We start from the raw sequence: 72,089 nt of genomic DNA on the forward strand, positions 1-72,089 counted from the left end.
AAAGGGAATGTCAAAAAAACAGTCAGTAGGTCAGTCAAACTTTAATAATATATTACAAACCAGCGTTCTAACAACTCTGTTCACTCCCAAAATGTAATGTGCAAATGTGTAATCACAAAAATAGTAACACTCAAAATAGTGCAGAGCAATAGCAACATCAATAACTCAACGTTGCTCGAACGTTAATGTCACACAACACACAAAATAAACATTTAAAGCTTACTTTCTGAAGTTATTACTCATCCACAAATACCTCAAATTCTTCTTCTTCGGTGTGCTTCACTTGTTTTTTGACACCATCGATGATGTGGACGCGCATGCAGTCGTAGATCAACAGGAACGGCGCTGCGTGAAAAAAGTCACCCGGTGTCTTCGCGTAAACGTCTATCAACCACTCGCTCATCTTTTCTTCATCCATCCATCCCTTCGAGTTAGCTTTTATGATGACGCCGGCTGGAAAGTTCTCTTTTGGCAAGGTCTTCCTTTTGAATATCACCGTGGGTGGAAGTTTCTGGCCGTTAGCATGGCAAGCTAGAACCACAGTAGGACGACTTCTCATTCCCTGTGGTGCGAATATTCACCGTACGTGCTCCCGTTGTATCCACAGTGCGGTTCACATGAATATCAAAAGTCAGTGGAACCTTGTACGCGTGTCTCTTAGTAGGAGACATTTTGTGGTCTTTACAGAAACACACAAATGAAATGAAACGTAATATCCGCGCGCTTCTTCTTCTACGGGGGCGGGTGCTCACCTTGGCGGTTGCTTACAGTAGAAGAAGAAGCGCTTCCTCTTCTATGGGGGCGGCTGCTTACCGTAGAAGAAGAAGCGCTTCCTCTTTTACGGGGAAAAAAGATGGCGGCTGTTTACCGTAGTTGCGAGACCTAAACTTTATGAAAATAAATATTAATATTAATCCATATATAAGGCGCACCGGGTTATTAGCCGCACTGTCTGCTTTTGAGAAAAAATGTGGTTTTTAGGTGCGGCTTATGGTGCGGAAAATACGGTAAGCAGCGTGTCAAGAGTGCAGAGCATGAATGTGGTGTCGCCAGGCTGACCAACAGAAAATGAAAAGCTTAAATAACACAGACATGATTAACAACAGGTGCGTGACTCAAAACGTGAAACAGATGCGTGACATGACAGGTGAAAACTAATGGGTTGCTATGGAAACAAAACAAGGGAGTGAACAACCAGGAACTAAGAAAGTGTCCAAAAAACAAACAGCACATGGCCAAACAAAAACATGATCAACACAGACATGACACTCCCCATCGCTAGTTGACGTAGTAAATGTCACAATGAACCGCATAAGATCCGACCGAAACATTCGGTCTTAGTCGCTATTGCATTAGCTTGTAGCTACACATCCATTTATTACAAACCAGATTGGCTTTTTTCATTTTAACTAAAATTTTTTTAGGGAAATTGGGAAACAAACCAAAAACTATACATTTGTTATTTTGTGAAAAAAATCTTTATTTATATACATTTGTTCAAACTGAAACATTCAGTGTTTACCAATATTTCAACTCCAAAGTGCATAGTGTGTATGGCCATTAAAGGCACATAGTCATAAGATGTGCCTTTCATGTTCACCAGCATCACTTACTCTGTTGAGAGAACATTGCGAAAACAAATTGTTAAATAACGTTCATGTAGAATGTAGGAAGGGGGGGAAGATATACAGTAGATTATGACAAACATCGCGATTCAGACGTGGACTATTCTGATTTGATGGACAAACGTATGAATAACGACGATACAGGGTTCTAAAACACGGAATTAGCATGGACAATAGGGATGTGAACCTTTGAAGAACTCACGATTCAATTAGATTCCAATTCTTGGGCTGAAAAATTTATTTAGAATCGATACTCAAATCAACACGATTTTCAATTCAAATCAGTTCTCGCAAAAGTATTGTTTGGTATATAAAATGTAAGAAAACCTTTTCAATACAGGTCACGAAAGTTCCCCATAGCTGTTGGCGTGTGGCGTATACGAGCAGCGAGTAAGTGCGACGATAGCATAAAAAATGTCAGTTTACATCCGAATCACGATTCTTATTTACCATAAGTTCCGAACTATAAGCCGCAATGTTTACCCTAATGCTTTGAACCCTGCGTCTTATATAGGGATACTGCTAATTTATGGGTTTCTCCAGGTTCAGACCACCCAATAAATGTAGCCTCGTCCACATCAGATCAATGTCATTAACGGGTGTGTTGAAGTTGCCGCAGGCTCAGAGGCAAATTTGCTTCGAGACGAAAATGAAAACGAGGCTGGGAAAATGTCGCCGATGGAGATTACTTCAGCGGTTTCAGTGCACAGGAGTGATGAAGAGAACGCTCAATGACATTTCCGGGAGGATACGGCATGCTGTGTTGCATCCACCTGTCACAAGCGCCTGCGTCAATATTTCATGTTTCAATGTGTAAAAAAAAAAAAAAAAAAGTTAAAGTACCACTGATAGTCACACACACACTAGGTGTGGTGAAATTACCCTCTGCATTTGACCCATCCCCTTGTTCACCCCGTGGGAGGTGAGGGGAGCAGTGAGCAGCAGCGCTTGGGAATCATTTTGGTGATTTAACCCCCAATTCCAACCCTTGATGCTGAGTGCCAAGCAGGGAGGTAATGGGTCCCATTTTTATAGTCTTTGGTATGACTTGGCCGGGGTTTGAACTCACGACCTACCGATCTCAGGGCGGACACTCTAACCACAATGCCTATATGTGGTCTTTAGACATATGCAAACTATATGTGTAAACACAATAAAAATGCACTAAATATGAAGTGGATGCTGCTTTTATTTAGGTGCGCTTATGGTCTGCACCTTACGGTATTACAATTCTGAACAGATTTCGTATTCATTTTTAAAAAGCTTTTAAGCCATCTCAGCGCTTACTCGCTATGTGTGTACGTCATAGATTAGCAGCAAAAATGAGCTTTTGTAATCTCTGACCTGTTTTGAAAATGGGTTATTATCAATCATATGCCAAATATTCGGTGAGATTCAGTTTGAATTGAGAATCTGAACAGAAACGTCACCCCAAGAATTGGAATCGAGTTCAATCGTGATTTTTTTGTAAGATTCACTGTTGTCATCTTCAAGATTGATATGTCACTGTACCTGCATGTGCCGATATATCCAGTCAATAAAGTGAGTCACGTTGCCGTAGACCCCTGGCTTGTTCTTCAACGCACACCCAATCCCCCAGCTGGTGTCTCCAACCAGCCACCACACGTCTGCCTCCTTGACCACCAAGGGTCCTCCACTGTCGCCCTGCAGCACACAGCAGTCACGACCATAATCAGTTGAATCGAGGCACTTTGACTTTTTTCGTCCAAAAGACTTCTTCAGTTTGGTGTCAGGTTTCCTTATTCATGTATCTGGTGGGCGTGTCACCTAGGAGTCGTCACCATTGGGGGGTTATTGTTGATGTTGTTGGAAGTGGGTGGTAAACAACCGTCTTGCATAGCAATGCAAAACAACTCGTGAGTGACCACTTCCCGTCGAGTGAGACAATGTTTGGGGGAGAGATGTCTGGACAAGAATGTCAGCAGATGATGGTAGATAGTGCAAACATCCTCTGTTTAGAGGCCCTTTTTAGGTAGTGTTTTTGTGGTTGTCTATGCATAGTTGGAACGTATCTGTGAAATATTTATTATTCATTGGAAATTTTTGTGTTCTCATTGTGTTTTACTTTGAAGTGGCAGCTGGTTGCAGCAGCTCTGTTCTCTCTCATATCCTCCTTTGTGTTCTTTTAATGTTTCCCTCTTGTTTCCATGTGTTTTTACTTTTTATTTACCTTATTTTTATTGAATCAGCACTGCAACCACATCATTTCCCAATTGTGGAATAAATAGTCTATGCAATCCTAACGTTTTCAATTCATATTTTCAATTAATTCAATTAAAGATGACAATGTTTGCCAAGATGTTGACTTAGTTGAAGTGTATTTTTTTTAGTTAGCGTCCATTTTACCTTTGTGTATTGACATCATCGCTTGTTTATTCAGCTATTTTGAATCACACAACTAACTGCAAATCTTGTTACACTATAATAAGTAGTCCCGTACGTGTAATGTATCGATCCATCGGACCAAAACAAAAGAAGCTACAATCGTTATGAAAGACATGACAACGGATGGATTGTTTTATTTTTTATATGCATTCTAACTGGTAAATAAATGTAAATAAAAGTCCGCTTACAGCAGAGCCAGGGAGGTTTTCTATTCCGCCCAAAAAACAACAACAAATAACCATCCAAAAAGCGCCAACAATGCTCCATTTACATTTTGTGACTTGAATATTAACCAAACAATTAGTGATATTGTTATTATAAGCGCTAACGCAGACCAACTATTTATAGCGGCACAGTGATCGCTGCCGTGTGTCCCTATTTTTACATCATCAAGTGGTCTGCTGCTTTCTCGCTTCCTTGCTGCCTAGAAGTTTATTCTAGATCATAAATGATGTCTCTCACCTGAATAGGAGAAGGATGAGGACGTATTCTGACAAGTTGGTACACTTTGACAGCCAAAATAGACCTGGAAATGGCAAGAACGACACAAAAAGGCGCATGGTTTTACCCCCATTTGCAAGGATTTTGAGTCATTCTTATTTTAAATGGAAATATACGAACATCCTAGCAGTCTGCATCCTAATGACAGCAGACATTGTACAGTAAGTGGTGTATTATTATGTGTGTTGGCTCTCATGAAGTCTGGAGAGAGCAATAATTAGTGATGAAGAAAAAATGTATGCTTTGGTAACATTCGGAATGTATTCCATAAAGGGTTTGGCGATGTAGACGATATAAATATTATATTTTGGCCGTAAAGAGCTTTCAACACTGCCGTCATATTTTGATAATGCATCTTAATGACACATTCTAACTTGGTCCCACAACTGAACGACCGCATCCTCAATGCAATGTATCTGGCAAGATAGCGGCTAAAGTCCCTTCACAGTGTGAAGACACTTCGCATCCGTGGCGGTAAATACACTAGGAAGATACAAGTCATACAATCTTCTAAGATAAGCCAAGCTCATGAATATAAACAAAGGTTGGCTGATTGATAAGTATACTATTAGTATATTGTCGATACTACAGTGATTGGATCAATATTTATTATTATCACAAAATCGTTTTTGTTATTCTATGCATGTATGTACTGTATACATATACGTCTCTGAAAACAGGAGGGATTTAAAGGGGAACTGGACTTTTTCAGAATTTTGCCTATCTTTCACAATCATTATGAGAGACAAGAAGATAGATGTATTTTTTAATGCACTCGTAAATAAAAGTCTGCTTACAATTAAGTCAATGGAAGGTTCTCTATTTCGCTCATAAAGCCCTCGAAATAACCATCCAAACAGCGGCAACTCAGGCTGGGCAATATGGATCGAAACTGATATCCCGGTATTTTTAGTCCGAATGGCGATACTCGGTATGTTAAACAAAACGTGCAATAGTGTTTATGTTGTCTAAGTGTTTTATGGCTAGATAACCAGTGTGTTGAAGCAGTTTTCGGTAACATTGTTCGTTAACGTTAGGTTTATATCCTCACACTTGTGAGCAGGGATAGATGGAGCTTCTACTCGCTCACTGCGATGAAGGTCGCTGGCTGTTCAGTTTGAAACTAATCTTCAGCCACCGCCCTAGGTTAGTCTGCATAGGAAACGGGGAGAGTCACTTTCAAGTCGATGAGTAGCTAAACATTTGACACACCGAGCAAGCAGCAGAGAGAAGCTATCGCTAGCTGCTGTGCTAAATCGCTAACAGAAGTGAACAACATAAACAGCAGAGATTATTGATAACGTCGCGACAAGGATAGATATATGTTCTCATGAAAATTGGTGTATGTTTAAATAAAGCTCACCAATAGCCAAATGTAGTCGGTGACCAAAGTCGAGAAGTCGGCAACAGAGCCTCCATATTTTAAAAAAAAATTGATTGTGTCAAGTAATTGTGCGTTAGAGAAGCCTACGTAAACACGCACAGGGTGGGGGTGAGCCAAATGGAATGCCCTGTGCTTCGCACGTCAGGCACAGAGAAGAGCAAAAGGCCGTTACAAAGGCGCATCAAAATATACAGGTATGATGGTATTGTCTCAAATATATATCTCTTTCTAAAATATACAGGTATGAACTCTAATTACTGGTATACCGCCCAGCCCGAGCGCCAACAATACTCCATTTACAATTTGTGTCCTGAATATCAACCAAGTATTAGTAATATTGTTATAAGCGCTAACACAGACAATGTATTTTTAGCGGCGCATTGTCACAGAGAGCTAAATAGCTTGTTGCTGTTATATTGACGTCATGAGCTGGTGAACTGCTTTCTTGCCTCGTAGCTCGTGGAAGCTTATTATTATTATTTATAGAAGGATTAGGACATAATCCGACAAGTTGGTCAACTTTGCCAGACAATTTAGACCTGGGAATAGCAAAAAAGACAGTAAAAGACGCTTGGTTCCACCACCCCCTTTTTCGTTGCTAGGATAATGAGTCATTCTTTTGTAACAGGGGCCATGTAGTGCGGCTGCGCCAGATTTACGTTGGTAAACCTTACTTCTCGACAACTTCAAGAGTAGTGCAGGCTGCTGGGCTGCCAGCTCGGGTTTATAGTCCAGGGGTCAAAACACTCCCCTCTCAATATGAACAACCACTTCCAGTCCCCGTGCGGAATGCGGTAAAAAGGCACGGGTGCTGAACCACCAGGGTTAGACTACATCCAAACATCCTATCCGTCGGCATCCCAGTGACAGCAGATATTGTAGAGTAAGTGATGTTTTATTATGTTTGTTGTCTCTCGTGAAGCCTGCAGTTAGTAGTAATCAGTGATGTTGTCGAAAGAAAAAGCCAACGTAGTGATGCGTTTTTGAAATTATTGTGTTGTCGTGCTTAAAATAATAAGCAAAATACGTAAATATTACATGTTACTTTTAATGTGCCTGTACATTAAATATATACTTACAGTGTGTATAAAAAAACATTGATGGAGGTGTTTGGATGTTTTTTAAAGCTCTTTATAGGCAGAATACTGACGCTATAGCTACTTTTTAAAACTAATTTTTAAATGTTTCTATTATCATTAATAATCCAAATAATACCTTGTTATATATATATATCTTATCGCAGGAGGCTGCAATGTATATCGTAATATAGATTTCAGCCCATCCCTAATTCTGGAACGATTACAGACTTTAACCGAAGTTTCTTTATCCTCCTTATCCAGATCATTGATGTCCTCACAGGAGTGTCCCTTTATTTTCAGATGCAGATCTACCCACAACCATTTCCTGACATCTCAAAGATTGTCTCATTCCACGAGAAGAGTCACCCTTAAGTGTTGTTTTGCCACCAGCCACGCGAACGACCAACCGCTATGCGAGACGGTGGTTCACCCGCCACGTCGGACGGACAACATTGGCAACAACGACAAAATGATGACCAGCCCTAGGAGCCGCGTCAATGTCAAACTCACTTGGCATGAATCCACGCCTCCCTTCAGTTCCCCAGCGCAAATCATGGTTTTAGTGATGGCTCCGTCCAAAATGTTGGGCTTGTTACAGTCCTCGCTGTTGTAAATGGTGACCTCAGCCTGATTGAGTTTGTCTGGAAGTTGCCCTGAGAAGAATGAACGTTTTAATGACACCTTGGTTGGTTTTAATGACACCTCTCAGTGCAGACTCACCAGAAAAACTCAAGGTTCCCCAACCTGTAATCCATGCTGGAGTTCCAGCTATGACCTTCATGTCATTATTAGGCAAACACACCGGCTTTACCGTCCCTGTCCAAAAACAGCTCATGTTAAGTAAAATAAATCATGATCAAAGAAAAGTGGCACTGTGTTTTTTTACTTGAAAATGTCAAAGGTTCGTCCAGCTTCAGAAGAGCAATGTCGTTGTCTTTGGTTTCAGAGTCAAACTTTTCATGGCTAATGATTTGGCGAACTTTGTTGCCGTCGTAAAAATTCATTTTCGACAAGCTGACGTCGCCTGAGCGCACGATCCATTTTGAGGGGTTTGAGAAACTGCAATTGAGGGAAAACTGTGGTTAGCAGATATACTCAAAAAAACTAAAACAATGTTTATGAATAATTCGGAGAGGGGTTGGTGGCACACGAGCCAAAAACTACTACATTTGATTTGATCTGGACGACGGTAAGGATACAGGAATTTATCATTCTCAATGATCTAGGGACGCGCCAACCGATCAGCCACCAATAGGTATCGGCAGATTTTCGTTAAAAAGCGTGTGATCAACCGATGCTAATTCGTGCCTTTCAATGCAAAAACAAAAGTTTGCAAAAACAATCCATCTGTGCGGCTAACAGCTAACTGCGCATGTCCATACACAGTGTGAAGAACTCCAATAAATTAATAATCATCACATCTATTGTTCCTAAATAAACCCTATTTTTTTTTTACAAATATTATTATCACTGGAAGACGAGGCTCAACATGTCATAGACCAAGTAGGAGCCAGCAGAATCAGAGAAAAAGCTAATCGCTAACTAGCTGCTAAGCTATAGCTTTGAATAAATAAGTGCTTACTTTGAGAATTCTAGATGGAAGCATGTTAAGGCAGAAAGTAAATTAACAGGAAATTAACAAGAGTCTAGAAAGAAGATAACAAAACAACAACTGTTGTTTTGTAGCTTCCAGGCTTGCACGTAAGGGGAGAGCAGATCCATCCATCCAGCGGTATCGGAATATGATCGATACTAGAGTTTGTTAATGTTTACAAATTCAGTGAATAATTCCCTGGACACACGACAACTGTGAGGGCCAAAACCAAAGGGTTTAAAAGAGTAGTAGAAAGTAGAGCTGCAACAACTAATCGATTAAATTGATTAAAATCGATTATAAAAATAGTTGCCGATTAATTTAGTCATTGATTTGTTGGATATATGCTATGCACATGCGCAGAGGCTTTTTTTCCCAATTTTTTTCAATTTTTTTTTTTTTAATAAACCTTTATTTATAAACTGCAACATTTACAAACAGCTGCGAAACAATAATCAAAATAAGTATGGTGCCAGTATGCTGTTTTTCCCCCAAATAAAATACTGGATAGGATAGAAATGTAGTTTGTCTCTTTTATCCGATTATTAATCGATTAATCGAAGTAATAACCGACAGATTAATCGATGATCAAATTAATCGTTAGTTGCAGCCCTAGTAGAAAGTAGTTTTCGCTTTTGCTTAGGTCTTGTGTACTATTTTATTGACTTTGTTTTGATCAAACAATTCTACATAATAAATAAAAGTCAAAAAAGAACTAGTTTAAATATTGTGTTATTGGTAATTGTCAATAGCATTCACCATAAATAAATGAGATATTTACAGTTGATACATTTGATCGTTATTGGCCGATCCCAATGATAGATGATGATGCATAAGACCCTCATTGAAACATCCCTAGCACAAATTCCAACTTTTCTCATAATTCCCATACAGCATTTTAGTTCAGCGCTTCATCATTAACACATAATAACTCCTACAGAACTTGCATTAGTTTGTTTTATATAGTCATCATTATCATGAATTGCTAAAATAAAAAGTGCGTTAGTTAAATGTGTTAGGCTCACTCTTCAAAGCAGTGTGCAGCTGAGACAATCCAGAGTGGGCTGATGATGGAGCCTCCACAAATGTGCCTGTTATCCACAGACTGGAGACTGACCTGCCAGGGCCAGGCTCCTTCTGAAGCCTCTGTACCACCTACGATGCGACTGCTGGGGGCCACAGAGGTATTTCCACAATCTAAAGATCCAAAGCAGAAGGTTAGCGTTACACAAGTGCACATGCTGAATGTGTAAAATTAAAATAAACAACATTTCTTACAGGTAGTATTATCACTGGAAGACGAGGCTACACGTTACACACAAAGTAGGACAACGCAGACGCAGACGAGAAGCGAATCAAAGCAGCTGAGCTAAGCGTCTTTTTGTTTTGTTCTCGCCATTCCCAGATCCTAAATGACTGTCACAGTCTACCAACTTGTCAGAATACATCCTCAGACTTCTTCTGTCCAGGTGGGATGCATGATTTGTGATCTACAAATATACAAATTTCCACTTTCCAAGGAGCAAGGGAACAAAGAAACACCTCGCCAGTCGATCATGTCGAAATAGTACACAGGCTTGCCGCTATAAATAGTTTGTCTTTGTTAGCGCTTATAATAACAACATCACTAATACTTGGTTAATATTCAAATCAGGAAATGTAAATGGTTATTTATTGGATTTTATGGGCGAAATAGAGGACCTCTCATTGGCTCCGCTGTAAGTGGACTTTTATTTACATGTTATATTGCATTAAAAAAAAATCCATCCGTCGTCATGTCTTTCATAATGATTGTGAACCATTGGCAAAATTGTATTTAAAAAAAGTGCAGTTCCCCTTTGAGGGTTTTTTTTTCATTAACATTACACTGCAGGGTTTTTTGTCACCCCTGACCTAAAAAAATACAGGATTTTTTACAAACCAAACAAAATTAGCTTTTTTTTTAATATTAAACATTTGTAAACTTGCCGCTATAACTAGTTTGTCTTTGTTAGCGCTTATAATAACAACATCACTAATACTTGGTTAATATTCAAATCAGGAAATGTAAATGGTTATTTATTGGATTTTATGGGCAAAATAGAGGACCTCTCATTGGCTCCACTGTAAGTGGACTTTTATTTACATGTTATATTGCATTAAAAAAAATCCATCCGTCGTCATGTCTTTCATAATGATTGTGAACCATTGGCAAAATGTTATTTAAAAAAAAGTGCAGTTCCCCTTTAAGGCTTTTTTTTCATTAACATTACATTACAGGGTTTTTTTTCACCCCTGACCTAAAAAAATACAGGATTTTTAACAAACCGAACAAAATTAGCTTTTTTTGGATTATAAACATTTGTAAACTCAGACAAAATAAAATTAAAGAATCAAAACTACAACAACAATTGACAAGAATTAGTTAATTGAACAATGATACATACTGATGGTTTAACATGCCTCATTTTTTCTGTAAAAATAATTTGTGTTGTTTGTACTCAAAAAACAACATTAGAGTTTTTCATTTCAGTGTTTTTTTCATTCCCAAATGTGAAAGTCTGACAAAATAAATAACCAAAAACAAATTCTCATGAGGGTATACTTTTATTTGGCATTTGTATTCCTATTTTTGATTTGCTGGTTTTAATGCATACTTTGTCTTTAATGCCAGCCTCGTTGCTCCACTCCCGCTGACCCTTTGGATTGAGCTTCTTTTTCGGTTGGAACTTAATCAATATTTCAGGGTGTTTTTTGTTTGTTTTTCTCTTCACTCTTCTATTTAGATTTTTGTTTCCGGAAAGTTTTCAGATTTTTTTTAACGTGAGCTCTTGGACATGAGTTCTTTAAAGACTTGAGATATATTCATTAGATGCACTTCAATGTCAGCCTCTGTAGTTTGGAGGGATAGTGAAAGTAGCAACTCACCTATACAGCGTAGCCCGACAGCATTCTCCAAGCAAATTAGACTGCAAAGGATGGGGATAAAAACACTTAACATACATTTTCCTTGTTTTCAATTCAGTGAAAACTTTAAACAACGTTTGAACATTACACTGTACAAATATACATTTCTATTGATTGGCAAACCTGTGAGATAGCTGGGATAGAATATGTGATTTTTTGTCACTTCCAGGCACCAGCCTCATGAAGCCTTTGGAGGCCAAAGAATTTGCATTGGTTTTGCTGTAGGTCACATAATCGTTCCTGAGGGTCGAACACAAGGTCGTATAAGATTTTCATTCACTTTGTTATAAGACCTAAAATATTGAATTGGTAAAAAAAATAATTTTTAATCACTTTAAAATCAGTGTATCACCCTGTTTCCTTACACAGTTTAGGATCTGGAGCACAGTATCAATTTACATGACCCAATCCAAACAACCTTTCCCACTCATGGTATAAATGAACTAAAACCCACAAATAAAGTCAACACACGGTCGCACATTACACACCTCCTGGACGTTATAAAACACGTTCAAGCGCTATATAGAATTTAAAATTACACATATATAAATCAATTACAGTGCAAGAAGGGTGATATGCAAAACACTCTCTCCACACTTTACCATGTTTGGCCCATTTTAGCTGCTTGATATTTCTGATTGATTACAAAACTTTAAGGAAGTCACCAGGGAAGTAAACAAGGTAGTAGTCAAACTTTTACGTACTTTTAAAATTCAAGGTTCATCGTTTATATTTTTAAATTGCATTGTCGTCAGGATCTGATGTGGGAGAGGGGAGGTTGTTAAAGTTGAAGTCGTTGAAGTTATGTGTTGTTCTTCAGTCTGCTACAGCTTGCTTTAATCAATGCAAACTAAAGTGTTATTTTGGTACAAATGATTGTTATTACGCCACAATCGACGCTCTGCTGTCTGGTGAAAAACACGTCATAATGTGTGTATTTGTGTATGCGTGGCCATGTGTGCTTCGCGCATCCATGCAACAACATATTGGTGATTACCCTCGAGAAATGGCTTTATGGCAGTGTTTACTGTATTCTTACATGTTTGGCAAACTTGCCTCTTCAAATTGGTGTGAAATCAATATGCAGACTTAAAGCACGCCGATCGCAGATTACGTGTAAAAACAGCTGTGTAAACGTGATCACAGACCACTCAGCGACAGCACACATAGTTGGTATAAATAATGAAATGAAAAAAGAACTGAAGTTAGTGTAGTGATTTTGATTGTATAAATATATATATACAGTATATCGTATATAAATTGTGTGTATATATGTATATAATATATTAATATAATATGTATATATATATATATATATATATATATATATATATATATATATATATATATATATATATACACACACAAATACATACATATATATATATATATATATATATATATATATATATATATATATACACACACATATGTACTCACATTTATATATACTGTATATACACACACACATATATATACACATACATATATATACATATATATATATATATATATATATATATATATATATATATATATATATATATATATATATATATATATATATATATATACATATATATATATATATATATATATATATATATATATATATATACGTATACATACATATACATACATATACATATATATTATTTTTTATTTTGTATTTTTTTTATATAGGCTTGATATATGTGTGGAATGTTGGAAAAGGTTTGATCAGGTAAAATTAGTCAAACAGAACAATGGTAATTATGAAAACCCCTAACTTATTTATCATTAACCATCTGGAAGGGACTTTTGCTGTCTTTAAGTTGAAGTGTAATGGTAATTGTTTTATGGCGACACTTCGTTTCCTAAATAACTCATTACGTGAATAATAATAATAATAATACCTGAGATTTATATAGCGCTTTTCTAAGTACCCAAAGTCGCTTTACATGTTAAAAACCCATCATTCATTCACTTCTGGTGGTGGTAAGCTACTTTCGTAGCCACAGCTGCCCTGGGGTAGACTGACGGTCTACCCCAGTACGGTTTGAATATCATTATGCAGTAAGTTGAATGATTCTAATATGCTTAACAAATATGCAACTATAATTATTTGACACCTGTTTATATTGCCACATTTGTTCAGTTACGTATGTTTAGCTTGTGTGCTATTGTGTGCTTAGCTGTTGTGTAGCTGCTAGCTCCTAGAAGCCTTTAGTCTAAAATGTTTACCGTATTTTCCGCACTGTAAGGCGCACCAGATTATAAGGCGCACCTTCAATGAATGGCCTATTTTAAAATGTTGTTCATATATAAGGCGCACCGCATTATAAGGCGCATAGAATAGACGCTACAGTAGAGGCTGGGGTTACGTTATGCATCCATTAGATGGAGCTGCGCTAAAGGGAATGTCAACAAAACAAATAGTGATTGTACTGACACTTCTACTTGCTGCTCGCTGTTCAACAACCCACTGTTCGAGTTTGTCCTCCAACTGTAGCCATCTCGCTTTGTTCCCTCGGAAACTCTGTTTAGTCTTCTTTACTTGGCGCAGGTCATCATGTTGCTTCCTCCACTTCCGCACTATTGATTCGTTAATGTTAAATTCTCTCACTGCTGCTCTATTCCTGTGTTCTACTGCGTGACTGATCGCCGTGAGTTTAAACTCTGCGTCGTAAGCGTTTCTCTTAATAGGAGCCATTTTCTGGTCTTTACATAAAGTTTAGGTCTCGCAACTACGGGACTTCATTTTCCCCCGTAGAAGAAGAAACGGTAAGCAGCCGCTGACTTCATTTTCCCCCGTAGAAGAAGAAGCGCTTCTTCGTCTACGGTAAGCAGCCATAGAAGGGGGAAGGGGGAAAATGAAGTCGGCGTAGTTCATACTTGCCAACCTTGAGACCTCCGATTCCGGGAGGTGGGGTGGGGTGTGGTCGGGGGTGGGGTGGGGCGGGGGTGTGGTTGGGGGCGAGGCCGTGGTTGGGGGCGTGGTTAAGAGGGGAGGAGTATATTTACAGCTAGAATTCACCAACTCGAGTATTTCATATATATTCCATATATATATATATACCGGTATATATATATATATATATATATATATATATATATATATATATATATATATATATATATATATATATATATATGAAATACTTGACTTTTAGTGAATTGTAGCTATATATATATATATATATATATATATATATATATATATATATATATATATATATATATATATATATTTTTTTATTTTTTTATTATACATATAAATAAAATAAATACTTGAATTTCAGTGTTCCGGAGGCTATCCAGTAGATGGCAGTATTGTCCTGTTTAAGAGTGTCACAACATTGCTGTTTACGGCAGAAGAACTGCTTTACGGTAGACGAAAACGTGACTGCTGTTGTTGTGTGTTGTTACCGCGCTGGGAGGACGTTAATGAAACTGCCTAACAATAAACCCACATAAGAAACCAAGAACTCGCCCTCGATCATTCTACAGTTATAACGTGATTGGGCAGGCACGCTGTTTATATCGTGGGAAAGCGGACGTGAAAACAGACTGTCGCCGCTGTCCCCACTCAGGTCCGCATGGAGCTGGAGGGGGCGTGGTCTCCAGCTCCGGCTGAATTCCGGGACATTTTCGGGAGAAAATTTCTTCCGGGAGGTTTTCGGGAGAGGCGCTGAATTCCGGGAGTCTCCCGGAATATCCGGGAGGGTTGGCAAGTATGGCGTAGTTACCGTAGTTGCGAGACCTGTTGTGGCTCAATATTGGTCCATATATAAGGCGCACTGTCAGCTTTTGAGGAAATTGGAGGTTTTTAGGTGCGCCTTATAGTGCGGAAAATACGGTAGTTTTTGTAAATTACCAATCTTGTGTGCTTTTTGGAAGACATTTTAATATTAATTGGCAGCTTTAATTAGTAAACACGCCGCAGGACTGCTTTTATCGGATCTTTTGTTTTAGATGCAAAACGATACTTTTTTTTTTTTTTTTTTGCTAATTTCAAACCAGTATCTGATATCAATATCGAACACCTCTAGATATGACAATGTCACACACCTAAATCATTATATGGTCACACGTCCACGGGCGAACACTTATTTTCTCTGTCATGGCCAATTATGCAAATCCGACAACGTCATGTTAACAGCAGAGAGACATTTGGAGTCCGACCTAGTTGGAAACACTGCGATACTATCGATGATCTGAACAGAACAGAAGAGAAGTTTACTCGTTCACCTCTTGTAACCCATCTCCTCGCACACAAGTTTCCCGTAGTCGTCGTCCCACTTGTCAGCACACACTGGCATCCACGACTGGCTCTGTGACGAGTAACTCTCCAACAGGAAGTTGCCTCCATGAAGACGAACTGCAAAAGGGAAATAACACCACAGTACTTGTGTGCCATACAACATAGACGGAGCATGTGTTAAAGATGTCAAGGTTTTTACAGCATTTGAACTCGTCTTCTCCGTCAGGACAATCTATGACTCCATCACACCACTGGGAAAAGCTCAGACACTTCCCAGTGTTTGGGCAGGACCTCCCTAATGCACATTGGTAATACACTACAGGTACACACGCACATAGAAAGAAGGGTGTACATGAACAAGAATCGGCTGAAATAAACAACTTGCGTTACATTCTTGTGACTCACAGAAGTACCACAGCAGGAGAGTGAGCACCGCCAGGATGAGGAGGACAAATATGGACAGAGACAGGATGCGGCTCCAATTGCATTTCTTTCTTCCTGCGAGGGTTAGACCAAAAAAAAAAGAAAAGCCGCTGAGTTGAGTCACTGTGCACACAACAGGTGCTGCGAGGAGTCAAGGTGAAACCAGTTATGTTAATACTCACTGTCAGTAACTACAGTTGGCCGCTACATCTGTAAGTGCAAGTTAAAACTCTCCTATGCAAGGCGAAAACCGTTTATCAACAACACCCAGAAACGCCGTCGGCTTCGCTGGGCCTGAGCTCATCTAAGATGGACTGATACAAAGTGGAAAAGTGTTCTGTGGTCTGACGAGTCCACATTAAAATTGTTTTTGGAAACTGTGGACGTCGTGTCCTCCGGACCAAAGAGGAAAAGAACCATCCGGATTGCTATAGGCGCAAAGTTGAAAAGCCAGCATCTGTGATGGTATGGGGGTGTATTAGTGCCCAAGGCATGGGTAACTTACACATCTGTGAAGGCACCATTAATGCTGAAAGGTACATACAGGTTTTGGAGCAACATATGTTGCCATCCAAGTAACGTTACCATGGACGCCCCTGCTTATTTCAGCAAGACAATGCCAAGCCACGTGTTACATCAACGTGGCTTCATAGTAAAAGAGTGCTGGTACTAGACTGGCCTGCCTGTAGTCCAGACCTGTCTCCCATTGAAAATGTGTGGCGCATTATGAAGCCTAAAATACCACAACGGAGACCCCCGGACTGTTGAACAACTTAAGCTGTACATCAAGCAAGAATGGGAAAGAATTCCACCTGAGAAGCTTAAAAAATGTGTCTCTTCAGTTCCCAAACGTTTACTGAGTGTTGTTAAAAGGAAAGGCCATGTAACACAGTGGTGAACATGCCCTTTCCCAACTACTTTGGCACGTGTTGCAGCCATGAAATTCTAAGTTAATTATTATTTGCAAAAAAAAATAAAGTTTATGAGTTTGAACATCAAATATCTTGTCTTTGTAGTGCATTTAATTGAATATGGGTTGAAAAGGATTTGCAAATCATTGTATTCCGTTTATATTTACATCTAACACAATTTCCCAACTCATACGGAAACGGGGTTTGTAAAAAAAAAAAAGGACAGATTTACATACTGCAGTATTACTCCCACTTAGTCAAATTTAAACAGTGCTGCTTGTGCTGCAGATAAGATGGGGAAGCACCAGAAATATGTTGCTGGGGAAATGAAGCGGAATTTGTAACTACTTCCTTGTATAGCGAAAGAAAACATTTGATGCGAAAGGCACTATTAATAATTTGTGAATGTAAGAGATTCAAGAGAACAATCCTGGCTCTGCAGAATTCCAAAGGAGGATGTGGTTAATTATATCCAGGGAATTAGGAGCACAGTCAGCAACTAAAAAATGAACAACATAGTTTGTTGAAATGGATTAAGATTCTGCAGCGGCCTAATTAAATAAATAAATCCGATAACGTAGGGGGTAAATCCCGATACTTCCAAAACAATACAGATGTTGGAGCTCTGAGTATATAAAACCGATATTAATATGATATCAGCTAAATCACACAACATACTTGTATTATTTTGTGGTGTGGAATGTAGTGTTGTCCCGATACCAAAATTATTTCGATATTAAGTGTCATGATCCGTGGTCCGGATCATGTTTTGTTTAGTTATGCGGTTAGTTTTGGACTTCATTAGTTCCTGGTTTCACTTCCTTGTTTTGTTTTGTTTCCATGGTTACTCATTAGTTTTCACCTGTCACGTCACGCACCTGTTTTACGTTTTGAGTCACGCACCTGTTTTCACCAATCATGTCACTGTTATTTAAGTCTACCTTTGTTCATCACTCGTTCTGCCTGCATTGTCTGTGTCACAATGGTTCATGTCTCTTGCTGACCAAGTAAGTCATAGTCCAGGTCATAGCTTCTGTTAACTAGCAGCTTCTTTTGTGTTTTAGGCACGCTTGCCCTTTTGCTTTCTTGTTTGTGTTTGTGATAGCTGGAGTGATTTATGTTTAATAAATCCAAGCTCACCTTCACGCTGTCGTCCGGAGCCGTTTTGCATCGGAAGAACAACCACGCAGCGAGCTGCGGATCCCCCCACGTGACATTAAGTACTTTTCTAAATAAAGGGGACCACAAAAAATGGCATTATTGGCTTTATTTTAACAAACAATCTTAGAGTACATTTAACATATGTTTCTTATTGCAAGTTTGTCCTTAAATAAAATAGTGAACATACAAGACAACTTGTCTTTTATTAGTAAGTAAGCAAACAAAGGCTCCTAATTTAGTCTGCTGACATATGCAGTAACATGTTGTGTCATTTATCATTCTATTATTTTGTCAACATTATTAAGGACAAGTGGTAGAAAATGAATTATGAATCTACTTGTTCATTTACTGTTAATATCTGCTTACTTTCTCTTTTAACATGTTCTATCTACACTTCTGTTCAAATGTAATATTCACTTATTCTTCTGTCGTTTGATACTTCACATTAGTTTTGGATGATTCCACAAATTTGGGTATCGATCCGATACCAAGTCGTTACAGGATCATACATTGGTCATATTCAAAGTCCTCATGTGTCCAGGGACATATTTCCTGAGTTTATAAACATAATATACATTTGAAAAAAACGAAAGAAGATGTTGTAATGCCAAAAAATATCGATGTAATCATAATAGTATCGACTAGATACGCTACTGTACTTGGTATCATTACAGTGGATGTCAGGTGTAGATCCACCAATGGCGTTTGTTTACATTTTAACGCCGGTGAGCTACGGTGTGTAGTGAAGCATGTTTAGCTATTCCTCGTCCTGCAGAGATGATACTTGTAAGAAACTTACTTTATTTGTCACCATGGAGGTGAGGATTAGTGATACTTTTCAGAGGCAGTATAGTACCGAATATGATTCATTAGTATCGTGGTACAATACTAATACCGGTATACCGTACAACCCTAGCCCAATGTAAGAAAACGCTTGATCCAGTGACGATATCCATGATCATTGGTAGCAATTAAAAACACCAATCCGTTAATGTATACTTGGGCTGTCTCTAAGTTGAATTGGAGTGGTAATTTGTTTTTGGCAAAACCGAGTAGCCCCAAAAATGAAGATAAGGCCATGACGCAGTAAATTGAATAATGCGGACACGTTTGTTGCTGGATACTTTCTAATACTCTGAGACTTTGTATGTCTATATGAAACTATAATTACTTGTTCGGACGGCAATGTTGTTCAATTAAGGACATTAGCTTATATCTTACCGTGTTCACCTTTTGTAAATGACTAAAATGCAAGAAAAGACCAACCTTGTGTGCTTATTGGAGGACATGTAGATGTAGTGAGCAAAAGTAAATACACTGCAGGACTGCTTGTATTGGAGCTTCAGATACTTGTTTCATTTGCCTGTCTTTACAGTGATGCAAATGAACAAGGAGACAAACTTACAAACAAAAAGACAAATAAATAACTTTGTTACAATAAAATCACCAGAAGCAGTTAAGGCATTCAAGGCTGATCTTTTAAATCAGGATTGGCAAAATGTTTTTGTGGAGGACACTAATGAAGCATACGATACATTCCTGGATATATTTCTGACACTTTATGACCATCATTGTCCATTGAGAGAATATAAGCAAAATACTAAAAAGAGGGAGAAACCATGGATAACAGGGGGTTTAGTAAAAGCCTGTAAAAAAAAAAAAAGGCTTTACAAGGAATTTATTAAGCATCGAACAACAGAAAATGAGGACAAATATAAAAAGTATAAAAACAGATTGACATGTATCATGAGGCTGCAACAAAAAAACTATTATGAACAATTGCTGCATAAACATAAAAATAATATCATTGAAACCTGGAATGTGCTAAATACAATGATTAAAAAATCTAGCAAAAAGGATTTTACAGCTTATCTGGTAAAAGATGACAACTCAATTATTGAAAATATAGAAGAAATAGCCGAGGAATTCAATAAGTTTTTTGTGAATGTTGGCCCAAATTTGGCAAAAAATATAAATTTTAATATGAATGATGAGAAAAAGTTAAAGCGTGCATCTGACATTAAAAATTCAATGTTTCTTGGCGGAGTTTGTGAAAGTGATGTGTTAGAAGTGGTCAGAAAGTTTAAAAACAAAAAATCTGTCGATGGTAACAACGTGGATATGTCACTCGTTAAAGAAGTGGTGGATTGTGTCCTGAAGCCGTTTACTTATATATGTAATAAATCTTTATCAACTGGAACTTTTCCTGACAAAATGAAAATTGCTAAAGTTATTCCAATTTATAAAAATGGTGATAAACACATGGTCTCAAATTATAGACCTGTGTCTCTACTACCTCAATTTGCAAAAATTCTTGAGAAATTATTTGTAAATAGACTTGATCAGTTCATTGACAAACATGAGCTACTGAATGATCAGCAGTATGGCTTCAGGAGTAATCGATCTACATCCCTAGCAGTGATGGACTTTGTAGAAAACGTAGCTACAGCAATAGAAAAGAAACAACACACCGTTGGAGTATTTATTGACTTATGTAAAGCTTTTGACACAATCGATCATTCCTTACTTCTGCAAAAATTGGAAAACTATGGCATAAGAGGTGTTTCACAACAGTGGTTAAGTAGTTATTTAAGCAATAGATCTCAATATGTGGAAATTAATAAGACTAAATCACAGCCAAGAAGAGTAACTTGTGGGGTACCACAAGGCTCGGTATTGGGACCTAAGTTATTTATACTATATTTAAATGATATTTGTTCAGTGTCTAATAAATTGAAATTTATTATGTTTGCAGATGATACAAATGTATATTGTTCAGGAGAAGACTTGAAGGAAGTGTTGAGGATAATAGAGGTTGAGTTGATTCAGCTAAAAAAATGGTTTGATATTAATAAGTTATCATTAAATGATAAGAAAACTAAGTTTATGGTGTTTAGTGGTGCAAGGACAAACTGTGAAGCAAAATTAAAATTAAATCAAGTGGAAATTGATAGAGTATATGAAACTAAATTCTTGGGAATAATAATTGATCATAAATTATGTTGGAAACCGCATATTGAATATATAAAGGGAAAAATATCCAAATCCATTGCTATTCTTTATAAAGTAAAACACATGCTGAATAAGAAATGTTTGCATATGTTATATTATTCTTTTATTTTTCCATATTTAACATATTGTGTTGAAGTTTGGGGAAATGTTTATAAAACAAACGTAGACCCAATAATTAAACTTCAAAAAAGGGTCATTAGAATAATACACAAAGCGTGCTACTATGAACATACCAATCCATTATTTATAAGTTCTAATGTGTTAAAATTTTCAGATATTGTGTTTTTAAAAACAATGGAAATTATGTTTCGAGTAAAGAACAACAGCCTTCCAGCTTGTATTCTTAGGTTATTTCAATTAAGAGGAGTAAAGTATAATTTACGGGGGATATTGGTTTTCGAAATATGTAAAGCAAGAACAAATACAAAATACAAATGTATATCAGTTTTAGGAGTTAAATGGTGGAAAAAGCTCAGTGATGAGTTGAAGACATGTACTTCTTTGTTAAGGTTTAAGAAAACATTGAAAGGTGAAATAATTGAAAATTATAAAATATAGCAACGATTACTTTCATCCCATTGATTTTTTTTTTTTTTTTTTTTTAATGTTGATGTTCCAGGTAATCTTATTTTCAGTGAAGGTATAGGATAGGCAAATATAAGCCTTGGCTTCAGCCTATTCCTTTTTCGGTCATGCTTTTTCTTTTCTTTTCTTTTTGTGTGTAAATGTGTATGATTGTTATATATGTATAATTTGTACTGTACTGTCACACAAAATGGTTAATGGTTGATCATATGACCGAAATAAACTTATTTCATTCATTCATTCATATCGGACTGATATGTGGTATCAATATCGGATTGTGACACTCCTTCTAAACAGTATCTAAAGGCGATAAGGTTTCCTTGGCTCCATGTTTATGTTTGTCATGGAGAGTGACGTCGGCAAGAGTGGGTAAAGTTCGTCAAAAATAATCAAGTAGTTTCTCCCTTCCCGAGCAACTAATCAAAAGATCACAATTGTCAGGACACACCTTTAAAAATCAATCATCTTTAAATGATTCAATGTTGATTTCGCAGCATAAAACCTTGTGGATTATTCTATTGCAGGGGTCACCAACCTTTTTGAAACCAAGAGCTACTTCTTGGGTACTGATTAATGCAAAGGGCCAGTTTGATACACACTTAAATAAATTGCCAGAAATAGTCAATTTGCTCAATTTACCTTTAACTCTATGTTATTTTTAATAATTAATGATATTTATCTTTGTGGAAACACTGATCATCTTAATGATTTCTCACAATAAATATAAATAGAAACAGATAAATATCAATATGCAACACTTTATTTTTATATTTTCTCTAAGTGCGCATTTTTCAAATTGAACATTTTCAAATGATCACTTCTAAGACAGTCTTGTGAAATCACAATACCCCATTTTAACTAGCTAGCCACTAACATTTTTTAACAAATCATGAATTACTTTGCACCATGTTTGTACAAATAATAACTCATGTAAAATACAAAAGTCAACTCTCAAATTTTTAAATAAATCATGTCACACTTTGAACTGGACACCAAATCTGTTATCTGTTTCTTTGTCAGTGAGTGAAGACCAAGTCTTTAAAATATGTTCTTGGATTTTCAAATTCTATTTGAGTTTTGTCTCTCTTAGAATTAAAAATTTCGACCAAAGCGAGACCAGCTTGCTAGTAAATAAATCAAATTTTAAAAAATGGAGGCAGCTCACTGGTAAGTGCTGCTATTTGAGCTATTTTTAGAACAGGCCAGCGGGCTACTCATCTGGTCCTTACGGGCTACCTGGTGCCCGCGGGCACCGCGTTGGTGACCCCTGTTCTATTGTGTCAGTGAACAAAGCAAAATGCATGTCCACTTTTGAGTGTAATGAATTTCACCAACAGCACAGGTGTTCCGCAATTTTTGTTAGCACAGTAATTTGTTAAAAAAAAACAACTACATTTTCCACATAAGAAATCATGTAAATCCAATTAATTTGTTCCAAACACACCATATGAAATACATGTAATTATGGAATAAAATGGCTAAATGAATGGCTAAATGAGGGAGGGGGGTGAGGCATGCGAATGCCTCGGGATACGAGCTATTCTGGATAAGAGCTGTCTCCCGACTAATTCTTATGCTTTAAGTTGCACGAAAATATTTGAGGTACAAACATCCCCGCCATTAGTTGGCGTAGCGAACGTCACAGTGAACCCCGTGAGATCCGACCAAAACATCAGGTCTTATTTGCCAGCATTAGTGTCATGTCTGTGTGATCATGTTTTGTTTGGGTTATGTTCAGTTTGGTTTTTGGACTCTTTGTGCACTCTTGTTTGTTTTGTTTCCATGACAACCCATTAGTTTTCACCTGTCCTCATGTCACGCACCTGATTCATTTGGACTCACACACCTGTCATTAATCATGTTCAAGACTATTTAAGCCGATAGTTGCCAGGAAGTCAGCCTGGCGACTTTGATTTCTATGACTTCTGCTACCCATGCTACCATAGTTCCATGCCAAGTGAGTTTTGTCTATATTCCTGTCACAGTAAGTGTTTATTTGTTTCATGTTCATAGTTTTTTGCCCAAGTGCTAGTTTTTGTTTCATTGGTCAAGTTTGTTCTCCGCCTTTGTGCGTGCCTTTTGTTTTGTACCTTTTGTTAGTGTTAAAATAAAATCATGTATTTACCTCCAAGCCGATCCAACCTTCTTTGCAACTCGGGAAAACAAACACCCCATAGTCCACGCCGTTATGACAATTAGCTTATAGATAGAGATGGACATACATTTGTTTTTTTCAAACATGAAGGAAGAAGGTGAGTGCTGAGAAGAAGTGGATGACATTCATTGAATTAAAGAAAGAAATCTGATATCAGTAGAAAAAACTGCATTTAGTTTAGACAATAATGAGTCATATATAGGAATATGGGATCCATTGTCTAAATTTGTTTTAACTATTAAATTAGCCTAAAATATGACTAATTGTATCTTTGTTGAAAATATTGGGACACAATGTGTTGCCAAGCTTATGAGATGCGATGCAAGTGTGGTAAGCCACTGTGACATTATTGTTAATTTTTTTAATGTGTTTATTTTTTATTAATGGCTGTGATGATAATGTCAATGAGGGATTTCTAATCACTACTATGCTGGAATTCTTATTAATATTGATACTGTTGTTGATATTATTCATTTTTGTTCGACTACCTTTGGATTGTTTTGTGTCATGTTTGTGTGTCCTCTCAATTGCTCTGTTGATTGCTATTCTGAATGTTGCTGGGCCGGGTTTGGTTTTGGAATTGGAATTGTATTATTGTGTATTATTTTGTTGGATTGATTAATAAAAAAAATAAATAAAAGAAAAATCTTTTAAAAAAAAAACGCATAGCCAGCTAACTTGGTGAGGCTTTGTTTCTTTCTACTCCTTTTCGAACATGTTGTAAAGTGAAATGAAAATATGTAGCTCATATGCTGTATCATATTGTATCTGCATACATGTTCCAAATAAATGACCAGTTGGAGTGTAGCACTGCTAGTTTGCACCATACTAAAGTGCTTTCACTCACAACTTTCTGTGACCCCCCCATGGTTGATTAATTTGCAGTTGTGCTTCATTAAAAAAAAAAAAAAAGGAGCGAGAGCCACCAACAAAGTTTGATTATGTTTGGACACTGGATTTAGAGGACTGATACAGGGGTAAAGGGTCTAGTTTGTTACGGGCAATGTTTGGCCGTATGATAACTGAGACGATATTCAAAAACAAGGACAAATTTCAGGTGAAATTTGTTCGTCAATCATAAGAACATATTTTTAATGTATTTTATGTATTTTTATCTATTTATCTATGTTCTTATGTTTCAATGTGTTATGAATTTGCACTAAATTAGTTTTAGTTTTCGTTGTACAATGTACAATGACAATAAAGATATATTCTATTCTATTCTATATACGTCTGTATATTACTTATAGCTTTCTAATGGACTTTTACAATATTATGTCAGATCCACTCGACATCCATTGCTTTCGGTCTCCCCTAGAGGGGGGGGGGGGGTTACCCACATATGCGGTCATCTCCAAGGTTTCTCATAGTCATTCACATCGACGTCCCACTGGGGTGAGTTTTTCCTTGCCCTTATGTGGGCTCTGTACCGAGGATGTCGTTGTGGCTTGTGCAGCCCTTTGAGACACTTGTGATTTAGGGCTATATAAATAAACATTGATTGATTGATTGATAATGATCAATAAACACATGACATATTTGCCTGACAATACATACTTAGAGAGTACCTTTGTTTTGAACGTTTTCCTGCGGTGTAGACTGGAAGGTGTTTTCGGGCGCGTGGGTGATGACATAACTTGGCGTGGCTTGAGGGAGAGAGGGGTATATCCCAGCCCGCGGGGCGTACGGCGGCGGTCTTGTATCCTCGTGCTGAAAGCCGATGTTATCATAAGCGGGAACATTTTCCTGTGTAAAAGACGACAAAAACGATCAATTGATGCTTATAGCAAGTAAATCAATTCAAATCAAATCAAATCAACTTTATTTATAAAGCACATTTAAAATTTACCACAGGGGTAGCCAAAGTGCTGTACAATAGGCAGGTTAAAAGATAATACGAGTACCGAGCAAACACAACACAACACAAACAGAACACGATAAAAAATAAATAAATAAAACATAAAAACATAAAAACAGGTTCACAGCAGGTGTATTATGGGGCGCCATTGCAGGATGGATATCACTCAGTGTTAAAAGCAATGGAATAAAAGTATGTTTTTAAGAGAGATTTAAAAACAGGAAGAGAGGAGGCTTGTCTAACACTCAGAGGTAGGTCATTCCAGAGCTTGGGAGCAGCAGCGGCGAAAGCTCTGTCACCTCTAAGCTTCAGCCTTGTGTCAGGGACCGTCAGTAGCAGCTGATCGGCTGATCTTAGGGATCGGGTGGGGCAGTAAGGCTGAAGGAGGTCGGAGAGATATGTTGGCGCAAGGTTGTTTAGACATTTAAAAACAAATAAAAGGAGTTTATCATTCTCAGGAATGACTCTGGTAATAGTTAGTGATGGGTGAAATGATACTGTAGAAATAATGAAACACAAGGAGTGATTCGGTGTCGCTTGAAGCCTCAATGTGTCACTTTAAGAAAATACACATGTGACCGATACAGCTGCTGTCACTTGACTGCAAAGCACCAAATCAGGAAGCGAAAAAAGAAAAATTCCTGTGTGGGTTAATTTTTTATCTTATAGCGCCGAATAACGTAAACATTATTTTTTCCGCTTCACTATTTGGCTCATTGATTTGAGCCAAATTGATTTGAGTTGTTCGTTTTATATTCCAATTATGTGCAGCTTATTTGTTAGAAAAAGTTCAAGTTAAAGTATCACTGATAGTCACACACACACACTAGGTGTGGTGAAATTACATTGACCCATCCCCTTGTTCCACCCTCTGGGTGAGGAGAGCAGTGAGCAGCAGCGGTGGCCGCGCTCAGGGACCATTGTGGTGATTTAACCCCCAATTTCAACCCTTGATGCTGAGTGCCAAGCAGGGAGGTAATGGGTCCCATTTTTTATAGTCTTTGGTATGACTCGGCCGGGGTTTGAACTCACGACCTACCGATCTCAGGGCGGACACTCTAACCACAAGGCCACTGAGCAGGTTAAAAAACAAAAACTATTAACAATTATATTTGATAGCTATCAATTTCATTTGCATAGCAGAGCAGCAGATGGCAGATGACGATAATGAAACAGCAACACCGTATCAGTACAGTGTCAATAGCGTTAGTGAGTGTGCCACATACTCACTATGATGTCATTTATCCATCACTGATAGTTATGGTACCACACTGAAGTGAGGACACCCTCATATTCAAATGTTTATATTTCCATAGAACACTTAAGAAATGACCCTTTGGTACAATATAAAGTAGTCTGTGTACAACTTGTAAAACACTGTATATGTACTGCCCCCTCAAAAACAAATAGTGTAAATTAAGCCTCGAGATCTACTGTAATTACTTAGAGGTGTACTCACTTTTGTGGCCAGCAATGTGTTGACTTATTTTTGACGGGACAATGTGCACTTATGCAAGCTGTACTGTGACTACTCTACATCGTATCAAAGTATAGTGTCTTTAGTGTTGCCTTCGCTCACTCTCTACTTTTCAAAATAAACTTACCTTAACCACATCCATGGTAAATCTGGCCACGCAACTTTTTCAGTGTGTCTAGCGTAAGGCAGATGTCCAAAATACAACCTTGAAAAACAAACGAATAAAAGGAATCATCTTTAATTATCATTTTTATTCACAAGCACTACAGTCAAAACATGTTGCACACCTTTTTGTTTACATTTAAATCTCCATGTATGTTCTCATAGACAGGTTCTGACCTTTATTTAATTTTCTTACAGACATCTGCATATTTTAAACGTCATTATATCCTTATAGTCAAGTATTACCTCAGTATACAGAAGGGATATTCAACAGGCGGCCCGGAGGCCAAATGAGGCCAGTTAATGACACGACCAGCCCTTGAGTTCATTCCCTCGTTTTCATTCAAAACGTGGGAGACAAACATTTTTGCAGCAAATTCCTAAAAACACTAAAGCAGGGGTGTCAAACGTACGGCCCGAGGGATGAGTTAGCTAAGTTTAAAAATGAACCTGAAATTTTTGAAATGAAAGAAACTGCTGTTCTAAATGTGTCCAGTGAATGTCGCAATAGTAATTTTTTGCATTTTTGTAGATCAGTGGTTCTTAACCTTGTTTGAGGTACCGAACCCCACTGGTTTCATATGCGCATTCACCGAACCTTTCTTTAGTGGAAAATAAAATGTTTTGTTTTTTTTCCAAATTCAAGACAAAGTTATATGTTTTTGGTAACACTTTAGTATGGGGAACATATTCTAAGTAACAAAGACTTAATTTACATGTATTTGGTTAGGGTTAGGGCCAGGGTTAGAGGGTTAGGGTTATAATAAGGCCATGCCGAATAAGGCATTAATAAGTACTTAATAATGACTAGTTAAGAGCCAATATGTTACTAAATTGCATGTTAATAAGCAACTAATTAATGGTGAATATGTTCCCCATACTAAAGTGTTACCATGTTTTTTTTACTGGTGCACAAAATGAACCGTGCATGAACATCACCTTGTTCAAACAACAAAACCAACAAAGTACATAAACTCACAACAAATGACACACCTGCAAATCAGTCTGACTTCTGCTGTTGTCGTATCCGTAATACGCTGATAGGGAGAAGTTTTTATTTACACGATGAGTCGGGTGTGTCTTGACCTCCGCCGAACTCCTGAGGCCGACTCACCGAACCCCTAGGGTTCGATCAAACCCAGGTTAAGAACCACTATTGTAGATTATACTACATATGTACAAAATAAACCACATGATGTTAGTACATCAGTCGAGGAAAATGATCAAACTACATAAATAACAAACTGTAATTTGATGTTGATATAATTTTTTTATCTTGATAGATTGAAAATTAACACCAATGAGTTGAATGGTGAACATTATCACATAATTTATTCAGAAAATATAAATAACGACAACTAAAGTATATATACATATATATATGTTAACCGTAACAGCTAATTTAAAAAAAAACAACAACATTATGATTTGTACAGTTTCAGAATGTGCTTGTTCTATTTAAAAACAAAGAAAACAATCTGAAGTTGTCTTTATTTTTAAGTTATCGTGCCGTGATTATACCAGTCCGGCCCATTTGGGAGTAGATTTCTCTCCATGTGCCCCCCACCCCCATCTAAAATGAGTCCGACACCCTTGCTCCTGTCATATAGAGGAATTTAGACCACTGTAAACATATTGGCAGATTCTTGCATTGGCATTTTAAACTTGCTAGCAAACAGAGGACACCGGGGTACAAACTTTTGATTTACATAACTGAGGCGTTCCTTTTTAAGTCCTCTCCTTTTTGGCAGTTACTTTTTTTTATCGTAATGTGATTTATGTAGTCACTATGGTGTTGATGAAGCTTGTTTACTTCAGATGCAGTCAGAAGTCAATTGCTCAACTTTAGTTATGCAAGCAGTGTTTCTCAAAGTTCCATTTTAGGTTCTCTCTTTATCATCATTTGGGATAATGAACTGGTGGCCCGTGAGTTCAGTTCAAAAAACATTTTTGCCGGAAATTCTTAAAAACACTCGAGTGCCGTCATACAGGTGAACTTTGACCACAGTAGCTTTTTTGCAGATGGTCCATAAAAACAGAAGATCGCCCTTGTAACTCTTGACAAAATAAATAGACCAAAATCAAATGTCTACTGTAGAGGACGCTGGTTCCAGAATATCCAAAATAAGAATAATAGTCACATTTAGCTTTCTGTAAATGAATGTGTTCAAACCAGTGGAATATCCTTGACTTAAGTGTAAATTGAAGATATTTGGACAACATATCAGTTTTAAATCGTTAACGTAAGTATAATAAATATAGAAAAATACCTTTATTTTTCTAGAGCAACAAGATTCTTTGAGAACATTTGGACATTTTAGCTGCCGTAAATTTCTGTAATAAAGCAATAAATACATTGCCTACCTTGGAATCTCCCGTCTGTTCCTTCAGCAATCAGAATATGTGTGCCCTCACCTGCTTTGTCCGATAGTCACTTTGTTGGCAATCAACAGCCCCGACCACACCTTTCTCTCTCTCACTGTGTGTACAAGCCAGCCTGTTGTTAGCCTCTCCATTTATTCAGCTCTTCAACCAAGGCAAGAGCAAACATATATTCAAACGGTTATCGACAAACCTAATCCTTAAAATTACATTCCAAAGCAGCGGCGAGATGAATAAACGCCAATTCCTCCAATGCATTATTAAGTCGGTTCAGTTAAAATCTCAACAGTACAACCTGTCGAAAGAAAAAACAACAACTTGTTGCTTATTTTTTCATCAAATTGACCATCAAAACACTGTTTTCTTAGAATATAAAAAGGTTTACCTTTTACAAGTAGAAGTCTTGAAGTGAGTCATGTGTTGTTCTTAATCAGTAACAAAGTTTGTGGGAACGCAAGACTAAGGACATATACTTGTGGCCAAAGGACTATGCGACCCTGTTAATATTTAGCTTGATGTTGGACTGTTTGACTGGCAGAAAAAAGAGAATCAGTGATGAAAATCTTGAAGCCAAAGGAACATTATGTACTTTTTGCAGCACAATTTTAGCAAGAAAATGTTTTATTTTAGTTTTATTTAAACAATACTCTCCACCTATTTTATTTCTGTATTCACTCACTTCAGAATCAGAATCAGAAATACTTTATCAATCCCCGAGGAGAAATTACAATTTTCAGCACAATCCCATTCTAGATCAGACAAACATTACAGGGAGACAGAATAGCAGAATAGGATCACTGACGGGTCTGCCAACTTCCGGCGCCCCTTACAAAAAAGGTGAGATACAGGTAGACAATGGGGGGTTTGGGGGGTGAGAGAGAAAAAAAATTGGTCTTCAGTAGCAGGTTTTGCTATAATTCACTCATTAACATGCTTTTGAAGCTTTAAAATTGAGAGTGAAGAGTAAAGTGTAATAATATTTAGTACATTTACACCAATTCTTTTTTTTAATCCTAGTGGAAACCATATGTGTCTATGAATGTTCTCATTCACCCAGGTCATTGTAATCTCAGGGCATTCAATTGATCGCAACTGCACTGTTTGGTTTGTCTTAGAAGATGTTTCGCCTCTCAACCAAGTAGGCTTCATTAGTTCATGCTCATAGACTTAGATTGGTCACGTCTCGTCTTAGATTGGTCAGATCTAGTCTAGCGGCTGGTGCCAAAACCACAAATATTTATACCCCAACACCAGGAGAGTGTGCCTGGGCAAGGATGGTTCCGCCCTATGGTAGCAAAACAAAACAACTATTGAAATGCAAAAGAGCAATCCTACTGTCAATGCCAACGACCGTCTTTGAAGTGTAATTTCCCCTCGTTAGCATTGAGGTATTGTGTAGCAGAACGATCGCCGTTGATGGACCACTATCAGCCCAAAATAGTCAGAATCATCAAAACATATATATATATATATATATATATATATATATATATATATATATATATATATATATATATATATATATATATATATATATGTACATACGTACATCATATATGTACATATATACTACACATATACATCATATATATGTACATATAGACACATATATACATACCGGTACCAAAATGCATTTTGATACCTTTCTTAATAAAGGCTACCACAAAAAAAGGCATTATTGGCTTTATTTTAACAAAAAATCTTAGAGTACATTAGTACATATGTTTCTTATTGCAATCCAAGAACAATTTTGGCCTTAAATAAAATAGTGAACATACTAGACAACTTTTTTTTAGTAGTAAGTAAGCAAACAAAGGCTCCTAATTTAGACTGCTGACATATGCAGTAACATATTGTGTCATTTATCATTCTATTATTTTGTCAAAATTATGAAGGACAAGCTGTAAATATTGATTATTAATCCACTTGTTCGTTTACTGTTAACATCTGGTTATTTTCTGTTTTAACATGTTCTACCTCCACTTCTGTTAAAATATAATAATCACTTATTCTTCTGTTTGATACTTTACATTAGTTTTGGATGACACCACAAATTTAGGTATCGATCCGATACCAAGTAGTTACAGGATCATACATTGGTCATATTCAAAGTCCTCATGTGTCCAGGGACATATTTCCTGAGTTTATAAACAGATTAATTTAAAAAAAAAAAAAAAGGAAAAAGGATTTTGTGACGATAAAAAATATAGATGTAATCATAGTAGTATCGAATAGATACGCTATTGTACGCTTTGTCAGGTGTAGATCCACCCATGGCATTTGTTTACATTCAGGCACGCTAGCTTTTGTTAGCGGTGACGCCGGTGAGCTGTTGCATCCTCCTACGGTGTGTAGTGAAGCATGTTTGGCTATTCCTCGTCCTGCAGGGATGATACTTGTAAGAAACTTACTTTACTTGTCACCATGGAGGCGAGGATTAGCGATTTAGAAATAGCTAAAACACTGCGACTCCGGATGGATGTTAGCTGCTAGCTAGCTAGCTATGCCTTTATCGTTTTTAGACCAAAATGCGTTCCTTCTCCCTTTTCTGTCTCCACACTGTGTCTGCTTCTAAGTACTCATGATTGTGCGCTGCCGAACATGCTCATCTGCTCTGAAAACCAATAATGTCATGGCCGTTAAAAAAATGAAATAAAAAAAATCGGGAACCGATATTTTTCAAACAGAGTTTAGTACTGTTTTTGATTCATTAGTACCGCAATACTATACCATTACCGGAAAATAAAAATGCAAACACATCACTTTTGTTTTTGCTCTCGTTTTTCATGAGTTGACCTCAAAGATTTAAACTTTTACTATATACACAAAATACCTATTACTGTCACATTTTTTTCCCCCCACAAATATTTCACTTCACTGCTTCTTTGCCAAGATAATCCATCCCACCTCACAGGTGTGGCATATCAAGATGCTGATTCATCAGCATGATTATTGCACAGGTGTGCCTTTAGCTGCCCACAATTAAAAAGGCCACTCTGAAGTGTGCAGTTTTATCACACAGCATAAGGCTACATACATCACAAGTTTTGAGGGAGTGTACAGTTGGCATGCTGACTGCAGGAATGTCCACCAGAGCTGTTGCCCATAAATTGAATAGTCATTTCTCTACCACAAGTCGTCTCTACAGGCATTTCAGAGAATTTGACAGTACATCTAAACGGCCTCACAACCGCAGACTGCGTGTAACCGCACCAGCCCAGGACCTCAACATCCAGCAGGTACACCTCCATGATCGTCTGAGACCAGCCACCCAGACAGCTGCTGCAACAAATGGTTTGCATAAACAAATAATTTCTACACAAACTGTGATAAATTGTCTCAGGGAAGCTAATCTGCATTCTTGTCGTTCTCAACGGTGTCTCGGCCTGACTGCAGTATGTCGTCGTAACTGACTTGAGTGGGCAGATGCTCACATTCAATTGCGTCCGGCACGTTGGAGAAAAGTTCCCTTTACAGATTAATCCCGCTTTTCACTGTTCAGGGCAGATGGCAGACCGCGTGTGTGGTGTCGTGTGGGAGTGGTTTGCTGATGTTAACGTTGTGAATCGAGTGGCCCATGGTGGGCGTGGGGTTATGGTATGGGCAGGCATGTTATGGACAACGAACGCAAGTGCATTTTATTGATCGCATTTTGAATGCAGAGAGATACCGTGACGAGATCCTGAGGACCTTTGTTGTGCCATTCACCCGAGACCATCACCTCATGTTGCAGCATGACAATGCACGGCCCCATGTTGCAACGATCTGTACACAATTCCTGAAGGCTAAAAGCATCCCATTTCTTCCACGGCCACCGTACTCACCGGACATGTCACCCATTGAGCATGTTTGGGATGCTGTGGATCGGTGTATACGACAGCATGTTCCAGTTCCTGCCAATATCCAGCAACTTTGCACAGCCATTGAAGATGAGTGGACCAACATTCCACAGACCACAACGAACAACCTGATCAACTATATCCAAAGGTAATGTGTTGCACTGCGTGAGGTAAATGGTGGTCACACCAGATACTGACTGCTTTTCTGCCCCCCCCCCCCCCCCCCCCACCATAAAGAAAAAATGTGCATTTCAGAGTGGCCTTTTACTGTGTGGTAGCCTATGGTACAGCTGTGCAATAACCATGCTGTTTCATCAGCATTTTGATATGTCACACCTGTGAGGTGGGATGGATTATTTTGGCAAAGAAGAAGTGCTCACTAACACAGATTTAGAAAATATTTGACAGAAATAGGTATTTTGTGTATATAGTAGAAGTTTTGGATCTTTGAGTTCAACTCATAAAAAATGGCAGCAAAAACAACAGTGTTGCATTTACACACACATATATAATATATATACATACATACATATATATAAAATATATACGTATGTATGTGATGTACACTACCGTTCAAAAGTTTGGGGTCACCCAAACAATTTTGTGGAATAGCCTTCATTTCTAAGAACAAGAATAGACTGTCGAGTTCTCTATTTCTGGCCATTTTGAGCATTTAATTGACCCCACAAATGTGATGCTCCAGAAACTCAATCTGCTCAAAGGAAGGTCAGTTTTGTAGCTTCTGTAACGAGCTAAACTGTTTTCAGATGTGTGAACATGATTGCACAAGGGTTTTCTAATCATCAATTAGCCTTCTGAGCCAATGAGCAAACACATTGTACCATTAGAACACTGGAGTGATAGTTGCTGGAAATGGGCCTCTATACACCTATGTAGATATTGCACCAAAAACCAGACATTTGCAGCTAGAATAGTCATTTACCACATTAGCAATGTATAGAGTGTATTTCTTTAAAGTTAAGACTAGTTTAAAGTTATCTTCATTGAAAAGTACAGTGCTTTTCCTTCAAAAATAAGGACATTTCAATGTGACCCCAAACTTTTGAACGGTAGTGTATGTATGTATATATTCACACATATGTATATGCATATAAATATACACACACACACACACACACACACACACACACACACACACACACACACACACACACACACACACACACACACACACACACACACACACACACACACACACACACACACACACACACACACACACACATCCATCCATCTTCTACCGCTTGTCCCTCTCGAGATCGCGGGGGTCCTGGAGCCTATCCCAGCTGCACTCGGGCGGAAGGCGGGGTACGCACTCTCACTGTCAATATGTGCACTTCCATACATACTTAGTATTTTGGAGTGTGTGACTGCTGAGAATCAAGGCAAAATGCAGTTGCAATTTCCCTTAAAAGGGGGAAAGAAGAAGAGTAAATACTGCAATTGTTATTTCCAGTCAGTGTGTATTGAAAGTTATGTATTGTAAGAGAACACGCACTCAGTAACAAAGTACATCATGTACACGGCATACTTACCGTAATCAAGTTTCATGACTCAAGTACTCCATTTGACACACAGCATTTGTCCCAAATAACAAGTACAATATGTCACACTGTTTGTACAAGAACTATTTATTTAGCCGTTCAATTCAGAGTTCAATAAGAAGTTAAACATAGGAGTGTGACCCTTAAGTCATGGCGTCTTAGGAGTGAAGTCCTTGTTGCTGTGTAAATAAGGCCGCCAGCATTAGAATCTTTAGAATAAAATTGATCTTATCAAGCCACTTGGAATCTAGAAGCCCTCACCACACATTTCGGTGTATTGAACAAGAAGGTTGTGTTTCGTTGACTTCCCTACAATTTCTGAATAATAATAGACGAGGCCCCGCCTCCACCGTTGCAGATACCCGCCAGACCGTACTGACCGGATTTTAGGTTATGCACCATGTGACCCACAATTCTTGCTCCAGACATCCTAAAAAGTGAGGGGAAAAAAAGTTAGCGGAAAAACAACAAATGCTTTAATATGCAATCCATGACTGTAACACTACTCATCCAGCATCAAATATGTATGGATAAATGTGGTAAAAATCATTGATAGAATGGAAGTGTTAGCCGACATAAGTTAAGTTAAAGTACCAATGATTGTCACACACACACTAGGTGTGGTGAAATTTGTCCTCTGCATTTGACCCATCCCCTTGTTCACCCCCTGGGGGGTGAGGGGAGCAGTGGGCAGCAGCGGTGGCCGCGCCCGGGAATCATGATGGTGATTTAACCCCCAATTCCAACCCTTGATGCTGTGTATCCCATTTTTATAGTCTTTGGTATGACTCGGCCGGAGTTTGGACTCACAACCTACCACTCTAACCTACTCAGTGGCCTAGTGGTGAACCAATAACAGTGATTAGTTAATTTTTTGAAGTTTACGAGTGATGTTTTTTAGTGACACAAAATTTTTCTAAGTAATATTTTGTTTGTCTCAAAATGTTATACGACAAAAGCGGTCGACCATGTTATTATGTTGACAACAGTGTTCATTTTGTTATAGTTTAGTGGTGTGTAAATGATGCCTTGGTGAGTGTGTGGAATTTTCACCGGCTGTATCCAAAAAGTTACTACATTCGACCGGCAAATAAAATTAATAGTTAGCAAATACCATCTTTTTTTGACCCCAACTCTGGTCAACGAGCCAAATGGTAAATAGGAAAAGAAGACATTTTTTAAAATGATACTTAAATTATTCAAAATGCTTCCTTTTTCTTAGTTACATTTAGATCAATGTTGACGACGAATACAGGTGTTAAACGCCTGACTTCTTGCAGTGGTCACTTGTGAGTCGGAAGAAGGGTTTCCTGATCAACAGTTTGGTGCTTCACAGTCAAATGACCAAACAGCTGTAACATGTCACATGTTTTTTTTCTGAAAGTGACACACACATCAAGGGGCGGCGTGGCGAAGTTGGTAGAGTGGCCGTGCCAGCAATCGGAGGGTTGCTGGTTACTGGGGTTCCCCGCCTTCTACCATCCTAGTCACGTCCGTTGTGTCCTTGGGCAAGACACTTCACCCTTGCTCCTGATGGCTGCTGGTTAGCGCCTTGCATGGCAGCTCCCGCCATCAGTGTGTGAATGTGTGTGTGAATGGGTGAATGTAGAAATACTGTCAAAGCGCTTTGAGTACCTTGAAGGTAGAAAAGCGCTATACAAGTATAACCCATTTATAATTTATCAAGGTATCAAGGGGCACAGTATCACTTACTTCCATCCATCCATCCATTTTCTACCGCTTATTCCCTTCGGGGTCTCGGGGGGTGCTGGAGCCTATCTCAGCTACAATCGGGCGGAAGGCGGGGTACACCCTGGACAAGTCGCCACCTCATCGCAGGGCCAACACAGATAGACAGACAACATTCACACTCACATTCACACATTAGGGCCAATTTAGTGTTGCCAATCAACCGTCACGGGGAGAACATGCAAACTCCACACAGAAAGATCCCGAGGCCGGGATTGAACTCACGAATACTCAGGACCTTCGTATTGTGAGGCAGACGCACCTTACTTGTGTTTCATAATGCCTCAGTATTATTTTGGAACGGTATCAAAATCTCTCGGTGCGATATCATCACGGTATTAAGGCCACGTTACGATATCATAGTGGTATATGTACCCCCCCAAAAAATGCAAACTGTCATCATGTGTAAAATGAAGTGCCAAGAATGTTCAGGATAAACAAACTTACTGAAATTGAACACAAACATAATGCTGAAATAATTCTTATCATATTATTACTACAACCAAGTATATAAAAACATTTTAAATTGACTTTCAGATAAGAGTTTTTAAACTGACAATACAAACCACCAGTGTAACAAATGTAAAACAATAATGTTCACGTTAGTGACTTTTAACTTCAGAGAAAATGTGTCCTCTGTAGTGAACATCTTATATCACTTTGGAAAATGACGATTCTCAGAAAAGTTAGCTGACCGTTTAACGTCTAATAATGTAAATACCTCACAAATTGATGCTTGGCCTTGCTGGCATCAAATATTTCTTACGGGCGATGTTTTATCAGTAGTTTCTCATATTGCTTGTGTTCCCCGCAGTTCAGTGTTGTCAAACTTTTTTTTTTGTCCGCACTTTTTAAAAACGATTCTTTACCATTGGGAGATAGGGCTTGGCGGACATTTCGGCTGTCCAAGTGCTTTTCTTGTTATGTATTGTTATGTTTACTGCTTTTTTATTGTTGAGAAAGCGCAGTTACATTATCGATGCAGAGTAGGGATGGTTACCGTTCACGTTTGACTCGATGGTACCAACTCCCGGTACCTGTGAATCAATACCAGTACTTAACGGTACCAATTTTCAGTACTTGGTATGTGTTAATAAATGATAAGTGTTTTGATCATTAAATGTTACTTTTAATATAACATTTAAAAATTAACTTGTTATGATAATTCTGCTGTCCAGTTGTTATATCGTGTTTGCAATGCAGTTGCACTTTAAGGACTTCAGATGGCAGTACTGTATAAACTATCTATGGTATGTTGTCAAAATAAGAAGTAGGCTTTTCCAGGAAGCTGAATGTGCTTATTACACACCAGCTGTTTGATTGTAACATTCATTTTTGTTTGGAGTTTTTATAACAATTTGAAGGTGTTGAAATTGTGATGTAAAATCGCTAATGTCTATAGCAAATCCATTTAGCATCAAGCTAGCACATTTTGAAAAAGTGGAGCCTTACTTTACGTTTGAGCATTTTCTACCAAGCATACTTGATTTTTTGGTGTTGAAAATTGCAACATTACTTATAGCGAGTTTGGCTGAATCCGTTCTGAGTGCTGCTTGAGGGATTGTTTCCTTGAGCTGGTGTTTAGTCTGCAACCAGATGTGACGAGTTGACAACCGGACGTGACGTTAGTGCAACAAAGGTATCGAAAGAGGACACCGCTTGATTTTACGTGAATCGATACCCGATTATACTGACTGTATTTGGTCGGTGCCTATAAAAGTATCAAGTTTGGTACCCATCCCTAATGCCTAGTGCGTAATGCAGAATTGATGCATTACTTGATACAGCAGCTGTACGGTGTCATTTTATAAATAAATCATTATTCAACATATGGAAAAAATATATATTTAAATTTTTTTCAGATTAAAATATAATAATACTAAAGGTATTTGTGAAATTATTATGGCTAAATTCATTAAAAGTCGGCTGACTTTTTGTTATGAATTTTATTACTGAGATGCTTTGCATGTTGCCAAAAATAAATAAAAAATTGAAAGATGCCTTATATTTTATGCTTTTTATTTGTAGCTGTATAAAATGTTGTGAATTTTAATCAACTAAAACTAAATTTACATTATATCGATTTAGACGACTACATTATGACAAACTAAAATATATTTTACTCAAAAAACTAAGTAATAAACTGCTGTCAGAATGAAGCAAACACTTTTTAATAATGAGAACACGGTGGAGTTGAACTTGAATTACTCGACGAAAAAGGGTCGACAAACAAACAGGTTCCACCGTGTTCCTTCTTCACTTTTATATTGAGCCAGTCGGCATCAGTAACACATCCTGCATCTCACCCAATGGGGTGTCCCAGTGACACGGCTCCTCCATTGACGTTGACTTTTTCAGGATCAATACCCAGCATTTTGATGTTGGCCAGAACAACGACACTGAAGGCCTCGTTGATCTCCCACATGGTGATATCATCTTTGGTCAGGCCGGCGGCATCCAGCACCTAACAGACATGCACATGCCAAAGATGTGTGATTCCAATGCTGCTTTGAATTTTTTTTACATAAAAGCACAATGTGAGACATTTGTTTTAAAAACTTCGCTGTGTGATATTGTGCATGACTGTTTGGACTTTGGTTCCGTTTATTGTTGCACTTACCATTATTACTGTACATATACGCACACACCCACGCACATATACAGTCGCGATAAAAAGTTTACATACACTTGTGAAGGACATCATATCATGGCTGTCTTGAGGTTCCAATAATTTCTACAACTCTTTTTTTTTTGTGATAGAGTGATCGGAGTACATACTTGTTGGTCACAAAAAACATGAAGTTTGGTTCTTTCATGAATTTATTATGGAAAATGTGACCAAATATGTTTCTCCTCCCAACATATTGCTGGGTATTGTGGCCAAACAGCTCAATTTTTGTTTCATCTGACATCACATAGACAAAGATAAGACCTTCTGGAGGAAAGTTCTGAGGTCAGATGAAACAAAAATTGAGCTGTTTGGCCACAATACCCAGCAATATGTTTGGAGGAGAAAAGGTCAGGCCTTTAATCCGAGGAACACCAATTCCTACCGTCAAGCATGATGGTGGTAGTATTATGCTCTGGGCCTGCTCTGCTGCCAATGGAACTGGTGCTTTACAGAGAGTAAATGGGACAATGAAAAAGGAGAATTACCTCCAAATTCTTCAGGACAACCTAAAATCATCAGCCCGGAGGTTGGGTCTTGGGCGTTCCAACAGGACAATGACCCCAAACACACGTCAAAAGTGGTAAAGGAATGGCTAAATCAGGCCAAAATGAAGGTTTTAGAATGGCCTTCCCAAAGTCCTGACTTAAACGTGTTGACAATGCTGAACAAACAAGTCCATGTCAGAAAACCAATACATTTAGCTGAACTGCACCAATTTTTTCTAGAGGAGTGGTCAAAAATTCAACCAGAAGCTTGGGGATGGCTACCAAAAGCCCCTTATTGCAGTGAAACTTGCCAAAGGACATGTAAACAAATATTAACATTGCTGTATGTATACTTTTGACCCAGCAGATTTGGTCACATTTTCAGTAGAATCATAATAAATTCATAAAAGAACCAAACTTTATGAATGCTTTTTGTGACCAACACACACACAGTGCTCCAATCACTATCACAAAAAAATAAGAGTTGTAGAAATGATTGAGAACTCAACAGAGCCATGACATTATGTTCTTTACAAGTCTATGTAAACTTTTGATCGCGACTGTAAATACATACATATACTGTATATATACACATCATTTTTGATGTTCATAAAAACAGTGGTGATACCAGTTCATTGTTTGTCATGCTTTGATCGATGCTATTTCTGGATAGCTCTGTCTTGAGTTTTTTTTTGTGTGCCGTGACATGTTCATATGGGCTTATTGTGCTCTCAAATGGCACCCCCGCCCCGCCTTTTTTAATCCGACGGGCCCATTTAAAACTGGTTATTTTGGCTCAGATGCAGCCGCGCCTCTCTGTCTCCAGCAATGTTCCGCCCACGGCGCCATCTCACTGGTTACACAAACCACTCAATAGTAAAAGGCAGAGCTAATGTCTTTTGCAGGGTCCTTAAACACACGGCAGAGAGAAAAATGTAGGGAAACTCCGGTTGGTGTACGGATGTGTTGAAGGCACGTAAACACAGAAAACTCTCCCAAATCGTCTCAACTACGTAACATTACTATGAGCAGAATATCGTAAACACTTTATAAACACAGACGGCAGCTCTGCTAGCTCATATTAACTCACGAGGTGTGTGTCAATCACTTGAAGCAAAGCTTCTGAAGAAATCTATATGTAGACAGTCCGTTGGACAAGAACCATGTTTGTGTGATTGAGGGAGATTAAACATTTTTGAAATTTAGTCAAATTTATTTTGCAGGGACACACAAATAGGACAGAGAATAGTGTATGCCACACCAGAAGAGCAAAGCAGTTGTGCAAGATTTTTATCCCTGAAATATTATGTATACGAGGCCACATACATGCGCGCGTGTGTGTGTGTGTAAACTGCCTTATTAAATGATAAATGGGTTATACTTGTATAGCGCTTTTCTACCTTCAAGGTACTCAAAGCGCTTTGACAGTATTTCCACATTCACCCATTCACACACACATTCACACACTGATGGCGGGAGCTGCCATGCAAGGCGCTAACCAGCAGCCATCAGGAGCAAGGGTGAAGTGTCTTGCCCAAGGACACAACGGACGTGACTAGGATGGTGGAGGGTGGGGATTGAACCCCAGTAACCAGCGACCGTCCGATTGCTGGCACAGCCACTCTACCAACTTCGCCACGCCGCCCCTTATTTGCATAATAAAAATGTGGATTGCTGGTAAAACTACCCAAATATAGGTGTGCCAAGTCTATAGCATCGTTCTCAAAAAGGCTGTAATTGCTGTCAATTGCATCAACAAAGTATTTAGCAAATGCTGTAACTACTTATGTAAATGTAATGTCTTACTTTTTTTTAATACATTTTCAAACTGTGGGGGGAGGTTGTGATTAGCGCACTGCAGGAGCAAAAGGTCACCGCCTCAGTCGATGGTGTTGAGGGCGGAGCGCCGTCGACTAGGGGCGGGGCATGTGCGGGACGGCGAGACGCAGCTGGCAGGTGATTAGATTTCGCAGGTGGTACGTGTTAATCTGATCATCTGTTGTCTTTAACAGTGAGCGGCCAGCGGAGGAGAAGGAGAGAGAGAAAGACAGATCTGAAAAGATTGTACTGAAAATTATAAATTGAAACACATGGTGATTAAAGACTTGGTGAAACGGCACAACTGACTCCTGACGTAATATCAGGGGAACGGGTAGGGAACGATCTCTACATCTGGCGCCCAACGTAAATGAAGAAAGGCTGCGATGTCGTCACCAAGCCCCATAGAGGCGCTGGGACAGCTCCTGGTGGAGGTGTCGACGGCGAACCACCGGCAGAATGAGGCGATGCAGGCCCAAATTGCAGAGCAGAGCCAGATCCTGCGAGCGCTCACGGAAAGGTCCGGAGCGGGGACAACCCCAGCAGCGAGGCCGACATTGACGACGGTGGGGATGCACAGGATGGCAGAGACAGAAGACGCGCAAAGTTTCATGGACATGTTTGAGGCAACAGCGAAGGCATGCGCATGGCCGGAGGAAGAGTGGGCGGTGCGGCTGCTACCGTTACTGGTGGGAGAGGCGCAGCGAGCGGCGCTCAGCCTGCCACCAGCGTCCCGCGTGAGCTACCGGGACATGAGGAGGGCGGTGTTGGACCGGACAGGAGGGTCCAAAGAGGACCACAGATGCCGGTTCCGGACCATGAGATTTAGACAGGAGGAGCGGCCTTTCGCCCTGGGCCAACAGTTGAGAGACACGGCGACCAGATGGCTACAACCCGGAGGAATAGAGGAGGTGATCGAGCAGATCATCCTGGAACAATTCCTGGAGGCAATCCCGGCGCGGACGTCAGCGTGGGTCCGCTACCATCGGCCACAAGGCGTAGCAGCGGCGGTAGCCTTGGCGGAGGACCACCTGGCCGTACACCGGGAGAAGGGGAAGGAGGAGAAGGCTGCAGGAGGAGCGGAGCGGCCAGTCCCGGCGCCGCGCAGGATGCGGGCGCTGCCAGCAGAAGGAGCCCAGCCGTGGGCACGGCCACGACACAACCCAAGTCTGATTTCTCCTCCTCAGGGCCAGGCCGCTGCGGATACTGCGTTTCCCCCGCAAACGGCGCCTCGAATGCCACCTCCAGCAGGTGTGCTGGAGGTGTGGGCGGCTAGGACACCTGCAGCGGGAGTGTCCAGCGATGGAAGTGGGGCAGGTGATCCGGGTTGGCGACCCTCCAGCACCCTCCCCCGGGCCAGGAGAGACATACTATGTACCGGTAAGGATACAAGGGAGTATACACCGGGCGATGGTGGATTCGGGCTGCGAGCAGTCCATGATTCACCAAAACCTGGTTCGACCTGGGGCGTTGAGAAAGGCTACACGGGTGCGGGTTAAATGTGTGCATGGGGATATTCACGAGTACCCTATCGTGCCGGTGGACATTTTTTTTAAAGAGGAAAAACATAGTGTTAAGGTGGCTGTAAATTCGCGCCTGGCGCACCCCTTAATCTTGGGAACAAATTGGGCGGGATTTAACGGGTTAATAAAACAGTGCGCAGGGGTGCGTTCACGACCGGTAGGAAAAGGGAATGTCCGCGCTGTTCTCATCGGCGACGCGAGATTATCCAACGCTGCCGGGGGGAGGGGGAAGGGGAGCCGGCGGGGGCTTCGCAGGAGGTTTCCCCGGTTCCCCAATGGCGCCCCATGGATGATTTTCCACTCGAGCAGTCTCGAGATGACACTCTGCGCGCGACCTGGGACCAAGTGATTTCAATTGATGGGCAGCGGGTTCGCCCGGGGATAGCGCAGGATTTCCCTAACTTTGCATTGATTAGGGACAGATTATACAGAGTGAGTCGTGACACTCAGACAGGGGAGGAAATCACCCAATTGTTGGTGCCAAAAAGCCGTCGGGAAATGATTTTCCAGGCGGCGCATTTTAACCCGATGGCCGGTCACATGGGTTATGATAAAACACTCAATCGGATAATGGTCCGGTTCTATTGGCCAGGCATTCGGGCAGACGTGCGCCGCTGGTGCGCGGCCTGCCCGGACTGTCAACTAGTCAACCCCGCGGCCACCCCTAGAGCACCTTTGCGGCCATTACCACTCATAGAGGTCCCGTTTGAGCGAATTGGCATGGACCTCGTCGGACCATTTCACCCGAGCACCCAGGGATATCGCTTTGCACTAGTCCTGGTGGATTATGCAACGCGCTATCCCGAAGCAGTGCCGCTGCGCTCTATCTCTGCAAAGAGTGTCGCGCAGGCACTATTTCAAGTTATCTCCCGAGTTGGAATCCCGAAAGAGATTCTAACTGACCAGGGCACGTCCTTTATGTCACGCACGTTAAAGGAGCTGTACGGATTATTGGGGATCAAATCTATTCGGACCAGCGTTTACCACCCGCAGACGGATGGGCTGGTAGAGCGGTTGAATAGAACCTTGAAATCCATGATCCGGAAGTTCGTACACGAGGACAAACCAAATCGGCATAAATGGTTGGATCCCCTGTTATTTGCAGTGCGGGAGGTTCCTCAGGCCTCAACAGGATTTTCTCCATTTGAACTGTTGTTCGGCAGGAAGCCGCGCGGGGTACTGGACCTAGTTAAAGAAAGCTGGGAGGAAGGTCCAAGCCCCAGTAAAAATGAAATTCAGTACGTCAGGCTCTTGAGAGCAAAACTCCACACTTTGGGGCACTTGTCACGTGAGAATTTGCTCCAAGCCCAAGAACGTCAGCAGCGCCTGTATAACAAGGGGACGAAACTCAGACAATTTTCACCGGGAGAGAAAGTACTTGTATTACTCCCAACATCCAGCTCCAAATTACTCGCCAGGTGGCAGGGACCCTTTGTGGTCACACGACGAGTAGGTGACATGGATTACGAGGTCAGGCGGTCTGACCGGGGTGGGGCAACACAAATATACCACCTCAACCTACTAAAAGGTTGGAGGGAAGCGGAGCCTGTCTCCATGGTGACGACGATAGCGGAGGGCGAGGAGCTGGGGCCGGAGGTTCCCCCCTCCCCCCGGCCCTTTCCTCTCCGCTGTGATAATCATCTGACGCCGTCACAGAAATCAGATGTGGCCAAATTGCAGCAGCATTTTGCTGACGTGTTCTCCCCCCTGCCAGGCCGCACGACTCTCACCCAGCATCACATAGAGACCAGCCCAGGCGAGACGGTGAGGTCTCAGCCCTATAGGCTGCCCGAACACAAGCGCAAAGTAGTTTGGGAAGAATTAAAAGCCATGCTGGAATTGGGAGTGATAGAAGAGTCACACAGTGCGTGGTGCAGCCCCATAGTTCTGGTGGGGAAGAAAGATGGGTCCGTGCGGTTCTGTGTGGACTACCGCAAGGTAAATGATGTGTCACGTTTTGACGCCTATCTAATGCCCCGGGTCGACGAGCTCCTGGACCGGTTGGGCACTGCTCGGTTTTTTATGACACTGGATTTGACTAAGGGCTACTGGCAGATTCCCTTGTCTCCAGAGTCTAAGGAAAAAAACGGCATTCTCCACTCCGGAAGGTTTATACCAATTCGTGACCCTTCCGTTCGGCTTGTTCGGTGCGCCCGCCACATTTCAGAGACTCATGGACCGGGTGCTGCGGCCCCACGCTGCATATGCTGCCGCCTATCTGGATGATGTCATCATCCAGGGGAACAGCTGGGCGGAGCATGTGCAGAGGGTGGGGGCGGTGCTCGAGTCCCCGAGGCGGGCGGGGCTCACCGCCAACCCGGCGAAGTGCGCGGTTGGTCGGAGGGAGGTACAGTATCTGGGGTACCACTTGGGGGAAGGTCAGGTGCGGCCTCAGGTAGAAAAAACCGCAGCAGTTGCGGCCTGCCCGACCCCGAAGACGAAAAAGGAGGTGAGGCAGTTTTTAGGATTGGTGGGCTACTACCGGAGGTTCATTCCCCGGTTTGCGGACCTGACCAGCCCACTAACTGACCTCACCCGAAAAGGTGCTCCAGATCTGGTCCAGTGGACGGGGCAGTGCCAGCAGGCATTCGAGAAGGTGAGGAAAGCACTTTGCGAGGAGCCGGTACTGCGCATGCCTGATTTTTCTATCCCATTTTGTTTGCAGGCGGACGCGTCGGGCAGAGGACTGGGAGCCGTTTTATCCCAGCAGCGGGGGGGGGGCACCGACCACCCGGTCCTGTACATCAGCAGAAAGTTATCGGAAAGGGAGGCCAGATACAGCACTGTGGAAAGGGAGTGCCTCGCCATCCGGTGGGTGGTCGGTGCCTTCCGGTACTATCTGCTGGGACGCCCGTTCAGCCTCTGCTCGGACCACAGGCCCCTCCAGTGGCTCCACCGCGTGAAGGATGCCAACGCGCGGATCACCCGGTGGTATCTCGCTTTACAACCCTACAATTTCAGAGTGATCCATAGGCCGGGGGCGCAGATGGCCGTGGCAGACTTCCTCTCCCGCTCTCAGGCGGGGGAGTTGGCGCGGCCGGATGATGTCCCGGCCTAAGTCTGGCGGTGGAGGTATGTGGGGGGAGGTTGTGATTAGCGCACTGCAGGAGCAAAAGGTCACCGCCTCAGTCGATGGTGTTGAGGGCGGAGCGCCGTCAACTAGGGGCGGGGCATGTGCGGGACGGCGAGACGCAGCTGGCAGGTGATTAGATTTCGCAGGTGGTACGTGTTAATCTGATCATCTGTTGTCTTTAACAGTGAGCGGCCAGCGGAGGAGAAGGAGAGAGAGAAAGACAGATCTGAAAAGATTGTACTGAAAATTATAAATTGAAACACATGGTGATTAAAGACTTGGTGAAACGGCACAACTGACTCCTGACGTAATATCAGGGGAACGGGTAGGGAACGACCTCTACACAAACATTTCTATAAATAAACTTGTTCACATTGTCATTGTGTGGTATTGTGTGTAGAATTTGGAGGACAAAAAAATAATTCCATTTTGGAATAAGGGTGTAACAACAAAATGTGGAAAAAGTGAAGAGCTGTGAATACTTTTATGATGCAAAGTACATAATGCTTTTAATAATCTCTACATTACGTTTTGTACCTAATATCGCTGCATGACAACGTCTTAACTTTTTTAATTTTTTTAATGAAGTGCAATATTACTATGTGGTAAGCCTGCTATTGGTCTGTCAATATCAACACTTGTGAATTTGGAATCATTTCATCAATCCCAGTTGACGTTATGAAGAGATACATGATATTTCAGCCTGTATGTGTGGCAGGAGACAAAAAAATTTTCAGGGATACAAAACTTCAGGGAGCTATTTATCTATTAAATAGATAACTCTATAAAATATGTTACTGTGCCAAGAAACTCCCTGCATTTTTGGGGGTTTGTTTTTATCTACTTGTTTTTTAAATAAACACACTTTAGGCATTTAACAAAAGTTAAATGTTGGAGTTGATAAGACTATTATTCAAAATTTTGACACATATGTCACTTTTATTGTAAATTAATATGGGCTCCAAATATCGGTTATTGGCCTCCTTCACTACTAATAATCGGTATCGGCCCTGAAAAAATTATATCGGTCGAACATCTACTATTTAACATAATTCCCAAGCCTCTCCTTTCTACATTTTGTCTGCTTCCTGCTACTTTTTACTCAATGCCTTATTTAGTTAGATTTATGCGCCTTTTTTTTGTACCTTTCCGCTTAATGTGACCTGATTAATTATTAAATACTTTATTGATCCCACACACGTCCTTGCATTCTGGGTTTACGCTAAACTAAGCCTGAGAAAACGACAAACAGCAAGATCCACATTTGGTAAATATTGATGACCTCATGGATTGTATCACCAGATACAGTAACTTTAGCATTGCTCAGTTTAATCAAAAACAACCTTGAATTACAAGTAAACTGATGAGACAAGGACTGGACCTTGGTTTATGCTTCTTTAGTCACTACGTCATTAACTACACAGTGAACTTTTGAAGAGTTTGTGTAAGGTTTAGCGCATTCTGTCAAAATCTTTCTTCCTTCTTGGATTAAATAGGGTTTCTCACCTTCTTTATCAAAGTACTGGCACTCGCAATTTTGACTGAATCCCATTTCTACCCATGACCCCTTGCCCTCAGTTTTGAAAGTTCACATCAAGCAAGTGGAGTCCCAATTCACCTGTAAGGCTAATGGAAGAGCTAAGAGCCAAAAGGTGTGTAGTCCTTTAAACAAAGAGTGGTCCCGACCACACTCAAAACCAACTGTTATGAGATGAGCAGAAAGCACATAAATCAATGGAAGTAATTAAAAGCACTATTGATTTTCATTGTAATGAGTTTGACACCCGTCTTTTATCAGGTATTCCACCCTTTGCTACTCCACGTAAATATTGGCATGTTTTTATTTTGTAATTGCTTGTCATACAAGCTAGCTAATGCAACTGTAACAGGTAAACTACAATGTCAGGCTAGCAGCAAATTAACTTCACTAAAACTTACTAAATTTCATGAAAGATTAGACCTACTACTTTCAAATTTTAGCCATGTTTAGTATGTTTTATGTACAGTAAATTCCCGACTTTTTATTTTTATTGTCTGCATTTTAATTTTGCTTTTATTTTCTTTCATTTCACTTTGTTGTCTGTGAAGCACTTTGAGTCTGCCTTGTGTATGAAAAGCGCTATACAAATAAAGTTGCCTTGCCTTGCCTTGACTATAAGCCGCTACATTTTTTTCCTACGCTTTGACCCCTGTGGCTTAAAAAAATTGTGCGGCTAATTTATGGATTTTTCTTCGCCGACGGGCAAAATGCAAATACTGTAGTTTAGAAAAAAACAAAAAAACAAGCTAAGACACTTAAAAGTTGCCATCTTTTGGACGAGTTCGCTCACTGCTGGTGCTTCAGTGCTGCAATGCCCTTATGTTTAGAGCAGGGGTGTCAAACGTACAGCCCGCGGACATGTTTAATCTGGCTCGCAAGATCAGTTTGCTAAATACAAAAATGCCCTGCATTGTGTAACCCACGTCACACATGACAGTGTTTAAAGATGACGTGTCAGCTGATTGGCTGGATTGGCTGGTCCTGTTGTGGCTGGCAGCAGCTCGTGGCAGTATCGACGCACAATACCTTCTTTAATTGTAAATGATCCACTCAATGGATAAAATAACAAAACGGTTAGATGCAAAGACTTAAGTCAACATGGCCATCATCTTTGTAGTTCAAGTTTCATGCACCGCTTGCAATTGGTTGCATGATGCGCACCCTGAATTCCATTGTACAAATGTGTGTTTCTACATTTGTTTGTTCAATTTAATGCTTAAATTTAGCATGTTCACATTGGTTAAGTTTGTACTTGTGTTACCTTTAATTTGGCCATGGTGTAATTTTTTATAATTGTTTTGTTTATATTATAATTTAATGTGTGGTCGCAGTTTCACCAATGCGGACGTTTGAGAAAACACTCCATTGCTGTTTCAAATGTTTTTAATGGTGAACTGCCAACATAAAAGTACTAAACAGGAAGTGCTTTAAGTTTAATGGTTTTGTAAATTAATAGCATTCATATATTCATTGTGTTCTTAATGATGTTTTTGAAACTGCACCATTTTTTTCCTCAGAAATTGTCATTTAACTTCAAGTGTTTTTCCCAAGAGGATTATTTGTAATATGTACATTTTCAGAATGTTTGTGCTTGTTCTATTTTTGTCAAAGTAAGACAAATAAAACAATCTGAAGTTAGTTGTCATTTGAATGTGAAGATTCTACAAGTCCAGCCCGTGTGGTAATACATTTTCCTCCATGCGGTCCCTGAGCTAAAATAAGTTTGACACCCCTGGTTTAGCGCTTTGAACCGGAAGTTTGTTTTGTCTTCTAGTTGACCCTAGCATAGCAACTAGGAGTGTAGGAAAAAATCGATTCGAATTGCGATTCTCACGTTGTGCGATTCAGAATCGATTCTCATTTTTAAAAAATCGATTTTTTAATTTTTTTTAAATTAATCAATCCAACAAAACAATACACGGCAATACCATAACAATGAAATCCAATTCCAAAACCAAACCCGACCCAGCAACACTCAGAACTGTAATAAACAGAGCAATTGAGAGGAGGAAAAAAAGAACAATAGTGTCACAGTGGCTTACACTTGCATCGCATCTCATAAGCTTGACAACACACTGTGTCCAATATTTTCACAAAGATAAAATAAGTCATATTTTTGGTTCATTTAATAGTTAAAACACATTTACATTATTGCAATCAGTTGACAAAACATTGTTCTTTACAATGATAAAAGCTTTTTACAAAAATATACTACTCTGCTTGCATGTCAGCCGACTAGGGTAGATCCTGCTGAAATTTTATGTATCTAATGAATAGAGAATAGTTTTGAATCGGGAAAAAAATCGTTTTTGAATCGAGAATCGTGTTGAATTGAAAAAAAATTTGATTTTGAATCGAATCGTGACCCCAAGAATCGATATTGAATCGAATCGTGGGACACCCAAAGATTCACAGCCCTAATAGCAACGTTTGTTAGTTTTACAATATAACTAAAACAATTATTACCTACTAAACCCTCCCATGTGTGATGTCTGCAGGAGTGTTTTCAGGCATATTTGGACATGCTACAGTAATGTAATGAAGCTAGCGTCGTTAGCATTAGCTAATATGCTAACACATTTACAAGTGTCTGCGTTAATATTAACTTACAATGGCATTATTTTGGATTGTTTCAATTCAGCGTGGACATAAGGGTATGTTTAGCTGAATAGAGAGCTAGCTTGCTCAGCTAGTGGGTCCATGACAATGACTTCTGTTTGTTTGATCATCCGTTTTACTGCCGTGTTACAGGCACTGTTTGAAAACAATTAAAGTATGTGAAATTCGAAGGTAGCGTTCTCAAACTGGAAGAACACCGGCGCTACTTTTCGCTCATTGAAATGTTTATGTAACATGCATGCTATGCCCATGTAAAAAGAGTTTATCCAATCCTCTACCAAGCCTCTACTCCAATCTTATGAAGCACCTCACATCAACACATGTTAACTCAACACCGAGCTCAAATGCAGCCAGCCAGGGTCCACTCTGTTAAAACAAGTAAGCAGGGATGTCAAATTATTATTATTATTATTTATTTATTTTTAAAAAAATCTGACTCTCATCATATTTTGGAATTTAGAATAATCACAGGTGATTACTTGGTTGCAAAAAATAAAATTAGCTTGAGAAAAAATGCGTACACAAATGCAATTTTATTGACAGAATCATGTCAATCATTGTTATAACAGTTGGATAGAACTCTGTTCAATAGTATACGGGTACAGAGAATTGCACTACTTAAAGGCCAAATGTTGCTTCGTGTGTTTTACACAAGTTTGCATTTTTGGTACCGTATTGGGTTTTCTGCTTTCAAAATCTAATAGTTACTTTACGGAATATTTATTATTTAAACAGTTTTATTTCTATGCATGTCATATGGCAAACTGCAATCTATTGAGTTCAGATAAATACCAAATGTTGTAAAATACAGTAAATATTGTTTTTATTCTTCAGTTAATATAAACATTTTTGACGTTAAAGATTATGTAGAACATAATAGCGTATACAACATGAAAAGTGACGTCAAGTTACTTTGCTGAGTAACTAAATACTGTTACAATGAGGTAACTGAGTTACAAACTCAAATACTTTTAGAGAGAACTAATTTGTAACTGTAACTAATTACTTTTAAGGTAAGATGAACAACACTGAAAATAATTACTTAATGTGTTGTTTTTCCAGCTTATAGTGTTGTTTTGTCCAAAAGAAGTCACACAAACAACACGTTTTTAACTTTTATTGCCAATTTTGTGCTAACAAGTTAATTTCCAATACATATTCTTTCTTGTGCACACACGTCTTTTTCCTCTGACACATAACACTTTGTCAACATCTTTCAAGCATGTTACCAGTACTAACAAAGTACAAAATAGGTACTATGCTGCCTTTGAAAAATACTGGTGCTTTTTTTTTCATCTGCATGGTGGCGTGCCGCATTGACATTGCTGGTAATAAGAGGCGAGGTGCAATGTTAACACACACTGAGGGCACATACAAACGGGAAGCGTGTGGAGAGGAGGAATGACAGAGTTGGCAATTCTAATGGTTAATAAAAAGGGCGCACAAAATGCAATATGGAGGTATTTTGGCTTCAAAACTAACGATGAAGGTGAAACTATTAACACAAGTGGTGCTTTGAAACATAAGTATTGAAAGGCGGCAATACTTCAAACTTAGGTAAACATTTAAAGGGCAAGCATCCAGACCTGCACAAGAAGCTTAAAGGCCGACAAGTAAGAATGTAGTTAACTAGTGCCCCTTTTGTGCCCATATAAGTATGGGCACAATATAAGTAGTCGCCGCATCGAACTGGTTGTCTCATTGCCAATTATCAGCGGAGTCAAAACCGCCCCACGTAACATAAACTAATGCAAATAAAATGATTTAATTTCGTAACAAATTCCTATGATTTGTGTTTTATCTTTATCAATGTGTGTTTTACCTGCTACAAGTCCTATCTGGGCAGCACAGTATCGCAGTAGTTAGTGCTCGTGCCTCACAATAAGAAGGTCCTGGGTTCGATTCCCAGAGCTCCGGGTCTTTCTGTGTGGAGTTTGCATGTTCTCCCTGTGACTTTGTGGGTTCTCACCAGGTACTACGGGCTCCTCCCACCTCCAAAAGACATGCACCTGGAGATAGGCTGATTGGCAACACTAAATTGGCCCTAGTGCGTGAATGTGAGTGTGATGGCACCTGAGATGAGGTCGAAACTTGTACAGGGTTTATGTACACTGCCTTCCGCCCAAGTGCAGCTGGGATAGGCTCCAGCCCCCTACTACCCCGAAAGGGATAAGCGGTAGAAAATGAGTGGATGCAAATCTTATCTGTGTAGTTTTAGTGTTTTAGTCATAGTATTGTTTTAGGATTTACTAATTATTGTATTAATCTTAAAGCACAGACCAAAAGTGGAAACCATAAATCATTAAAGGCCTACCGAAATGAATTTTTTTTATTTAAACGGGGATAGCAGATCTATTCTATGTGTCATACTTGATCATTTTGCGATATTGCCATATTTTTGCTGAAAGGATTTAGTAGATTTAGTAGAGAACAACGACGATAAAGATCGCAACTTTTGGTATCTGACAAAAAAAAGCCTTGCCCCTACCGGAGGTAGCGTGACGTAGTCAGTTGAACATTTCTGCAAAGTTCCCTATTGTTTACAGTGATGGCGGCCAGAAGTGAGAGCGATTCGGACCGAAAAAGTGACGATTTCCCCATTAATTTGAGCGAGGATGAAAGATTTGTGGATGAGGAAAGTGCAAGTGAAGGACGAGTGGGGAGTGGAAGCGATTCAGATAGGGAAGATGCTGTGAGAGGCGGGTGGGACCTGATATTCAGCTGGGAATGACTACAACAGTAAATAAACACAAGACATATATATACTCTATTAGCCACAACACAACCAGGCTTATATTTAATATGCCACAAATTAATCCCGCATAACAAACACCTAGGTGTTTGTTATGCTAGCTCCTGGCTCCCGTCCATATAACCCGCCAATACAATTCAAACACCTGCACAACACACACAATCACTCAGCCCAAAGGACCGTTCACCTAACCCAAGGTTCATAAAGCTTATATATTTACCCAAAGTTACGTACGTGACACGCACGTACGGGCAAGCGATCAAATGTTTGGAAGCGCAGCTGCGTACTCACGGTACCACGTCTGCGTCTGTGTATCCAAATCAAAGTAATCCTGGTAAGAGTCTGTGTTGTCCCAGTTCTCTACAGGCGTCTGTGTATCGAAGTCAAGGTCCTCCTGGTAAGAGTGTCTGTTGTCCGAGTTCTTCGATCTTGACTGCATCTTTCGGGAATGTAAACAATGAAACACTGGCTGGGTTGTGTTGCTGACTCCCCTCGCAAAATACTCCGCTTCGCACTGACAACTTTCTTCTTTGCTTGCTCAGCTTCTTTCTCCATAATGCAATGAACAAATTGCAACAGATTCACCAACACAGATGTCCAGAATACTGTGGAATTATGAGATGAAAACAGAGCTATTTTGTATTGGCTTCAATGGGGTACCGATACTCCTGTTTCACTGAATACGTCACGCGCATACGTCATCATCCAAAGGCGTTTTCAACCGGAAGTTTAGCGGGAAATTTAAAATTGCACTTTATAAGTTAACCCGGCCGTATTGGCATGTGTTGCAATGTTAAGATTTCATCATTGATATATAGACTATCAGACTGCGTGGTCGGTAGTAGTGGGTTTCAGTAGGCCTTTAAGCATTTAATACAATATCAATAAAGCTTTCTATTCTAGTCTAATCTAATCATAGATTAAGGCTATATGTAGTATGCAAAATTGTAAATTGTTCGAGTGCAATAAGAAAAGCCCAGTATGTTTAATATCTTCACATTTTAATTTCAATATTCTAAAATTGTTATTTGAGTGCAATAAGAAACCTCTGTTAAATGTATAAGATTTTCTGTTAAAATACTGCCAACATTTTTTTTGTGATCGAAAGTATCCAAAAGTATCAAAATACATATAGGTACCGGTATAATGGTATTGTGACAAGACTAGACTACAAACACAAAAACTAGTGCAGCTTGGAGTGCACCCAAAAGTCCATACTTGGTAGCCAAAATCACAAAGCAAATAAAGCAAGGAATGCCAGCAAAGCAAACACTATCCATGGATAAACCACAGAAAAACAATGATCCATCAATAAGAGGAAGGTTGTACTGGAATATAACCCTCTAGATTAGCGATTAGAGGCAGCTGATTCCACTGATCGCTAATCAAGAGCAGGTAAGGGAAATAGCTCTCAAACCAGCTCAGTGGTAGAGGAGAAACATGAAGTAGAATGAAAACAAGAGCGCTAGACAAGAACTAAACAACAAACATAGGAAACTACAAAATCGAGGCAGGTCTGAAATGACAAGTCCTGACAGAGTCACACTTCTCTCCTTTTACAAGCTGCCCTGATGACGACCCTCAAAACCCATCGTCCTCAGGAGAAGCATCACATTACCTGCTGACAGCTGACCAATTAAGGAAACAGCTGTGGAGACTAAGACTGTGGTGCCTGATCACATCTGTCCCAAGGTCCTGAAGTTACATTCCCAGCAGCTGTCTGACATCCTCAATCACATATTCAACCTGAGTCTGGGTAAAGAAAAGGTGCCAGGGCTATGGAAATCCTTCTCTTCAGCACAGTTAACCAAATAAGTTACCATATCCTCACTGACATCACATGCCTTTAAAATGATGGACAAGCTGGTTTTGACCCCGCAGGAATAATCTGCTCTGGACTTTGCCCCATGTTGATGTGGATGGTGCTGCAATCAATCTATTGCATTGAGCGCAGCTACACCAGGATAGTAGTGGAAGTTTTGTGGAAGTCATGTTTTTGACATGCACAATGCTTTTATCACCATCCAACCTTTTGTGTTGTGTGAGAAGCTGCTTCACTGACTACTTGTCAGATCAAGTGTGTGCACTTGGGGACTATGCAGTCTGGTGTTGTGGTAAGTATCGCCGGCGTCCCACAATAACCATCTTGTTTCCTTTCCTTTCCTATTCAACAATGGACAGTGATCCCTTTTAGTGATCTGACGACACTGCAGTGATGGTGTTTGTAATAAGGTGTGACAGGAGTAGAGAGAGCGGGTGGACTTTTGCAGCAATTATCTTTTAGTCCTCCATAGAGATAGGTACCTTTCAAATTGTAAACAATACTAATTCCCAGTACTTGGGAATCAATACCGGTAGTCAACAGTACAAATGTTCAGTACTTTGTGTGTGTTGATGTGTTAGTAAATGTTAATGTTTAATAATATATATTTTTTAAATGTACTGTATTCAACATTTAACAGTGAACTGATAATGTTAACTGTACTGAGTGTCCAGTTGTTATAGTTAGTATTCTTACACTTATGAGTCTGATTTGCAAGTATTATATAGTAAGGATGTAACGGTATCAAAATGTCACGGTACGATATTGTGATATATGTCCAAAAAACAGAAATACTTAAAAATGCCATAGTGGGAAAACAAATTGGCAAGAACGTTTAGAATAACACAAACATAATGCTCAAATGTTTTAATCATATTCATTACAACAAACATGTATTTTAAAGTGCACAGAATAGTGCAGAAATATCCACGGTTTCAAGCAAATAAAAAAAATTAATTAAAAAACTTACAGTAAAGTGTCTTTAAAGTGACAATGTTAACCTACAATGTAACAAGTGTAAAATAATAATGTTCACTTAAGTGTCTTTCAACTTTTATTTCATGAGAAGCAGTGTCCTCCACATTGGACATTTTTTTATCAGCTTGGAAAATTCTGTGCCTCACAAATTGATGTTTAGCTTTGCTGGCTTCAAATATATTTTCTGGGTGACGGTTTGTCTTTCGCCTGAGTGCAGCTGAACTTTTTGGCGTTAACTTTTTCGCCCCTCGTTACATCGAGAGAAAAAAGCGGTAGAAAATGAATGGATGGATTGATTGTTCATCAAGTAGCTTTTCAGTTTGGCCATATTTTTCATGGTGTACAGTTTTTTTGGGGTGATTTGACCGGCACTGCATCGCCTTGGAAACAAGACGAAAGTGGCGTGGTTTGCTTTGCAGAAAGCAAACCACCACTTTCTTACCTCTGCCAAAAAGGTTATGTTTGAGGGGTTGTCTGTTTGTTAGCAGCATAACTCAAATAGTTACGTATGGATATTTTCAGAAAATGCCCCAAAAAACAAAAACAGTTCCTCTTATCTACTACAAGCACACTTCACTTAATTTCTGCTTACGGCGTTCCACGCCCCCACATTGCGGTCCCCCGCTGCGCAGAGGATAATGAGAGATGTAGTTTATTTTCAGACCCAGACAAAGCGAAAGCGCCAGAAAAAACTACACTCACCTAGTTTTCGTTTGATACCGTCACACATCGAGGCATTATTGTGAATACTTTGAAATCGCAATATGTACAATACAGTTACAGCCTTTTTGTATAGTAGACTTTGCATGCAGTTACAATTCTAAGGCATTTGATGGCAGCAGTGTCTAGGCAATGGTGTGCTGCCATACTCAGGAATTTGTATTTGCCATTAAGTTCAATGTGCTAGTTTTGTCTTCTGCTGAGTCCTACAAAGTCTTTAAACTGTACGCACCAGCTGTTTGATTGTAACGTGTATCTTAGTTTTTGTTATGCTTAACAAATTTGGAGGTGTTAAAATCGCCATGTAAAATCACTATTCAGTAATATATATATGGCATATAGCATCGAGTTAGCGCATTTTAAAAAGTGGAGCCTTACTTTTGAGCGCTTCTTTCTATCAGGCATGCTTTCTTTATTGGCATGGAAAATTACACCAATAGCTAATAGGCAGTCCGCTGCGAATATGCCTGTTTGCCAGCCAAGTGCTTGAGCTGGTGCTCAGTCTGCAACCGGACATGACGTTACGTGCAAAAAAAGGTATCGAAAAATATGGGACCTTTTGATTTTACGTGACTCAATACCTGATAGTACTGTTGGAGTTTGGTTGGTACTTATAAGTACCAAATTTGGTACCCATCTCTAGTCCTCAACAAATCTATCTATATCTACAGAAAGTCTGCATACTTACTTTTGTAACAGCATATACAGGAGCAATGGGGAAATCAATGGGTGCAACAGCAGCATCAGCAAAAGCTAGATAGGGTAAAAAACAGAAAATTGAAGATTTTTTAAAAATTCTGTTACAAAAAGCCATTCCACCTTGTTAAGATTGCCGTTTTATAAAGAGATGGCACATTCGTCCTTTACCTTGCTCCTTTACACACACCTACAAACCTGGTAGTTAACCTGTTGACACTCACGTCATCCTTTTGAGGCACCATTTCATATCCTGATTTATAGGTATTATCATAAGAATACATGTGTGATTAAAAACATTTTCTCACTATTGAACTGTGACTTGGAGGGAAAAGGAGTGGTTCTGAGGCAGACAGAAAGACAATTTATTTTTCTTCAGTACATTGTTCGACTACTACTGGATAATTAATCTGCAACAATAAAAATATACTTGGGGTGTAACACTCTTGTACTTACCTCTGTATTAGGTTACTGTTCGGTTTATTATGGCACAATATGGGTACAAAATACAAACCATAAAACTAACTTAGCCAATAATTACAATTCCTGTACTGCTTCACTTTTTAGGAAAGTAAAGCAATGCAAGTTTCGAACAGTAACAGTATGATGTGTATGATTGATTAATAATTTTTTTATTATTTTTAGAATATGTAAATTCCTGAAGTGCAGCCTAATATAAATAATGCTAGCTCACTGAATTTGTCTCATTTACTTGTAGTTTTTGACCAGTGGCCACATACTGAAAGCAGGCTTCCACTTTGATACTTAGTATCAACATTTCAGATGATTCTTTCAGCTCTATTTTACCATTGTTGCTATTTTTTTTTGTTTTATTTTATTTCTACAATGTGCCACATGCTCATTAATAAAAAAAAAATCAGAAAACAAATGGCCCCCTCAGGCCGCACTTTGGTCAACCTTGGTTTATGTGATTCACTGGCAAGGCTTTGTGAAGATTACTGAACAACAGAGGAGTGCCTCCATATCAAAATTGTTACAACATAAATGACCAGTTTTAGAACTGCTGATGACTAAATACTAGCGATGTCCTGATACAACTTTTTCACTTTCAATAGGATACCGATATTGGAGTCTTGAGTATTGGCCGATACAAATATTAATCTGATACAGCATCAGCACAAATCATTGTGCATACCTGTATTATTTTGAAGTGTGGACTATTAGAACATGTTTGATACAGTAAAATTAAATAAATAAAAAATAGAAAGTATGAAAAACTTATGACAGATTTTTTTTTTCAAGTGAAGTAGTGTGTGAATGTGAGTGTGAATATTGACTGTCTATTTGTGTTGGCCCTGTGATGAGGTGGCGACTTGTCCAGGGTGTACCCAGCCTACCGCCCGAATGCAGCTGAGGTAGGCTCCAGCACCCCCCACAACCCAGGAAGGGACAAGCGGTAGAAAATGGATGGATGGATGGAAGTAGTAGTTAGTGTTTTGGTGACACCTAGTGGTCACAATAATTCATTAAATTAAGGTCATGGCATAGTAAATTGAATAATTCAGACATGTTTGTTATTGAATACTTTCTAATACACTTCTGTCTTGGAGACTTTGTATGTGTAAGTAATATGCAACTATAATTATTTGATATGTGTTTGTATTGATAAAAATGTGATGTTTCAGACTGCAATATTGTTCAATTAAGGACACTTATTATGTATGCCTAACTTGTGAGCTATTGTGTGCTTAGCTGTTGCAAAGCTGCTAGCTCCTAGTAGCCTATAGCCTACCATGTTTACCAGTTGTAAATGACTTGACTAAATCCCAAGAAAAGACCAACCTTGTGTGCTTAATGGAGGCCATCTAGCTTTAGTAAACGTGAGTAAACACACTGCAGGAGTGCTTGTATTGTAACTTTTGTCGGTAATTTTAGAAGCAAGATGATTTTCTTTTACTGATATCAGACCGATATCCGATATCAACATTAGATTGGAACACCCCTCTTAAATACTAATTTAACCCAAATGTTTGCATTTATTTAGAATCTATAAACAATAATGTAAGGTTCTTGCTAGGGTCCAGTAACTCCACTGCAAAAAAAAAACGTGGCAAGTTTGAAGAGCAGACTTACATACAATCCTGGCCAGTGGAGTGACATCAAGTCTTTTTGCAGCATCGGCTGTCATTAAAACAAGGGCAGCCGCCCCATCGTTCAGAGTGCTCGCATTGGCTGCAGTCACTGTGCCTAAAAAAGGTCAACAAAATAGGTAATAATGCCTAATTTAAGATGAGAAATACAACAAAATAGATCATTACCGTTTTCTTTCTGAAACACTGCCTTTAGTTTGGAGACTTTGCTGAAATCCACACGCCTCCACTCCTCATCCTCGGACACGACCACATCAGGTTTTCCTGTGGGGTATAAATTAATGTGATCGCCTCATGGGGCAAAAAAGTATCACAGACTCAAGGAAAAAGTTTGTTTTACCACCAACCTCTCTGAGGGATGCTAACTGGAACAATCTCCTTGGCCAATATCCCGGACTCATATGCGACTTTGCTGCGAGTGTATGAGCTGATAGCAAAATTGTCCTGTTCCTCCCTGGAAATGTTGTTGTTCTTCGCCGTGTTCTCTGCACAATTGCCCTGTTTGATAAACAACGTGAGACGATTCCAAATGATTTACAAGCTAACGGTGGATGTGTGACATTTAGCTCAGCTGTGTGTAACACCAACGTAATACTGCACATATGTACATTAACAAAGCTACATTTATTGTGGAAATATTTACCATGTGGAATTTATTGTAGACATCGGTAAGTCCGTCCTTGACTATGAGGTCCTCTATCCTCACTCCGCCATAAGCTGGTGTTTCTCTGGGCATCACGTAAGGTACATTGGACATGCTCTCCATACCTCCTGCCACCATCACATCCTTGACAAAAATGAACTCACATAAAACCCCTGTACACAGCAGGCACTTTATACCTTTGGGAAGTGTGTGCAGTGCTGAACATCTTTTATTTAATGACAACATTGCATATGATATTTGAAGTATACAGCTGGTTTGTACAGTCTACTACTGTTTTAAAATGTTTACTTTGTGCAAGGAAATTGACTCACAGAAAAATCTTACCGAATAAATGGACAGACATGGAGGGGTAGCCTGAGAGTTTGTTGAATGCAGAAGAAAATATTAGTAGAAGTCTGCGACGTTACCTTAAAGATATCTATAAAGTTTGGTTCTTATTATGGCAACTTCTTAAACACTACAACGTTATTGTTAAAGTGTTAAGCTATTTGGCTTGATAGCAAACATGCAACAAAGTTAACTGTTTGCTAAACACTATCAGTGTTGTATTAAAAACATATTTGCTTTTGTAATGCGCTTCAGACATAGCAAGCTGAGCCCGCCACCGCCCTCCTCTTTGAATGAGAGCCAGACAGATGTAAAGAACACTGTTGTCGGTCAAGATAAAATTATATATATTATAGAGATGCGCCGATTGATCTACTATCAGTATCCACCAATTGTATATATATATATATATATATATATATATATATATATATATATATATATATATATATATATATATATATATATATACACACACACACACACACATTCATATTCATACATACATGCATACACACATTATATATACTGTGTGTATATATATATATATATATATATATATATATATATATATATATATATATATATATATATATATATATATATATATATATATATATATGATGAAACAAAAATTTAGCTGTTTGGCCACAATACCCAGCAATATGTTTGAAGGAGAAAAGGTCAGGCCTTTAATCCCAGGAACACCATGCCTACCGTCAAGTTTGGTGGTGGTAGTATTATGCTCTGGGCCTGTTTTGCTGCCAATGGAACTGGTGCTTCACAGAGAGTAAATGGGACAATGAAAAAGGAGGATTACCTCCAAATTCTTCAGGACAACCTAAAATCATCAGCCCGGAGGTTGGGTCTTGGGCGCAGTTGGGTGTTCCAACAGGACAATGACCCCAAACACACGTCAAAAGTGGTAAACTTAATGGCTAAATCAGGCCAAAATGAAGGTTTAAGAATGGCCTTCCCAAAGTCCTGACTTAAGCTTGTGGACAATGCTGAAAAAACAAGTCCATGTCAGAAAACCAACAGATTTAGCTGAACTGCACCAATTTTGTCAAGAGGAGTCGTCACAAATTCAACCAGAAGCTTGCGGATGGCTACCAAAAGCGCCTTATTGCAGTGAAACTTGCCAAGGGACATTTAACCTAATATTAACATTGCTCTATGTATAATTTTGACCCAGCAGATTTGGTCACATTTTCAGTAGACTCATAATAAATTAATAAAAGAACCAAATTCCATGAATGTTTTTTGTGACCAACAAGTATGTGCTCCAATCACTGTATCACAGGGAAAAAAAAAGAGTTGTAGAAATTATTGGAAACTCAAGACAGCCATGACATTATGTTCTTTACAAGTGTATGTAAACTTTTGACCACAACTGTATGTATACACCAGAGGTGTCCAAATATTTTCCAGCGAGGGCCACATAGAGAAAAATTGAAGGATACGAGGGCCACTTTTATACATTTTGTATATGAAAAATACTCAAACCAAAACAATGTAGGTGAACATATGCTAACATTTGAAATAAACTTCAATATCTTAGATTTGTGTTACAGATAACAAAGCAATAAAATCATTCATGATTATTTTAATAATGATTTTATTTGTATTTATGTTAACTGTGCTCTAAAGTAAGCTTGTATTTACTAATATTATTATACCGTCAACTAAAACACTTTTGAGGGCTTTAGTACACTCAAAAACATATAATGTCTCACAAGAAATTTGTACACTTTTTCATCATGACAGGACACACGGAAATCATCAAAAACCTCAGGCAGTTAGAGGCTCAGGTTGTCTGCCATTTTGGTTTTCAGGTCCCATTTTTGGGGGATTTGGTCCAGTTGAATTTTTCATAGTTTTTTGTTCTAATTTGATTTGAGTTTTTTGTTCTGATTTGGGACCTGTTTAGTTTGTCTGTAGAATGTGTTTGTCTGTAGAATTCCTGTTTTACTATTTGGCTTGGAAAATAGCTTGTTCCATATTCCTTTTTGGCAATTATATTTGCTAACTATTAATTTCATTTGCCGGTAAAATGTAGCAACTTTTTTAATCCAGTAGATGGCAGGTGCCCTTTAGGAAACAACAGCGCAGCATAAGTGCAGTGTCAAAACAGCAAGTGAGTATGCCATACACTCATTTACACTTAACTATTAAAGCAGCTATTAACAGTACATTAACAAGTAGATTTATTAGTCTCGAGAAGATAATATCACAGCAACAATCGTGCTCTGTTGGTGTGTTTGTCGTGTGCCAGGAGTACAGGTAAGGAGAGAGCAGATCAATCCATAAATCCGGGATGTTGATTACAGTATAGGATGTTGATTACAGTTTATGAGCAATGTTGTTTAGGTTTAAGACCACAATAATATGATACCTGAATACAAGAGTAGTTTGAGGGCAAAAAAGGTTTTTCAATGAGTAGTAGATTGTAGTGTTTGCCTTTGTTTAGTTATTGTGTACTATTGACTTTATTGATCTCAAACAATTGTACATAGTAAAACAATAAAAAAGTTGTTTGAATATTGTGTTGATATTGTTCCACTGTCAATAGCATTCAGCATACATAAATTAAAAAATGACAGTTAATGGATGTAATTGTATCGGCTAATCTCACTTATAAATTATTGGAATCGGAAGCATGCATAAGATGCGAATCGGAATATCCCTACCAATAATCTATACACAGGGTAGTATTACTAATACGCAACTGTTATTTGTATATTGCAAGTCCAATTGAATGTCATATCTAGTAAAGTCGTTAGACAGATTTTCAGACACATTCCTGGGACTCTGCAGTTGTGCAGATGTAAAACACAACAGACCTCAGGAACAATTATCAAGAAGTTCCTGGACATTGATTAAAAAGGCGGCTTTCAATAAGATATATTGCAAACTCTGAAATTTGATAATCTGTGTAAAAAAACACTGCACTTTCATGGAAACTTCAATATAAAGCATGAATTATGGACCATGGACCAACTCTGGTGGATGTGAGGCCAGCTACCTGGTGTCCACACATTAAACTCTGTGCTGCCATCATGATAGCCTTCATCCCGGAGGCACACACTTTGTTGATGGTTGTTGCTGGAGTGCCAAGTGTCAAGCCTGAAAGTATGAATGAACACAAATAAAATATCAAACATGTTGTAGAAGGATCACACATTGTTTTACTCCTTCAACAGTATTTATTTTCATGTCAGTAGCATATCCTTTCCATAGGTACAGTATTTGTCCAAAAAATAGAAACAGTTGCACATGAAGTCATTTCACAATAGGACCATAGTGTATGTGCAAAAAACAATACAAACAAACAAATAGTATACAAGGGAGGTGTGCTGGTGCATTGACCAGACTTCCTACTGTGGTGCAAAATATTTTTTTACTGGTGTGCTTTTATTTTGAAGGTATGACTTTATTGAAGGGGATAGGGTGGGTTGTAGAGTGAACTGGAAACCGTTCAGAGATATTGTTTTCTTATCAAAGTTGAAATGCAGGGAAAATACAAGAACTGAGGAAGAGCTGGGTAGAAGGGAAGAATACAGGAGTTTGCCGGTTTTATACAGAGATAGTCGACCCCGAACGGGACAAGCGGTAGAAAATGGATGGATGGATAGTTAGCTGCATAGAAATAATTTCTGTTGATTAAACTTTTAAAAATTCAAATTTTTACCAACATCCTGAATGGGCCAGTCTTGGCTTGTGTTGAGTCCTACAAAGTGTTTATACTGTAAGTATTGTACTTATTACACACCATCTGCTTGATTGAAACATGTGATTGAAACATGCATCTCAGTTGTAGTTTTCATTACCAAATTTAGGTGATAAATCACCCTGTAAAATCGCTAATGCTAATTAGCAGCATGTACAGTATATAGCATAGCCAATGTACATAAGCTTTGAGATAGTACAAGTCTTTTATGTTGGAATGTCACAGAGAAGTTATTTTGTATCTAATGTAAGTGATATTGATGTTTTGTTTTTTAAAGTTCAGTTTTACAGGGGTTTGAATTCAATCATTTTAAAAGTCTCTTAAAAGGAGACAACATTATATCTGTCTGCTAAACTGGCGAGGAGAGACGTTAAGCAGGAGCAAAACAGATTACTTGTATCGCAAATCTTTTAGATGTAGGTCGATATAATCCAATCACTTGTTTTTTTTCCGGATGTCTAAATGGATATCCGATATCACCTTTAATTCTTGATACCATTTTTGTTTGTGGTTTAGCTTCACCTTTATGTATAACCATAACACAATCTGGGATGCTCAGATTACAACATTTTGGCTACAGATTGTAAATGTATTTTACCTGCAGGGGTCTCTTGCATGCATTTGTACATTATAGTAAACAATGTCATTGTAACAATTTCTGAAGCCTCATGAACCAATTTGATCAGCTTCCTGATGCTTGCTTAAGTAAAATTAAACATTAACCACTTGAACTAAAGTTAGTTTGAACTCTATTGCTTTTGGTGCAGAGCGTTTCAATCATTAGCGTAAAATTTCCACTGCAGATCTAAAAACATGTTTGATGACACTGCAGGTCCCTGTTATTAACAAATACTGGGAAACCACCAGCGGTGTATTTTTTTCTTCCATTTTTAGCGGCGCTATTTTTCTATGTTATCAGATGTATTTAATGTTATGATAGTTATCGTGCACCTCTACTTTAAAAGGGGAACTGCAGTTTTTTGGGAATTTTGCTGATGATTAACAATCCTTATGTGAGACAAGAACACATACCATATTTTTCGGACCATAATGCGCACTTAAAATCCTTTCATTTTCTCAAAACTTGACAGTGCATCTTATAACCCGGTGCGCCTTATGTATGTATGAAATAATTCTGGTTGTTATGGACCTCAAACTAATTTTATGTGGTACATGGTGTAACGATAAGTCACTAGTAGATGTCAGTCACACATAAGAGATACGTGTGGACTCCCGAGTTGACACCTGTTGTTCAATAAATGATGCTAGCAAACAAGCACAAAACTTTGATGTTTTATTGACAATATAGAACATTACACAGAGTGCTCAAAAATCTGTTAAAATGTTTTAGTACGACTTTGCTACGAACCCGCTTTACTTGATGGATTGACGGAGCATTATGGCTACCGTAGTCAGACGTACTGTGCTTCAACATACAGGTATTATCATGTTGTGTGTGTAAGGACCCCACATGGCACCTATTAGGAAACACTATCTGGGGTTTTCTTTGGCCCAATTATGCAAAACAAACTTTTCTTACTTTTTGGTACCTGCTGTTGTGAATTTGGGATCTGCCTAAGTTCCAAAAATAGTCAATAAGCTCTTTTCTCTATCCTGTGTGGGGCATTAATCCTCTGCTATTGCCATTTCTAATACAAAGTAGTGTATAGTTTTAACTTAATGGGTCAGTAGAGTTGCTATGAAAGCACTAAAAACTACAACAAAACGAAAACGCAGTTGAAGTGTTTGGCATCCTGAAGAGACGGTCAGAAAGCGGCTTGAAAAAGGTCTTTAAAACAATTTATGCAAAATGTTGACCAAAGAATCACATGTTACTGTATGTCAGTGCTTCTCAAATATTTTCTGTTATGTCCCCCTAGGGACACTCTCCACCTTGACTATGAACAGTATGATTTGTCTATAAAATTGTTATAACTCTGCATAACATTGTAAGCTTATTTACTTTAAAAGGAAACAACACACTGGTTTTCTTCGTCTTCCACCGTGGTTACAGTGAAGCCAAGTGCTACATACGCTTCATCATATTTTGGTACTGCAAAAAAAGCATGTTCCCCGAGGTCACACGCGCGCCCCCCCCTGGTATCGCACCATCCTTTGAGAAGGACTGATAGAACACAAAAAAGTTTTAATTGTAAAAAAAACATTTTTTTAATATGAACCCCTTTATTGCACCTTATGTATGAAAATAAGACCCAAATAGACCCATTCATCGACAGTGCGCTTTATGGTCGGAGAAATATGGTATGTTTTTAATTTTTATGCATTCTAACTCGTAAATAAACACTATCAAGAGTCATCTAACAAGGGAGGTAATGAGATCCGATTTATTCTGCCTATAAAGCGCTCTAAAACATCCATCAACGTTTTATACACAAACTCAGGGATCCCAGTGAGGTAAAAAAAAAACAATAAAAAACAAAAGAGCATTTGGCCTTTAAGTAGTGCAATTATCTACACCTGTATACCAAAATACAGCCTAAAATAACTTGAGATAACACTGTAACCAAGTAGGCTTGGGCCAATAACAATTTCTGCTTGACGATATAATGACCTACAAATTATTGCCGATAAAATATATTATTAGCTTACTCAGTGGCCTAGTGGTTATAGTATCCGCCCTGAGATTGGTAGGTTGTGAGTTCAAACCCCGGCCGGGTCATACCAAAGACTATAAAAATGTGACCCATTACCTCCCTGCTTGGCACTCAGCATCAAGGGTTGGAATTGGGGGTTAAATCACCAAAAATGATTCCCGGGCGCGGCACCGCTGCCCACTGCTCCCCTCACCTCCCAGGGGGTGAACAAGGGGATGGGTCAAATGCAGAGGACACATTTCACCACACCTAGTGTGTGTGACAATCATTGGTACTTTAACTTTAACGCCATTATTTTTATGAGGCCAAATTAACCATTGATTTAATGATAATACATAATTAATGTATGTATATTCTTTCAAATGCCCTAATCTTGTATTTCTCGTGTATTTGAACAATGTAATTGAAATGAAAACGTTTAAATCTCCAAGTGAAATAAAACAAAACAAATAATAATACAATATACTTTGTCTGTTAGCCAAATTATGCATTCATATAATAAATTAATTAATAATTAATTAATGCAATATCCTAAGGAGGGGATAGGTGACTCAAATATACACAATCATAACAATAAATAAAAAATAAAGTATTGACAAACAAATTTGTACTTCAATATTGAACATGTATGCAGAGATAGAGTTGTACATTACTTAACTGACAATCAAGTTAGGACATTTTTAAATAAAAGTTAAAAGTAACAAAGTAAACCTACAGTTCAAACAGATGTATTAACTGGTCATATGCAAAACAAAATTAAAATCGGCAGATTCCGAGTGAGGAACACCGACGTGACATGACAACATGACAGCACTTTTAAAAAATGCTAACAGTATTAAATGGCAGCATGTCTTTGGCGATGTATGTCTGTGAGCGCACACTACTTTGCACTGTTTTGTTTACACTGACATGTCACCTGGCTTTTTCACCGAACGCAAAGTGAGTGTGGACTGTCGAGTGGTTGTATTTCAAGTGGCCATTGTGGTAGTCGCACACATTCGGCAAACTGGCTTCTCGGTCTTGATAGGCTCATCTTGTTCCATAGGGTTTAAACTTAAATATTCCCACACTGGAGCGATGGCATTTGGTTTTGTGTTCATTTTATCCATCAGTGTGTGAATGTGTTTGTGTGAAAGGGTGAATGTGGAAATAGTGTCAAAACGCTTTGAGTTCCTTAAAAAAGGTAGAAAAGCGCTATACAAGTACAACCCATTTACCATTTATCCATGTCAGCTGCTACACGCTAACTAGTTGCACTGTGTGATGCTTGCCGGCCAGCAGCCCCATGTGACCGTGTCACTGCACAAAGAGTCAAAGACACTTAGGCCCAATCCCAATACACCCCTTCACTCACTACCACTAGCCCTTATTCACTACCACTACACCCTCAAAATGAAGCAACAAGGGGTAGTGCTTTGTAATCTTCCCTAGGAATTTGGACACCACTTGCTACGTCACTGCATAGTTTACGTTCGGGCACGTAAGTGACTTTGCAGTTATGTTTGCACATACGTCCCACCTCGAGTTGCCCCGACACCAATATTTTGGTACCAAAATGTATATCGTTATGTATTTCATTGCTTTTTGATACTTTTCAAAATAAAAAGGAGCACAAACAAATGTCATTATTGGCTTCATTTTAACGGAACATTTATGATAAAACTTACGATTAAACATATGTTTTTTATTTCACCCGAAGAACAATTTCAAAAGATTGAATTAAAATTAAAAGGCGCATTAAACACATGGGCTTTTCTTATTGCACTCAAAGAACAGTTTACAATTATTTTACATATTACATATAGCCTACTGTAAGGAAGGGATAGTAGTTCTCTTAAGAGTTGGGACACAATGGACAGATTCCGGCCAGAGAATCCTTTAATCATCTTTATTGTTGAAAGGTAGATTTAAAGGCCTACTGAAATGAATTTTTTTATTTAAACGGGGATAGCAGATCTATTCTATGTGTCATACTTGATCATTTTGCGATATTGCCATATTTTTGCTGAAAGGATTTAGTATAGAACAACGACGATAAAGATCGCAACTTTTGGTATCTGATAAAAAAAGGCTTGCACCTACCGGAAGTAGCGTGACGTAGTCAATTGAACATATACGCAAAGTTCCCTATTGTTTACAATGATGGCCGCATGAAGTGAGAGAGATTCGGACCGAGAAAGCGACAATTTCCCCATTAATTTGAGCGAGGATGAAAGATTTGTGGATGAGTAAAGTGCAAGTGAAGGACTAGTGGGGAGTTGAAGCTATTCAGATAGGGAAGATGCTGTGAGAGCCGGGGGTGACCTGATATTCAGCTGGGAATGACTACAACAGTAAATAAACACAAGACATATATATACTCTATTAGCCACAACACAACCAGGCTTATATTTAATATGCCACAAATTAATCCTGCATAAAAACACCTACGTGTTTGTTATGCTAGCTCCTAGCTCCTCTGCTAGCTCCTAGCTCCATAGAACGCGCCAATACAATTCAAACACCTGATCAACACACACAATCACTCAGCCCAAAAGAACGTTCACCTAACCCAAGGTTCATAAAGCTTATATATTTTTAAAAAGTTACGTACGTGACGCGCACATACGGTCAAGCTATCAAATGTTTAGCAGCCAAGGCTGCATACTCACGGTACCTGATATTCAGCTGGGAATGACTACAACAGTATATAAACACAAGACATATATATACTCTATTAGCCACAACACAACCAGGCTTATATTTAATATGCCACAAATTAATCCTGCATAAAAACACCTACGTGTTTGTTATGCTAGCTCCTAGCTCCTCTGCTAGCTCCTAGCTCCATAGAACACGCCAATACAATTCAAACACCTGATCAACACACACAATCACTCAGCCCAAAAGACAGTTCACCTAACCCAATGTTCATAAAGCTTATATATTTTTAAAAAGTTACGTACGTGACGCGCACATACGGTCAAGCTATCAAATGTTTAGCAGCCAAGGCTGCATACTCACGGTACCTGGTATTCAGCTGGGAATGACTAAAACAGTAAATAAACACAAGACATATATTTACTCTATTAGCCACAACACAACCAGGCTTATATTTAATATGACACAAATTAATCCTGCATAAAAACACCTACGTGTTTGTTATGCTAACTCCTAGCTCCTATGCTAGCTCCTAGCTCCATAGAACACGCCAATACAATTCAAACACCTGATCAACACACACAATCACTCAGCCCAAAAGACCGTTCACCTAACCCAAGGTTCATAAAGCTTATATATTTTAAAAAAGTTACATACATACGCAAAAAAAAAGTTGCGCACATACGGTCAAGCGATCAAATGTTTAGAAGCCAAAGCTGCATACTCACGGTAGCACGTCTGCGTCTTTGTCATCCAAATCAAAGTAATCCTGGTAAGAGTCTGTGTTGTCCCAGTTCTCTACAGCCGTCTGTGTATCGAAGTCAAAAGTCCTCCTGGTTAGAGTTTCTGTTATCCGAGTTCTTCCATCTTGACTGCATCTTTCGGGAATGTAAACAAAGACGCGCCGGCTGTGTACTGTTGTTGCTGACTTCGTTCGAAAAATACGTCCGTTTCGCACCGACAACTTTCTTCTTTGCTTGCTCAGCTTCTTTCTCCATAATGCAATGAACATAATTGCAACAGATTCACGAACACAGATGTCCAGAATACTGTGGAATTATGAAATGAAAACAGAGCTTTTTTGTATTGTATTCAATGGGGAAGGCATACCTCTGTTCCCCGGGCTACGTCACGCGCATACGTCATCCTCAGAGGCGTTTCGAACCGGAAGTTTTGCGGCAAATTTAAAATGTCACTTTATAAGTTAACCCGGCCGTATTGGCATGTGTTATAATGTTAAGATTTCATCATTGATATATAAACTATCAGACTGCGTGGTCGGTAGTAGTGGGTTTCAGTAGGCCTTTAAATGTGTATGGTTTTGTGTGTGTGCGTGTGGTATTTAGTCGTCAACGCACACAAGGCTGGCTGCCACCACTGATTGAAACCGGCTATTCTGACAAAGACGTGCTTTAAAGGGGAAATGACGTCACAGATTGACCTATCAACCTAAATGCATAGGAACATTACAAAACTGGTTAAAGGCACACAATAGGCTTTCGTACACAGCCGCCCCCAACTGTCCGTATGGCAGTTGAAACTAGAAGAAAGTCTATGAGGTAGTGTCCTCGTCATCAAGAGGTGGAAGCATGATCAGTCGGGCGACTGGGCGAAGGTAGGTGCGATTCTTCACTTGTATTCTGGCAGTCCGGACCCGTCCATCTGCTCCTGGATGTGTCTGAGTGATCCGTCCTACAGGCCACGATCCTCGGGGGAGTTGAGGATCCACTATCAAGACAACTTAACCAGCCAAAAGGGTCTTGCCATCGTTCCTCCACTTGTTACGTTCTTGCAGAAAATCCACGGCGGAAGGTGGGGATGAAGCACCAGCATCAGCCGCCCCATGAAGGGAGCTAGCTGTCTCTTGTAGAAGCTGTTTCCATGTGGAGAACTTACTGAAATCAGTAAGCTGAGTGGATGAAGCACAGGAAATAGTTCCAATGAAGGCGGATTTCCTCAGCTCTGTGGCATCCGGTTCCAGGTCAGATGTAGGCAAATTGGGCCACTCATTTTCTGGCAGGTAAAGGAAGTGCGGGCCCTTATTCCAGCGGTGCTCTTGGATCATTTCCTGCAGGGTGAGTCCACGAGTGATATCGTCTGCTGGATTGTTCAGAGAATCAACATAAAGCCACTGAGTGGGGTTTGTTAGGGTTTGGATTTCGGTGATGCGAGTCCCCACAAATACTTTGAAGCGACACGATTCTGATCTGATCCAGTGCAGCACGGTCGTTGAGTCTGACCATAGCGT

At 39.3% G+C, this 72,089-nt stretch overlaps 2 protein-coding genes across 10 annotated transcripts in view; both read right to left on the reverse strand.

The window, feature by feature from the left end:
- Positions 1-1,454: 1,454 nt before the first annotated feature.
- On the reverse strand, positions 1,455-30,406 carry tmprss2 (transmembrane serine protease 2). Of its 9 annotated transcripts, XM_062048361.1 has the most exons (17): positions 30,290-30,405; positions 30,098-30,199; positions 29,887-30,001; positions 27,488-27,565; positions 25,594-25,771; positions 16,184-16,276; positions 15,978-16,094; positions 15,766-15,895; positions 11,659-11,775; positions 11,497-11,537; positions 9,615-9,786; positions 7,882-8,054; positions 7,716-7,811; positions 7,506-7,648; positions 4,494-4,557; positions 3,138-3,290; positions 1,455-1,614 (listed from the first exon to the last, which is right to left on the reverse strand). In XM_062048361.1, exons 4-16 carry the CDS (start codon positions 27,500-27,502, stop codon positions 3,160-3,162), a joined length of 1,470 nt encoding a protein of 489 aa, XP_061904345.1. In that variant the 5' UTR covers positions 27,503-27,565; positions 29,887-30,001; positions 30,098-30,199; positions 30,290-30,405; the 3' UTR covers positions 1,455-1,614; positions 3,138-3,159. The 9 variants fall into 9 exon arrangements, with proteins under 9 accessions (XP_061904345.1, XP_061904347.1, XP_061904344.1 ...); XM_062048363.1 differs by lacking the exon at positions 30,098-30,199 and having other exon boundaries at positions 29,938-30,048; positions 30,290-30,406; XM_062048360.1 differs by lacking the exon at positions 30,098-30,199 and having other exon boundaries at positions 29,887-30,048; positions 30,290-30,406.
- A 4,971-nt stretch (positions 30,407-35,377) lies between these two features.
- Positions 35,378-72,089, reverse strand: part of acat1 (acetyl-CoA acetyltransferase 1) — a 52,229-nt gene continuing 15,517 nt past the window's right edge. Inside the window, exons 5-12 of the mRNA XM_062048368.1 lie at positions 63,882-63,982; positions 60,509-60,652; positions 60,213-60,363; positions 60,034-60,129; positions 59,849-59,962; positions 57,747-57,811; positions 39,364-39,521; positions 35,378-35,738 (exon numbers count right to left, since the gene is read on the reverse strand). Of these exons, the coding sequence (XP_061904352.1) occupies positions 35,618-35,738; positions 39,364-39,521; positions 57,747-57,811; positions 59,849-59,962; positions 60,034-60,129; positions 60,213-60,363; positions 60,509-60,652; positions 63,882-63,982 (950 nt within the window). The 3' untranslated portion in view covers positions 35,378-35,617. The remainder of the gene's footprint in view (positions 35,739-39,363; positions 39,522-57,746; positions 57,812-59,848; positions 59,963-60,033; positions 60,130-60,212; positions 60,364-60,508; positions 60,653-63,881; positions 63,983-72,089) is intronic.

This window comes from Entelurus aequoreus, linkage group LG05 (genome assembly GCF_033978785.1).
Source record: "Entelurus aequoreus isolate RoL-2023_Sb linkage group LG05, RoL_Eaeq_v1.1, whole genome shotgun sequence".
NCBI lineage: Eukaryota > Metazoa > Chordata > Actinopteri > Syngnathiformes > Syngnathidae > Entelurus > Entelurus aequoreus.

Bases quoted from the DNA above. Each gene is read 5' to 3' on its own strand.
- tmprss2 (XM_062048363.1), bottom strand. The intron at 16,277-25,593 runs GTACTCTCTAAG...TAACCCTCGCAG, and splicing joins GGAAAACGTTCAAAACAAAG to GAAGAAAGAAATGCAATTGG. The intron at 15,896-15,977 runs GTAAAAACCTTG...TCCCTTTTGCAG, and splicing joins AGAAGACGAGTTCAAATGCT to TTCGTCTTCATGGAGGCAAC.